Here is a 59591-nt window from a genome sequence, read left to right on the forward strand (position 1 = left end):
CCTGCGGCCTCGGCCCGGCCCCGGCGGCGAAGCCGGGGGGAGCGGCGGGGGCGCCTCCCCCGGCCCGGCCCGGCCCGGCCCGGCCCGGCGGCCCGCGCGGCAGCCGCGGCCCCGCCCCGGCTCGCTGCCCCACGCCGGGGGCTCCGCGGGGCCGGGGCCGCCTCCCCCGGGGCGGTCGCGGTCGCCTCCGCGGCGGCCCCCGGCCCCTGCGCGCCCCGCGCTGTGCTGTGCCGCGGCGCGGCGCCCCCTCCTCCCCGCCCACCATTTTCTCTGCTCTCAGACAGGCAGCGGCGAGGCGAGGCCAGGCGGCTGCCGCTGCCTCCGTCTCCCTCCCCTTCTCCTCAGATGCCCTTTGCTGCCGCTGCTGCAGGGTTATTATTACAGTACGTGGCTGCTCCCTCCCCCCGTGCCGTGCCGCGCCGCGCCGCCCCGCTCCGCTCCGCGCCGCTGGCACGGCGCCGCGGCTGTGCAGCGCCTTGGCCCCGCTCCGCGCCTGGCCGCCGCCCAAGCGCGCGCGGCGCTGCCGTGTGGGGAGCGCCGGGCCCCGCGCGCGGGGACACCAACGGCCGCGCGGGCGGGGGCGCCAACGGCCGCCCGCCGCTCCCCGCCGAGCGCCCCCGGCCCGCGCCCGGCGCCGGCGCAGCGCGGCCGCGGCGGGCGGGCGGGCGGGCAGCGGGGGGACGCGGGGCTGCGGATTCTTGCCGACTAAGCAGTCTGGCGCTGCGGCGGCGGGCGGGGGGAGGCCGGCGGGGGGCGGGGGGAGCGCGCGTGTGTAAGGAGGGCCGGGCGGGGAGGGGGAGCGCTGGCGGGCGGCCAGCTGCCATCAGAATTAGCTCATTGTTCAATATAAGCAGCGCTGGCAACCAAACCCCAGCCCGAGAGAGAGACTTTCCCCCAGCCACCCCCACCCCTTTTTTCTTTTTTCTCCAAGGCTGCACTTTGGAAGAGGTGCAGTCATTCTTCCCCACACCCCCTACCCTCTCTCCACTCCCCCAACTATAAATTCCCTTCTGTAGCATGCTGCCCTTTTTTAATCCACATTTGTGTTTCAGATCATGTAGAAAGGACAGAAAGTGAGCAGGGAGCGGGGGCTTTTGTCTGTAAGTATATGCAATTCCAATCCACAGATTTTTTTTTTATTATTAATTCTCTCTCTCTCTCTTTGTTTCTTTTCGTTTCTTTTTGCCCTTAGCTGGACTTTGCTGCAGCTTGCCTTCCCCCCTCTCGGTGCACGTTTCCAAGCAGGCTTTCTTACAGAAGATGGGAAACGTGCAGTATATATATTTAACTCTTTGTCTTTATGCTTTAAGGCTGGATTTCTAGGCTGGGGATTTTTCTGCACACGTTCAAGGGGAGATGTGAAGTGGTTTTCTAAAACTGGCTTGATTTTTTTATTTTTTGCTTTTGCACTCCAAAGACACCAAAATGCATTTTTGAACTTAATGCACTTTGCTTTTTTAGCATGCATGCAAGGCGCTCGGATTGGTTTTTCGTCCCTTTTCTTCTCCCTTGTAAAACGAATCTCCCTCTTCTCCGCCCTGACACTGGATTCCTCTCAGGCTGCTGGGGTTTATTTTTAGAAAGCAGTCATTCTTGCAACAGCCTTCTGCATTTTTGCATGTGCAGCAGTTAAATTTGGGGTGGTTCTTTTGAAAGAAAACAAAAGAAACGAGATGTATTTTGGTGTCCGTTTAGTGATGTGCTTTCTTCCAAATGTGTCTATGTACATCGATAGGTATATGAGTTTGCAATTTTATATCCAGCATGTATGTATGTGTTTGTGTGTAAACATATGACTCATACCTAATTACATTTCATACATACACACCATAAGTAAGAAATATATAATCAGTAGAAGAGAACTTTAATTTTTGTCACCAGATGAAAACTGATAAAGGAGGTATGCTACAAATACAGTCAATTAAGAGAGTAGTAATTTAAGGTAGCATTTAAATGAGATGGCACCTACTCTTTTTTTTCTCCCTATTTAAAATAGGGGTGTGTGTGCATGTGTGTGTGTGGAATAGAGGGAGAGAGAAAGCTGGAGGTTATGTAATGCAGTGCCATTTCCAAAAATACCCACTCTCTGGGCCATTGCATTGTGAAAGCCTGACACTGTTATACTTGTTTCTCGATTGCAAAAAAAAATACACATTGTAGTATGCTCAGGAACAATGGACCACCTTTACAGTAAGCATAGGATGGTGGATTTTTGTCCTCTTGGCTGATTAAGTGTGTTAACCATTAAGTATAGTGCTCTTCAGAGATGTACCAAGTGCTAAGAATAGCGTAGGGCTTTGCAAATCCAGGTACCAGGGATTCCTTTGTCCTATATTTAAGCCTACAGACCACTGAAGTGCAGAGAAGCATGATATATAAGCGTACATGTGGTTAGAATAATTTGCATGACTTTAATCTTAACCACTGAAGCTTATGCTTGGCTCATTCACTATTACGCTGGCAAAAAGCCTTTTAAATGTTGCGACAGTTGGACTTACAGGATTCTTTTCTTTTTTTTTTTTTCCTTTTTTTAAATTATTTTCAGATTGTTCTCCTTGTGCTACTTGAGAGAAACTGCAATCCCAAGACTTAACAGAATCTAAAAATGGTAAGAATTAGTTGCTTTAGCAAAGAATTAGTAATTTTTAAAATATAATTGCAAGCCTTCTTTCCCCATCCCCAACAGCCATTTATAAATATGACCTATATTAGACATACTTTTTTGAGGTTATGGGGATTTGCCATACAATGATTGATGTACTCTGAGAACCTCTGGATGTTGGATCTTTGACTTTTCATTTTTCTTTGAATAAAAAACCTGAAATCCCTCTTTCTGCAGTAAGGCTTATTTAATTGAAACAAAAAGTGTTTAGAATATTATGAAAACTACTCATCATAACACACACAGGAATACATATAGACAAAGCAGTATCCAATAATTCCACTTCTCCCTCCTCCTTCCCTCCCCAAAAAAGAAATAGGTCATTGCACTTAGTATATGAAACAGATTTAATGTTGTTCTGTGAGGGAAGTACATAAAATGCAAACTAATTTTTTTTTTTTGTAGTATTTAGTAAATTTTCCAGAATGCTGTCCTTTCTTTGTGGTTGGGATCTCTTTCAGAAAAAAAGGCTAGGCCTCAGCCTAACTGAACTTACAAGCACTTAGTTGGAGTGTATTTTTTGAACAGTATTGCAACAGTTATCCATTTCCTTCACTACTAATTGTGTTTATATTTTTACTGGTTTATAGCTCATTTGTCATAACATGAGATACTATTGTTGATGTACCTAATTTTAAGGATGAAGCATATTATGCTAAACAGGCTCTAAATATGGTATTCTCTGAGAAAGGTCATGTGTCTCAGAGTCAGCAGGACAAAGAAAATAATTTTTACCTAAAGGGTACGTAAAACAGGCAGAATTAGATTTGAATATATATGTAAACATATAGCATTTTCGACTGAAGATGCAGATTACTGAACTGTCTGAATACATGTATTCACATAAATGTGAAATACATTGGGTGCTACATCATACCACTTTCATAGTCAAAAATCTGCTAATTTGTACTGGAAGCAATAGCTAATTCAAAGTAGCTTTGCATAGGGAGTGCATTGGCACAAAATATTTTCCAAAGTGAGAGGCTCTCAAGGACATACTCTTATAAAGGTGGGGTTAAAGTAATTGCATAAATTATTTTATACTTGTCTGCGTCTTTGGAGTTGTTTTGACGGGGGGGAAGCAAAGAATGTTTAGAAGTAAGAAAATATGTAATCTCTCATGAAACCTTTTCTCTGTTTGGCTCCTTGTTTTATATCATTCCTATCTGCAGAAATAAATTTGCATATTCTGGAGTTTTAGTCTATTCTGGAGCCCACTTTTATCAAAATGCTTTGCTCATCTGTATATAAATGAATAGCTGGGGGTGGGGAATTAAAAGGGAAATGATTCATTTAAGCTGTGAATAGAAATCATGTTAAAATACATTCTGTTCACACAACTGTGGAATATTGGATAAGGAGGCAACTGTTTTCCTACCAACACCAAGGTGACAATCAGCCCACATTTTGAGATAGTATGCAGGCTGTTATGTGCAATATATGACTATCTATGGAACAAAGGATTATTTTAAGTTTCGTTAGGCATAAAATAGCCATTGATTTTTACCAGCAGATGGTTCTATAAATCTAGCAAGGTTCCCCTAGTAGTCAGTGAAATCAGTTTTTGTAAAGCCAGCTTGTAGGCCAGAACATAATACAACTTAGAACTGTCCAAATGCAGCGAATCAAATGTGATTACCCATCTGTTTATTTTTTCTGTTGTTAGTTCTGCAGTGTAAGATAAATAAAAATCTTACTTGCTGTTTTGAAAAGTTTTGTATTTGTTCTGAAAATCCTTAATTCCTTTTCTTTTCTTTTTTTTTTTTTTTTTGGTTGTTGCTCAGAATTTCAATCTAAGAAAGACTAGATTTTGCCCCAGCTTACAGGCTGGCTTAAGATGTAAGACTTGGCAGAACTTCATCCCCTACCACCACCCTTCCCTTCCTCCTGCCCCCACCCCCCCCTTTACTTTTGGCACAATAACACTGGATGTAATGAAGTCAGACCACTGACATACTTTCCTTGCAGGAGTGGACACACTTGTCTTTGGCATAGTTCTTGTGTTTATTCTGAGTCTCTCCTTAGCCATTCTAATTTGCAGGAAAAATTCTTCTTTACATATTTACATAATTGACACTTTCTACACTAAAATCCATAATTGTCAAAGTGTTTACTTTGTTTTTAATATACCAGCATATGCAAGGGGCTCTATTCCACTTTCACTCAGGTTGGGGAGAATTTAGCTGTTACATTTCACCAGGCTGAACTAAACTTTAAAAAAGGGGGGAAAAAATTGTACTGTTTATTGCTTTGCTAAACTGAAGGTATATTAATGATTTAGTTAAGCTTACAGTAAAATTAAGAGTGGTTAGAATAAGCTTGTTGAATGAGAACAAATTAATTCTTGGTTTAACTCCACTGTTTTAACTCCTCAGTTTCTTAATGTTCTTATTCCTTAAAGTGTCTCTTAGAAGTTCTTGCAAGTAAAAACAAACTCCTTAGAAGGTTAGTTCTCAATGCTGCTTCTCCTTTCCCTAGACTTGGAATTATGATTTGCTCATACCTGGTTAATGAATCTTTCTCGGAGCTGTATAGTATTTAAATCATAGTAATATAGAGAAATAAAAGGCAAAAGAGTCTACTTTGTTTTCTTATGATAATTTTAATTCATGGATATTTTAAGCCTTCTTATACAAGAAGACCTGACATTTAAGGATCTGTCCTTACTTGTGTAAAATTTATTTGCTTACAAAGTGACCCCTGAAGGAAGAAAGAACCTTTCATATTTCTTTGCAGTGTAAAAAGGCTTGTGATGATTTTTTTTTTTTTAAAGTATTACTTTTATTTGAAATACTGGAAATTCAGTACACCTCCTTCCTGGAAAATGCTGCATGTCATAACATATGAAGCTAGATTTCACTACTAATTAGGAAAAGATATGGGTTCTAATTAAAAAAAAAAAAAAAAGTGCTGTAATTGTGTTTAAAATGTATTTAGCCTGTGTAATCCAGTCATTGAAATAAAGGCTTTTGTGAGAAGAAATAGAGTAAGGAAGTCTCGTAAGTCCAGTTTTCTGTGACCTCCAAAGAAAACTTTTAGCAAAAACAGAAAATGCAATTTTTTTGTAAGGTAACACTTCTTAAAGAAAGAAATCAAACAGGCCTTTTATTCACAAAGTCGTCTGTTTGCTTTTAAAAGCACTCAGGTGTGTCTTTTTACCCCTGTTGTTTCCACTACAGTTCATTTCTGGACTTCAAGTTCAGTACCAAGAGTTTGCAGTGCTGGTGCTAACGAATTTAAATGGCAGGTTTATCAATAACTAATAAAAGCGTGTATCAGTAAACAGTTACATCCTTTATAATTTAATTTTGGCCTACCTGAAAATAAAGAAACCAAAAATATTCTGGAGTAGCTTATTATTTTTCTTCTGACTTGCTGTAATTTGATGGCTCTCTTCTAAAACACTAGCGCTGTGGAACTGCAGAGGTGTCATGCCGTACAGCTACATCATCCCAGAGCAAAAGACCCCAAAGGGAGTTCAGTGGGCTGAACAGTTCCTGTAGTATATCCTTGTCCCAACTGGATCAGTTTTGAGGCTGTTTTATAACTTGCGTTCTCTGCATTTTACTGTCTTGCTTGGGGAAAAAAAAAGAAGGAAAAATGGGATAGTGGCCTCTTGGAGAGGAAAAACAACTGGGGGAAGGTTTTTTTCATTAAGTCAGAAAGAAATGACAGCCTACATTTGGATGAAGGGAAAAAATGGCCATCCCATTTCTTTTTTGCAGTTTATAGGGAAAAGTATAACATTATTTAAGTTAGGTTAATATGCATATGAGAGAGTTTATATTTAAGATTTCAGACTGACTTGCCCATTAAGAATGTTTTTCCAGCAGGTGATCTGCAGATAGGTTTACACTTTGTGTAATTTTCTGTGTTCATAAAATGACTTTATTTTTGTTAGAACAACTGTTCATAGCTTTAGGATAATCTGTGGAAACTGGAGACTGGGATTTGTCTGACAGAAGCAGACATTATTATGTGCTTTTGTATGCTCTGAGGAATAGGAGGAAAGAGATGTGAGGATGAGGCATTGAGTCCAGCCTAATGCTAGATACACACTGGACAAGTGTGACTCCTGGTTCTGGCATGAGAAAACTTACACTACCTTGTTTCCTGTGCCTGCAGCTGGACTTGAATTCTCCTTTGTGGTAGTTCAGAATTTTATAAAGCTGTAGGAATAAATTGGATCTGGTTCTGTTTGTGTGTAGCCAGGGGCAGAATTTGTTCAAGAAAAGTTACTGAGAGGGATGACAGTTAAGCAATTTTGGCTGTCTGAATGGGTATTGTGCTTCTTTAGTATGCTTATGCATTGTATATGAAGGATACATTTGAGGAAATTTATCCTACACTACCAGCTTACTGAAAACTGAGGAAGAGTTAAGGCCTTTCCAGCTTACAAAATAAATAAGCAAAAATAAAAGCACAGCCTTTTTAATACTTTTGCTAATTCAGCTGTTCAGTTGTGCAGACAAAGCACATTTACTTGATTACAGCTAGAACAATTCAAAGTGGAGTTAAAAAAAATCATTTTTTGTGCAAAGCAGATACTGTGGTTACTTCTGTGGTACAATTCATACGTACATTTAAAAACAAAAGAACTATATGTAGGTGTGTGTGTCTACATAGTCACAAACATCCACACTCAGGCTACTAAAATTTTAGAACCAGGCACCAGTGTACTGCATCTGAACAGGACAGTGTGGACAAGTGGATTGGAAGGTCAAGTGATCCTTTGTCTTTTTCCAGGACAAGTCTTTACTAAGGCTGAAATATAGGGAAATCAAAAAAAAATTCACATACCACCTGTAATATTACACGGTTATGACACTTTGCTTTTTAAGGGTCGGGAGCAAAAGCCCTCACCAATGAACAGAAATTTTTTTGCATCATCATACTGCTGCCCCACAGCTGAGCTCTGATCATTGTGTGTATGGCTAAAGAGAGAGGAGAGAGACTACCTCTAGCAGCCCCAGAACAAGTTAATAAAATAGTTCAGTTAGACGGTATCATTGACTGGGACAGGAAATTTTAATAAAAATATTTTTAAATATTTGTATTTTGTTTTTATTTCAAAGATTTATTCACTCTGATACCTCATTAAACCATATTGGTTGAGGGTGCAATCTGGAAAGGTGCAAAAATGTTCTTTTCAAATGTTTAATGTGGAATGATACTATGAATCATTGTTTGAGTGTTACATGAAGTTCAGTTTAGGCTGCTGGTCTGGCAAATTCACTGTAGCACTACTGAATGAGGCCCTATGTAGACGTTCCTGTGAGGGTTACTGATGTTTCCTTCTGTAAATACTGAATTTAAAAAAAGCATCAACCCTCAAAATATGCAACATTTTTTTCATCCTGCAAGCAGAAGTGTTTCTGGATTAATTCTGTTAACACTAACCTTCTTGTCTATCTACTTGCAGAGCATACCTTTGTGGTAGTATGTTCAAAAAAAAGTTCAAAGAAATTTTGTATATTCTCTCTGAAGGTAGTGTAAGCATTGGCTTAATATGCACATTACCAGAAAGAACTCTTGAATTCTTAAAACATTCATGTTCAGAAAGCACACATTGCCATCGTACAGCTACTCAAAAAGATTAAGTTGGAGAGGAACAAATCTTCCTTCTTTATTTTGACAAGAATATATCAGTGATGAATCTTCCAGCATGAAAGGGCGTGAGTTTAAATAACTCTATTGCTGTTAGCAGAAGAAAATCCTGTGGAAATGTGGGTACATTTTCTTACTGTTAATTTCTCAGCTAAGTAATTAAATAAAGAAGAAGAGAAAACAAAACAAAAAACTTGTCAAGCAAAGTTGTTTTACCGCATGTCTACTGATTAGATAAATCCCAGAACCCATATGTATTTTATTATTTACAACATACATAATATATATGGTACAGTTTAGATTATGTTTTCATATCTGGAGTAACGGTAAAGCAGTAAACATTAAATGATGGTAGATGCAGGTGATAGGGTGACTGTGCAGGTAAAGGTACCATAGTGCTTTCAAGCACCTGCTACAGTATCATCAGCTGTGGCCATTGCATCTCTTTTAATGAGGTAAGTGCTGTCTGTACAATATGGTTTTGTCTCATTTCCGAGAACACCAGTGGGGCCTTCAATATTAGCCTGAAATACGCTGGTTGGGCAAGAGGTCGGTATCCTGCGAGGGGTAAGACTTTCATTGCCGGGCTTCACAGGAAAGAGGTCAGCAGAGGCAGTGCGCTTGCCACCGCTTGGAGAACATCAGTGTGGATTTCTAGTCACATCTCTGGTATGTGCAAGAAATTTAAGCAAAATCTTAAAAAAAAATTAGTCCGAAGTGGTATATTAATTCTTCTGTAAGTTGCAGTACGCAGGCCACTCATTTAGAAAATTTATAGGAATTCTAAAAAAATGAAGCATGCTTCGGGATTCAGCTTGGTGTGTATTTTTTGTGTCCCCCAGAACTGGAAATAGGGAGTTGGGAGAGCATGCAGGAGTCGCGTCCTTCTGCGCTCTCTCTCTTCCTATTCTTCCTTCAGGATTCCCCTAGTGGCCGCTGTTCTTGCTGGTCTTCCCCTTGCAGTATTTGGCCAGTGTTTGGTCAAAGCTACCTGAGAAGCTGAGCATGCAACCTTTGGTCCTGAATTTTGCTGCCATACTGTGTGTTCATCTAACAGAGACTTGCATCTGCTTCTGCAGCTACTGTCAAGTGTAGATGCAAGTAGCTACTAATTAAACATTTCACTACCTAACTGTGCTTGAAGAGTCCATGATGAACTCGCAAGCACTTGCCTGAAAACTCAGATCCTGTTCTGATTTTCAGGGCTGCTATAGTTGGTTTTGTGTGTCTGCATGTTAATACCTTAAGTAATATAACAAAAGCTACCACTGTAGTAAACAGGCAAGCAAAATTAAGACAAAATGGTGTTGGGTTGCGTAGGTTTTTGAGTTCGTTTTTCTGGAGGGCTTGTTTAGTTATTTCAATTTCTGCAATGCTTTATAGTTTCAGAGTTCATGCACTGAAAGTTTTTGGTAGAATAAAGTAGTTTACAGTTGTTTTACTGGTTAATGGAAATTTCTGTATAATATACATTTATTTCCTCTGCTTATTCCAGAAAAATATTTGTGATTCTTTTCCTTTTAAGGAGTGTGATGCTCCAGTAAATTTTGTACAGCCACTCAGATGTTGCTTCTACATGTTGTAGAAAGGTGTAAATACATACATAAAAGATGAAAATAGTAAATTATATTGTGGATGAAAATAAGAGTGAGTTCTTTGAAGAAACTGAAGTAGATGAGCCAATGCAGGAGACCACAAGGTAGCAGATACTTCAGTGTCACCTGGAAAATACAAGCTTTAGGAAGGGTAAAAGAAATTGTGGATGAAGATGGTTTTATATGAGAAGTTTTGTACTTGAAACCTAGAAAATTACTTCCAAGGTCACTTCCCGATGTTGAATAAGGAAGGAGCAGATGACATCCTATTCTGTGAAAGTGATAGAAAGTGGAGAAGTGATGAACAAGGACTGCAAAGAACCCTAATGAATAAGCTTGCTAATTCATCTAGAGCGTGGAGAGGGGAATGCAAGAAAAAGCTTACTTGACTCATTTAGGCTTTTTCAACTCTCTGTGGTTGTGAGCTTGAGTCATCAGATGGGGAGGAATAATATCTTGCCCATGAAAAAGCAGAGCCAGCAAAGGATGCTGATGCACAGAAGGCAAAGGGAAGTTCAGGTGTGCAGTTGTCCTGCCAATACTCTGTCATGTATCAGTTCTTCCTGTAGCGGCAGGAAAAGCCTAGCCAAAAAGGTAGGCTAGCTGGAACAGGCCCAGTAAGGAAGAGAACAATTGTATAATTGTTCATCCGTTCTCTCAAACATGTATCTCCATCTGCCTGCTGCGTGGAAGTAACCAAATGCTAAATGATTCTTTTCGCTGATTCTTGAATGTTTATGGCACTGATCTGGAAAGCAGCATTGCTAGAAATACCTGCAGTATATTGAAAATGTGAAGACAGAGACACAGGAGGCTCAAACTTGTGATGCAGAGCCAGACAAAAGAGGCAGTCGAGTTCACCAAGTTGAGAGACCTCACACCTGTTAAGCCAGTCATTCCCGATGCTTCTAAGTGCTTAATTAAGTTTGCATTTTAACTTGGGAGACTTGTGGTTTCTGATAGTTCAATATGGAAAGCTTCTACACTGAGCCTGTTTCTGAACCATCCTATCAAGACAGCAGCATCCTATTTAATTGTGACTACAGCTTCTTAAATATAATAAAGATTCATGAAAACTTCAGTCAGTCTTTGAAATAAGGAGTAATGATGAGCACTCTTGATGTTACACTGGCGTTTCCCTCTCCAGAAGATTCAGAAGGCAAAGCTGATTGATAGCAGACTACCATCCAACTAAACTCTGACAAGCAGCAACCATTCAGTTGACAGTTGCTATATGTATTAAATCTTGCGCACTAGGTTTGGAACATGGTGGACGTTAATATCATATGCTTTCATAATGTTCCCCTCACTGTTAAAAATAAACTACTGCAGATGGGAGCGCTAGCTTACCTCTTCCACTGAAGTTAATGATAAAACATGCATTGATCCTAGCACAAGCTTTTCTTTCAGTTTTCTTTAAAATGAATTAGTTTTTTTAACAGAATGATTTATCTGATATTCAAGTAGCACCGCAACAAGATTTTTAGTGAAGACTTTTTTTATGCATCTGGATGGCGACAGTGGGCCATCAGTTTTAAACACAACTTTTTACCATAGTAGGAGGCATTGGGGGGATTGAGAAGTGGATGGTGGAATGTGCTGGGAAAAGCCACTGCAGCTCAAACCAGCTGATAACTAAGAAACTTCAGATACTGCACAGAAATAACTGTTTCCAATTAGCAGGAACTATGTTATATTTTTGCAAAAGAAAATGCAATAGGAAACAACCCAACTGAGAAAAAAAAATCTGCCAGACACTTTCAGTGATGCTGGGATCAGCCAAAATGGAAATAATTACAATTTTTCCTCTAGGAGCTTTAATGTCATTGATTTACATCATTGCAACGTAGAACAACGGTGATGAAAAAATCCCTAAACTATTTCAAAGGAATGTAGGTGTGGAAATGAGGAGCGCTGTTTGGTTCCAGCTATATGGTCTGTCCCTGGGGCAGCATGGTGCAAGGACAGCTTGTCTGGTCTGCGTTATGTGCTGCTGCAGAATCAGTCCGTGGGACTGCATCAGGGAAGTTTTACTGGGCTGCAGAGTGGAAAAATGTGCCCTGAGAGAGGTGGGCTGCCACTGTCCTTCCTTCTCTTCAACACTTATACGGCACATTTTACCCCTCCGTTCCTCAGCACATGGCCATTCATGCTTCAGTGAAGAATTGTTAGAGTTGGTGACCTCTTTGGAATTAGGAATTTCTAGAGGACTTCTTTTTTTCCCCAGAGTTAGTTTACATGATAAAGAAGTTATCTGAAACTTGTCAAAAGGTGGTTTCCATCATGCTTGGAGCAGTTGGTTTTCTTCGTCAAGTTGTGGGTCAGAATTCCAGGCCGCAGTGGAGCTGAACTCCTCCGTGTCTGAGTGAGATGTGAGGAACAGGAATTCAGTCATCGCCCATATGGAAAGAAAAAAAAGATAGAAAAAGCATCTCTGGAGGCTTTCCTTACTTGTTTTGTAAATATAAAAGGCTCAGGAATGCTTAACAGGAGTGTGCTCATTGTGCTAAAACCATATCTTTGAGATGTCTTAAGTCTGCTTTTTCTCCAGGTGCATATATCTGTGTTTGAAAGATGCTCTTCATGTGTAGGAATTAGGACCAGGTAGCAAGAAACTTACTCTAGCATCTTGCTGTGACTGATACTGTAGATTTAGTCCAACTCTTTTAAAATTGTTTCGTGTATCTGCTTTGAAGGCAGACAAAATTTTGTGCTCCCTTCCTATTGCTCGTAAGGAGCAAGGAGCTTTATATATAAGAGGACCAGGGGCTAAAAATGGAAGACCAGGTGCTCGTGTTTTGGAGTGCTGGTTAGACAGAGCCAGTGCAGCAGTAAAAAGAGGGTTCTCAGTTTGTTGAGCAGAGGAGAAAAGAAGAGTCTACTCTCAGAAATCCTTCTGTTTTAAACAAGGTAGCAGTAAATAGCATTGCAGTCCTGATGCTGTAATAACTGGTAAATAGATTGAGCATTTATTTTACACCACTGTGCTTTTCCTGATTTGTAGTCTTAATTTTTATATTTTATAGATTTTTAAGAAAATGGAGGCTAAAAAACTTTAAAACCATCTGCTTTACAGCTTGTAGTACTCTGTTGGAAGTTGGCCTCAATTTCTCAGGGAGAACTGGTTTGTTGTAGCAGGACGCTGTCTCACACAGCACTTCCCAGGTCAGTGGGGTTTTTTTCCCTCAATTTAGCAATGTGGGAGTGAATCGTGTTGTGCCAGAAAATAACACTTCCAAGGCGCGTAATGTTGTTAGTCAGATGTTCAGGGGTCATCCACTCTGGCAGCTTTATGGCTGAAGTTTACTAGCTTGTTTTTTTTCACTAATGATTATCAAACAGTGAGGCTATCAGTTTGAGTCAGCCTACTGCTTTGAGTCAACCTACTGCTCTGACACATTATCTAGACTTGCAGGAACTTGAGTTTTCAGTCCATTCTAAAGTTCAGTAATTCTGTCATGAATCCTAATATTTTCATTGTGTAAGTCAAGCCTGTACTCCCATACTAATCACACAGGAAGTACTAAGAAATGAAGACATGGTGTGTATCAATGAAAGCGTTTAGAAGTGTTTGCTTGATGCTGACAGCTGGGATGCCGCACACCTTACATCCTCTGCTGTAACGGAGCAGTTCTGTGCACTTCTGCTCTACCTATAGCTCATCTTGAAACATTAATATCAGTTGTTTGGAGCCACTAACAGCTCTTGCTGTGTATTTATAGCACCCTAGTAACCAGCGTATCTAAACATCTAAGTCACATTTTACAGAGGCGGTAGCATGGCCAGACATGTCTTTTTCTTATTTTTCCTTGTGTACTAGTATGTCCCAAGCGGACTTTTCTATGCTGGCATCTTTTTTCCGCTCCAGAATCTTCCTCTGTTTAGCGAGGACCTGAGCCGCAATGCCCTGGCCCTTCAGCTTTGCACGAAAGGCAGGTGGTGACAGTGCTTTGGCTGCCAGGTTCTCCACGCCGACACGGTTATAGCACTGCAGTTGCTACGTGTGGAGTACGTCCGTGTGATTATTATCTACCAGTGGTGGCCACAGCAGGTGTTTCTGAAGAAAGTAATAAGAAAGTAGGACATCACTAAATATTTTGTCCACAAAGGAAATTAATGTGGAAGATAGTTTGGGGGTTTTGTGATTTTTTGTTTTCTTTTTTTACCCTGCAGCATAGTTGTTAGTTTTTCTTACAGTTTAGAGCTCTTCTCCCCCACCCCAAAAGCTCACCCTCAAACCGTAGTCCCTCCAAGTTGTTGTGAATGTAAGTTTAGATGAATGCTCCTTTTCATTACTTAAATGCAAATGTTTATTTTATTCCTGCTAAACTATTAATACTTCGAGATGACAAGGTCTGTAGACTAGAATCCACCTCAGACTGCATGGAAGATACAGAAACTGATGTACACCATAAAAAGTAATACTGTATTCTGTTACTTATGCCTTGCCTGTACAGGAAAATATGCATTTTTGTGTACTTGGCAATTTGAGTATGTTCTGCAGTAGAGCTGAACCACTATTGCTGGTTCACATCATGGGTTTTCATACAAAGGTTATGGCTACACAACAAAATCAAGGCATAGTTGCAAGACAGGTAATCAGTGGTTAAAGATAACAACAGGAGAGCTTAGGGGTTACTTGGTATCCTTCGTTTGTGTGTCTCAATGTGAACATTAACTGATGAGTCCACAGAGCACCCTGTACTGTATATTAGATATCACTGTCAGACATACCCAGAGACCTTAACTGGCTTGTCTGAGATCCCATAGTAAGCGAAAAAAGAAAAAAAGAAAGATGGGATGTTTTAATCAGTACACAGCACTGCATTTTGTACTATGGAAAAATCATAGAAGAATTTATTGGAATAGGCACTGCCTTAGACTCTGTATTTTAAATTTCTATATTTCCTACTGTACAGTAGAGTTCAGGATTTTTCTTAGATGATTTAAAGGATTCTCCAATAATTTCTTCAAGCTGTATCTAGTCCAGCTGTGACTACTAATAGTCAACATGCAAGTCCACAAAAATGAAACCATTTCTCTGGTTTCAATGTAGATACAGTGGCAAGCAGGTGCACAAAGCCAATGCACCAGGAATTTAAGTGACTAGGTAAATCCTGAGCCCCAAAGTGCAAAGGAGTTTGAAGGGTGTGATAAAGGAGTCCAGCTCAAAACTATGCAGAAAGAGTTTAATTCACTGACCAAAGGCCCAGTAGGTAGAATTAGGAAAATAAGTTTAAGATCTTCAGCGCAATCTACAACACTGGTACCTGAGCACTTGGCAGTGTTCAACGAGAGCGAGCTGGAGAACGGCTGTCACCGCCTCCTGCAGCCGAGGACCCAAGCGCGGGAGGCTGCAGCGCAGGTTCACCCTGACCGAGGTGCCCGGTGTTTAGGCGCTCTGGGTTCCCCCCGCTGTCAGTGGCTGCTTTGGATCGTGACCGTCCCCCCAGGGGTGACCCCCTTCCTGCCCTGCGGAGTGGGCTAAGGAGAAGTGGGCTCTTTCCTTGGTGTCAGGTAGAATGAGTCAGCCCAAATCATCTCTCCCACGGCTGCATAGCAGATTTTGCCACGGTTGAGCCATAGGTCAGTATCTTAACCATTAAACCCTGCTGCCAGCTGCTTTACCGTATGTCCTTAATAATGTGTTGGAATTCCTTTAATGTCAAAAAACCGGGGTACTAACAGAGGACTGTAGCTGTGCTCAGTGACCTCGGAAAGTGCTATGTTCCTGTCCGCAGTTGTGAAAGGATTATCAAAGGTGCGTTCCCATCGCCTTCTGCAGGCGTCAGCAAAGGTAATAATCTTCATTAAACAGGCTTTCGCCAGTGAGTTATGGCTGCTAGTGGTGCTGGGCACAGGTGTAGTTCAAGAGTGCATTGTGGGAGCTGCTCATCCTCATTTTTCCTCCTCCTCAGTAAGACAGTTGTCTCTAATGTCCTTTGCAAGGGATGTTGTCTAATGGGTTGGAGGCAGAAGAGAGCGGGCATGTACGTGGTCTCACAAAACCCTAAGGAAGTTCAACAGTAACTGACGTCGGTTTATATGTGTAAGTCCTGCCACATTACAGAATTTCTTGAAGAGAGTCTTAAAGCCATATTATCTACATCGTATGCTCTTTAAGAAAGGCTGCGAAACACGGTGTGCCATCTACAGTATAGCTGAAATACTCTCAGGACAGATCTTATTGTCATGGGCACTCAAAAAATGTGCACTGAGCATAAACCACAGCTCTAGGGCTCTGGGCCAAACTTGACTGACGTTAGACTTTTAGTTTTAGTAATGTGGGCTGTCACATGAACACCATTTGATTGCATTTAATGAATCTCTCTGTTAGTAAGAAATTGTATATATTTATGTCACTACAGGTTTATCAACCAAGGTTAACGATTTGGGTTAGCCAGGAACTCTTTCCAACCAGCCGAGGGGATGGGGGATTTCCAAAGGTAAAGTTATTTATGTAATTTCTTTCATCTAACAAACAGTCTACTAAGATGAAAATTTTCTGTAAAAAGCACTGTGAAAGGTCCTTAGATTTGATTTTATGACTGCTTCAAGAGAGTAGCCAGCTCTCATGATTTCATCACGAGTCTCATGGTATTCTGTTTTTCTAAAGCCTCGACTCCTTAAGCCAAGCAGTTAAGTGAGGATTTCAGCTTTCATTTTAAAATTATGTTTCTAGCCTTCAGGGCTGCAGAAAACATGGACTCTTGCTGGCTTACATACCAGAAAGAAAACATACTAATTCTCAAAAGCTCATGTTTCTTAAGCCTGTCTCATGATTTTGCAAGCTTGACATCTGATTTTGAATGTTTGACTTTGGCAATTTTCACTTGGCAATATAGAGAAAAATAGTCAATGATAATACAGGAAGAGGGAAGAGGTTTTTCCATGCCTTTTTCCCTTGTTTTTTTTTCTCATTTTCTTTTAAGTTTTGTGCTTGTGTTTTACCTATCTTGAGTTAAAGTATACAAAGATGGCAGTCTTCATTTGAATTTGACAAGGAATAAGTACCCTGTTAACATAAATGCGGAAGATGTGGCATATCAGACAAGTCTGCTAATACTTTGTTTTATCACCGTTACTGATTTCATAAAACCCAAATTGGATATGAAATTTGAACAGGAAAATAAAGCAGCTACTCAGAACCACAGAACATGGGTGTTTCAGTCCCACTCTCTTTCATTAATTACTCCAAATCTGGCAAAAAAATTGGCAGGTAAGCTAAGGAGAGAGTACATCGAAAACTGTTTTGATTAAATTTCAATTACTATCTAGGCTGCAGATCTCTGTTAACAAAACTCTGCTATTCCATCTGGATAGGACTATATTTTCCACACTTTTTCTTTGTAAAGGAGGTTCTGAAATTCATAGCTGGGCTGCATTTGTGTGCATCAGATTTGCAGACTCATGTGTGATCGTGCCTATTTTTAAATTAGCATATATATGGCAGTACTGCCATTCCTGACGTTCAAAATATTTCAAAAGTTCAGCTAAATAGGCTGATAGCAATGCTAGATTAAGATGAATGTGCTATATATGGTCCCACTTATATTAAATGAAACTGCTAATTTTATGGATCAGCTGTGTGTTAACTCGATGATTTTTATTCACACTTTTTAAGTTAGCAGTGTTTCCTAACTTATCATTCATCGTTACACAAAGTTGCTCCTGGAACACAGGAATAAAGCTGTGAACTATGTGCAGCTTAGTTAACAACAATACTGCATTACATTGCATTTATGAATAGCCATGTTTTAGTGTTATACATAGCTTAAAAAAAAGTATATCAAAAGCGATCATGGTTTCTGAACTGGTCAGAAAAATATTATACTTTTTTCTTTACAGTGATTAGATTCCTGCTTTGCAAGTTCCATGCATTTGTTCTAGCTTTTATGTAATTCTTCAAAAGATATTTGGCATATGCATAGGAGGACCAATTTTTAGAACTAGCTCCAAATTTTCTTTCATAATTGAGTTTCAAAAGCAACTTGAATATGAGTTGCCCAGAGTCCAGCTTCCAGCAGAATATCAGCCTTAGCAGAAACTGAGTGTCTTTGGAATCTAATATTCTTCATCAGGCTTATAAAATTAGTCAGGGTAAACTGCTGAAGAAGACTGCAGGAAGTGCTCAGTCCTTCAGTTCAACAGTTTTATGAACTCATTGCTAATTCCTAAACAGGTTGAACTAAAGAAAGAGTAAAATTAAATGAATAGATTTTTTTTAAACTCTTAATTTCAGATAAAAGACCTTTTCTTTCTCATGCAACCAACAAGTATAAAAGGATATATTTATTAAAGACAACTTATTTCCAGACCTAGAAGGGTCATATGGGACTTTTTATCTTATGATTGTATGGCAGGATTTCAGGCCTGAGATTGTTTTCACAGCTGAAAAGGAACTGCCCAACACAATGCTGCTGGAAATTTGCCCAGCTCTTTGGTCTGTGCGGTGTGCCTGTTTGCATGTGTAAGTTTCTCGTTTTCCCCACATATCCTGTAATGATACACAAGTAGCGAATTTAGTCAACAAAAAAGCAAAAATATTACGGCAAGGATGGAATTTTCTGGAGTCCTGTGAAGGAACATGTTTGTGCAGTCACTAAAATTTAAACTATTTCTTCATTCTGAAATTCTGTCTCGGGCAAAATTCCCAGTTTGGCTCTAGCAGAGATGAGGTACGTTTCCACTCCCAGGCCTGCCCCCGAGTCGCAGAGCCCTGCTGCATGTGCCCTCACAGACGGCTCTGCTGGGTTTCTCTCTTTCTAGTGCCCCTCAAGGAGAGGGCACAGTTTGCCCCCAGGAACGGATTTCGGCTCTGTGTTCAGCCTGAGAACTGCTATTGCCCGTGGGCAGTGCAGAAGCGGCAGTTCACGTACTGGAAAGCAGAACTTCATCTATAAGCTGTGGCACAGACAGTGGGAAAGTGATGGCATGGCCGCATTCTCAGCACAAGTAAATGTAGCTAATAGGGGCACTCCGTAAAAAATCCTGCCTCAGAAGAGCCTATGGAGGGAAAGACCCTAAAAATTGCACTTTCTTGGTAGTTGTATGACTGCTGTGAGTTTATTTCTTAATTCAGAAATTCACAGCTTTCCTGTCAGAAAAACTTCGAAAAGAAGTAATCTTTCTGTTTGATGAACATACCCTAAGTAGTAAAGCCCATAAATCATCTTTACAATTCTGATCTCTTAAACACAAAAAACAGATTTTTTTCCAATCACTTACAATATATTACTAGTTAAAAACAGTGGTTTGTTTAAGATTCCATTGTAACATATCATCACCAAAGTATTTAAGCACATGGTTAGCCTTTAGTCCTCCTATTGATGCTTAACGTGAAATGTATATTAAAGTGCTTTCCTAAATTGGCATAGACTTAAGCCGGTGGTGGCAATGTTTAAGCTGAGATAGCTGGCTAACGTGACACCATTTCTTTACTTGTCCAGAGACCATGATAATACAATACAGTACATTTAGAGTACCAGTAGGAAAAGAATCAGTGATGTTTTAGAGGAAAGTCACTTATTAGTGTATGCTAGCTGCTTAAGGTGTAAGGCATTTAAAAGATGAGAGGCCTAAGCTCTGAAAGGTCCTCTGTAATAATGAGATGGACTTTCAAATCTAAGAGATCCTTTCCATGTTAGAGGCCAAGTGGAGCCATAAAAAGGAGCTTGAGATTTAAAAAAAGCAAGCAAAGGAATTCACTGGTAGAGTATCCCATTAATGGTTTGGTTACCTGTGTCAGTACTGAGTTGCATTTTTAAAAGGGGCTCAGTGCCATCTTTAGATTTGTGGCCGTGAGCTCTGCATCATCGATCCGGAGATGCTGTGCCTGCATTTTTATGCCTCGTGTGTGCAGGACAGGTAGTTGTGAGTTATCAGCCCTCCTGGTATGCCAAAGCAGCTGCAAAGCAACGTGCACAGGCACAGGTTTTGGGCTGTGCTGTGCCAGCCCTTGTGGAGGGGCTGAGCTCAGGAAGCCCCCAGCCTCTCCCCCACCGCTGTGTGTGAAGCGGCCGCACTCACCCTGCTTCTCCAGGATGAAATGTTTTCCTGGAATGAGCCCAGGCGGTCAAGGAGTTGGAAAATTTGGCCTGCAGAGAAACTGCTCGGTATGGTGGTCGCAAGAAAAAAGCCCTTTGAGGAACAGCGGATGGCGAGCTGTGGAAAGGGTTGTCACTCGAAAGCTTCACCCCACCCCACTTCACTAGGCTGGTTGGGGCTGCCCCAGCTGCTGCACATGGCCAAACGCCCCAGCTTCAGCAGGAGTGGAGGGCTTGTCTCAACGCCTTTGTGCTTCGGCTGCCGGGGCACACTTGTTCAACTCAGAGTAAAGACATTTCCTCAGATGTGCTTGGGCTTGCTTAGTTTTTAAACAATCTTTTCCTCCCTGTGGCATTAGTATTTACAGTTGATTGAGCCATGTTTGGTAGGTGTTTACTTCTAAACTACAGTTAGAGAACTCTAAAAACTTTAGGATGGGAAAAGGGAGGGTGGACCCCATCAAGCAGTCTTTGTAGAAGCATAGCTAATACTGTTTTTCTTCTCTGCAGGGATATCTTCCTATCTCAAAGGAAGTAAATCGCAAGAAGAAAAGTGAGGCTGAAGTGGCGTTCCTGACTCCAGTAAATGGCTATGGACACCATTTCACCAAAATCGATTACCTCTACTCTTTTTAATCATAATTCCTCCATTTGTATTACATATGGTGTATGGGTTTGATGAGGTCATGGTGTCATATATCGGGAATTGTTTCTGTGTATATCATCAAGTGTAAGAAGAAACTATGGGACTCTGAGCCTTGCTTTAGAGAATAACAGTGGACAAATGTGTACCATAAAAATAGTTTTTAACATTCTGACTCAAGCGAAAGCTCTCAGAATTTCACACTGTGAATCCATGTTTACAAACATTACAGGTGGGCCTTCAGGCCTGGTTCTACCACAGCAATGTCTTCCACTACTCAAACTCCACTGCTCACATGCAACTGGTTAATTGCTCTCTCTCCATTTCCACCATCCCTAACTGCTTCTTGCAGAGGCTGAGAGTCCCCCTTTTTTTTCATTTAGATGTAACAAGCCTAGTAGTTTATTTTCATCAATTGTCTGTATATCTCTATATTTTATCCATGTACTCTTTTGATGTATAGAAGTAGTATGAAACTCATGGTTTCCTTGTGGTAAGTGATTGTGATGCTGCCACGGGATTTGAGACACTGATGAATGGTGCTATTTTGGACTTTAAATATGCTCCTTGGCAAGGTAGCTCTGATGGAGTTATTTTTTATTTCCATGTTCTGAGAAGGTGTTGGTACTTTGTTTTTCTGAATGTTGTTCTTTAGACTGGACTGACTTGTTTACTTGTGTCTTCAGTGTGGCTTTCTTATTCAGTGCTGTAGGTGAGTAACTACTTATAGTGTAAAGTGAGGAACTGATTCCCTATCAGGGTCCACTCACAAACATGCAGTTATAGTGGGAGCAATCACAAAACTGTAATTTACTTAAAATCTCCTTTCTGATTCCTATCCACCTAACTTGGAGAAAGACGAGCAATAATTTTCCACCAATCTTTCAAAATCTCTTCGATTTTGCCTTTTTTTTAAAGATTTTTTGAAAGAAGGGAGAAGTTTTAGTGTCCTCTTCACATCCATAAAATAGGGGATATAGTCAGAACAATAAAATACATTTCTAGAAGGAGACCTCCTAAAGGGGAAAGAGTACATTTTCACAATACTGTCAACATGTGGATTTTACATTTTTGTTTTTGCTCCCAGAGAATTAACAATACAAAACAATACAAAACACAAAACTAAACAGTATCATCTACTCATGGAATGTTGTTGTGTTAGACACAGTCTGAAAGCCCACCTTAATTTTTTATATAACTCTGTCTTTTAGCTCTTCCTTTTACAGGGCAGGCCTTGTTCTGAACTGTTTTAGCTTCTGACTGTTAAATACCAATGCATGCACTGCACTTCCTAGATTTCTTTCCTTTCCCCACCTTCTGTATCCCTTTTCCTGTACATTTTATTTTCCAATAGATTAGCTATGCCTACTGTGCTGTATATAGAGCAAGAAATAATATTCAGCAGTTGTGGCATTTATGTATAGTTGCAGTTGTGTACTGCTGAAAACGCAGGCTTTTGTAACAATGTGATCTTTAATAATGCACTACAAGTACCCAATGTATTTTAGCTATTTTAGTAGGATTTGTTCAATAAATATGCAAGCTCTAAGGGTAGCCATGATGTCTCCGTTTCCTTATTGTAAGGGAAGGGCTCCTTTACTGTATCTTTGCACCTGTTCTTTACGTGACTTCTGAGCTTATTTCAGAAATATGTGGTGATGTAAAAGGCGATTCCTTTGGAATTGTTGTCTGCTAAACAATAGCTATTGTGATAACCTAACTACCAGCTCTGGAGCTGGGAAATGACAGCTGCCGGCCAATTGTGGCCATGTACTTCTCTTTCAAGACTCCTGAGAGCCTGGGTCAGCTTGGGTGCTTGATGCCATTTTTAGTAATTCCAGGAGGAGACTGTGGGTTTATATGCATGGTAAATATGATACACTTCATTTGCAGCCTCTGGTAAAGGAAGCTGACTTAAGCGACCATTCTTCTAGCCTGTGTAAGTTAGGTTTAGAGACTGCTGATACACTCCTCTCTTAAAAGCAGTTTTGTTGGGGAAAGAAGCAACATCTGTATTTGTAAGGCTTATAATGTGTATTAGTTTCATTTTCGCACAGAACAGAAACATAGCATCAGTTTTCAAAAACAGAAGTGGCCATCTAGCAGTTAACACCAGATGTGGTTCTGCCCCTGAAGCCTTCCAGTCATGAGATGCAAATGAGTGCAGTTCCATATGCCTTGACTGTTTATCCCACTAAGTGAATTTGCACAGGGATTGAGTTTGGCCTGCTGACTTTGGCTGGATCATAAAATAAGCGACCATGCACACAAGGCACCACCACTTACTGATCCGAATGGCCACCGATCTAACCGTAGGAAAGACAACACACTGCTGTGGATTTGGACTAGAGCTGGCTCTGGGGTCAGAAAGCAATTTTATTTATACATGTATACATACATAGTACGTGTGTGTATATACACACTGTATATACATAATATAAACACATTAGCTATGTATATACATAAGTATATACGTATTTAATGGTGAGAAACAGTTAATAGAATTAGAGCACTGCTTGATTGATTCTTTTTTTTTTAACCTGTGGCTTTGGGAAGTAAATGAATCATTTCTAAAAGAGCTATGAAAGGTGATTAAAAAGAAACCTAAAAATCCCAATCCTGTTGTTAGTGTTATTTAAATTTGCTACACAGGAAAAGCTCTTAAAGCTTCTGGAAAATCTGAAAGGATTGCAGGCAGTCATTTTAGAACCTGTAACTGCTGAAATAAGGACTGCTTGACCTTGGGCAATGCTTTTTAATCTTCACAGCAACATGCCACATTTTAATAAAGACATAAGGATCAGTGGATTAGGGTCATTGATCAAACTACAGCACAACTGACACTGACTCTCGAATACTGCAAAGAACATGTTTTTTGTTAATAATAAATGTGAAAGACTCCTTACTATATACATCTTTTCATATAATAACTTCCTAGAGACCAAAATTTGTCAAGGCTGATTTTAAACACAGGATGATTCAAAGAGGCTTCCTAAATATGCAGAGGTGACCGACTCTATTGCATCAGCAATAGTGGCCATAGCATGCATGTAGCATCAACTTCGTAAGGCTTAAAAAAAAAGAAAAAAGAAAAAAGGCATTACAGACTGACCATAACTTTAAAAAAAAACCCAACAATGCCAGCATGGTCATTTTTAAGAAATGCACATAGGCTTTCATACATGTCCTCTTCCTTGTAATGATCCTTGAATCATAAGTATTGACACTGCCGTGGAGAAAATGTCCAGTCTGGACTATGTGGGACATCAGTTACCTGCATCACGTTTTTGCCTCTGTGGTCCATGTGATCCAAAACTGACTCTGGGCACAAAAACCATCCAAGAGCCCCAGCTGCCCCTTTTTGCAGGGAGCAGGCAGCAAGCTGCTGCGGTGAGGCGCTGCAGCCAGCCGACGTGCACGCGCCAACTCCGGTGGCCCTCACCGGGCGCTGCGGGGCCACATTGCAGCATCTGCTGCACCGTTGCTGCTCACCTGTCTCGGCCGTGCACCCCTCACCTTGGCCATGCACCCCCTCGCCTCGGCTGTGCACCCCTCGCCTCGGCCGTGCACCCCTCGCCTTGGCCGTGCACCCCCTCACCTTGGCCGCCCACCCCTCGCCTTGGCCGCCCACCCCTCGCCTTGGCCGTGCACCCCCCTCACCTTGGCCGCCCACCCCTCGCCTTGGCCGTGCACCCCTCGCCTTGGCCGTGCACCCCCTCACCTTGGCCGTGCACCCCTTGCCTCGGCCGTGCACCCCTCACCTTGGCCGTGCACCCCCTCACCTTGGCCGCCCACCCCTCGCCTTGGCCGTGCACCCCCTCACCTTGGCCGCCCACCCCTCGCCTTGGCCGTGCACCCCTCGCCTTGGCCGTGCACCCCCTCACCTTGGCCGTGCACCCCTTGCCTCGGCCGTGCACCCCTCACCTTGGCCGTGCACCCCCTCACCTTGGCCGCCCACCCCTCGCCTTGGCCGTGCACCCCTCGCCTTGGCCGTGCACCCCCTCACCTTGGCCGCCCACCCCTTGCCTCAGCCGTGCACCCCTCACCTTGGCCGTGCACCCCCTCACCTTGGCCGTGCGCCCCTCGCCTCGGCTGCACACCCCTGGCCTCAGCCGCGCGCCCCTCGCCTCAGCGCTCGCCAGCGGCTGCGCTTCCGCAGCGGGGGCTCACCTGCGTGGCTGTAGGCCCCGCAGCAGCCGTGCTGACCTGGGGCAGGGCACGCGTGTGTAGGGCAAACGCTGTGGTGGGGCTGCAGGGTGTTTCCATGCATATGCCGGGGGAGGAATGGGGCCTTTCTTTGCAGCCACTGCCAGCGAGGGGCCCCAAAGCTCAGGCCTTTGACTAAAATCAGCTGGGCTGAGGGCTCGGCCGTCTTGCGGAGACGCGTGCGCACCACAGGCAGCGCCTGCCCCGCTCACAGCGCTCCCTCAAACCTGCCCCAAACACTGGCAAAACGTCCCTCTCCCACCCCGGGTGCCACAGAGCTCTCCCAGCTGTTTCCCGGGCCGCCGCAGCACACCTGAACCTCGCTGCCTCAAGGCTGAGCGGGAAGTGAGGCGTATTGGGCTCCTCCTTGGGAGGGCAACGCTGAGACTTGTCCGCTCTGCAAAGAGCCCTTGAATTACAGCTGAGGCTCAGCAGTGTGCGGGTTGATCGGGAGACGCGTGGCAGCACTGGGGAGGGGGAGGGAGCAGCTCGGTGCGCCTCGCTGTTGGGGAGGGTTCCTGTAGGTGAAAAACTGACCAAAATAATTGAAAAAGCCAGTGAATGTGTCTCTCAGCTAGTTGATACAGGAAAACTATGCCCCCACCCCCCCAAGCTTGTTAAATAATTATTTGTGCAACAGAAAGGCTAGTGCCAGTATTTTTTTTTTAAGGCATTGTGGTCAAGTAGATCAATTCAGAAAACCTTGCTTCTAACTTGCAAACCTTCTAATAACGTATCACGGAAGAGCTGGAAAATCAATTTTTTTTGTCCCTCAGCAAATCAAATAAAAAACAAATCAAAGCTGGCACTTGTAAAATAGGAACAGTAATAATCAGTACCTGTTTTTCACAAAGCATTTTAAAATATGCAGTTAGAAAGCAGTTATTGTTAGCATTCAGCATTAAAAATTTCAGCTAAAAGTAGGTCAGAACTGCTTGCATTACCAGTTAAATTCTAGTACTGAAAAAAACCCACAGCTAATTATCAAATGAAGAAAACATTAACCCTTATAGCTTGGAGTTACACCACCAAGGACATCAAGAGGTGCTGGATTAAGAGGAGATTATTCAGTGGAAGTTAGCTAACATATGTCTATGCGCCCATAAAACCCATACAACTAGGTAAGTTTATTCACAAAAGAAAAAAAAAAAAAAACCTTCTAATGTTAAAGCTGTACCACCACATTACAAAATAAGAAATCAATAATCCAGATAAGAAGTTCAAACCCCCAAAGCAAATTTAAATAGAATGATAATAAGCCCAGTTCTGTCTCAACACCATCATGCTCTTGTGAAAAAAAAAGCAAACATGATACTGGAATATCCTGGAGTGCAGCCAGAGAGCCAGGTCAAGCAATAGTTTAGCTCTACTCAGCATTGGCAAGTCTACGGCTGGAGTTAGCCATCCTATTTGGGCATCTCACTTCAAAAAAGATGCGCGCCCAGTGGCAAGAGGCCGGGCAAACATAAAACAGAGATTGCAGAAAGTATGTTTGATGAGGAATGACTGAAAGAATTGGGCCTGTTTAGTCCAAAGTGAAGGTACCGAACTGCTCTTTATGGGCATAGGACAAGATAAAGTAGCCTTCAGTGTCATGGAAGAGATTTAGGTAAAATTTAAAAGTTTAGAAAACAATTTCAAAGGGGAAGGAGAGGACCATGCTGAAGGGGATTGCTAAGGGAAGGCTGTGGGATGCTCATCTTCAAGATCTTTAAGAACAGGTTGGCAAATATCTGTTACAATTTGTATTACCTGTTATTCAGAGCCAGATGATCCTATCATGACGTAATGATAGGCTAGAATTGGGAATTTCTGCCTTGTTTTTTAATGGCTTCCTAAAAACTTCTCTAGCAAATGCAGTGTGGCCCCATACATATCTAAGGTCATCCATATGAGAATTGCTTTCCCCACTCACCCTCTACTGATTCTGCAGACTGAGTCTAACACAGGCTGAGAGCAATGTGCTAAAGCACTAGCTGCCTTCTTTTTTGGGGGGGGGGGTCCCCTCACATCCCTATTTCCTAAGATTCATTTGTGTTGTAGTGAAATAAGGCAATATAGGAATCTAAATGGGCTCTGCTGCTACAGGCATGAAAACATATGTAACATTCTCCAGCTGAGAGCAAGGAGAGCCTAGGAAGAAAAAGAAAGAGAAAAGACTGTAGCAAGCACTTACGGGGCAGTAGGGATTCAGCAGCAGCCATGCTTTTCTGAGCTACAGCTAAGAGAAGCAACATTTGCAGACCCAAAACATGGCCACAGTGTGTAATACTCCAATTCGCAATAGGTATTTTTCTTTTAGCACACTGTTCTCTGAAATAACCTGCTGAAAACGCCCAGAAAGCAAACTTGACCTTGGCAGCCACTCACTGATAGCTTTGTTTCCCGGGGATCAGGGACTTGGAGGCGGGGAGGGGGGCTGGGTACCATGGCCCCGCCGGGAGGAGGTGTAGCACGAAACCCCTTTGCCAGCTGGGTGCTGAGGAGGAAAGGCACACGCTGGTGCCTCAGCTGGGCCGGCGTACACTGGCTTGGGTCTCAAGATGCTGACTTTGCCTCTGCCCATGGATGCGCCTTGGCAACACTCTCACAACGGCCAGCCACAGCCTGACCCCGCACCCTTAGTCCCACGCTAAGCTGGGGGACCTGGCAAAGCAGAACATACGCACTGTAGTTTGCATCCTCCTGAAGAAAAAGTGTCCCATATTTGGACACTCAAATACTGCCTATCTGTGCTGCAGAATAAAGCAGAAGACACATCCTGCAGTTATAGCTTGCCTGCAATGTAAACATAACCTAAAATCCTCAGGTAACCTACTAGCATACTGACAATCCATGCTGCCTACGCTGATTCATCTCGACAGTTTTGTGAGCGCATTCGGAGTTTTGAGCTACCATCTGTCTGTCAGAGTACGGCCACAGCTCCAAGTGCTGTGTAGGCTGGTGTAAATTATCTCAGGAAGTAGTGTAAGTGCAAAATCAGGGCTGCTCAAAAAACAAGCAAAAGGGCGCTCATGCTCTACGCATTCATTTCCACCTTGCCCTTTCCGAGATTGCCCGAGTGTATTAGTGGCACCCACTTGATCCCTTTTGTCAATTTGTCACTTAAATTACCTTTCAGAGCAGCTTAACCCTCCCCTTGCATTGAAGGCTCCAATTTGGGGGTTTTCCTTATGGGTTTAAAGGCATCACCCTGTATGTCACTTGCTACAGGCTGCTTTTCAAAGCTCTCACTCCTTGTGACTCATCTAATATTTTCCAGCTGCTGATTCCAGAGGAAGAGATGTGACCCAACAGCTGATGTTTTATATAAAGAAAGAGTATCCTGTTTGCACAGCACTGTTTCAGATTCATGTTGCACGTGTTCAAAGTTAAACTCCATGAATCTGTCCAGACAGATAATTGTATTCTTGGGAAATTTACTTTATGTAACTCAGAACAGATCCTGAAAGCCTCAAGAAGTCACGGCAATAGGGTCTTCTTTCTTCCAAGACACATCTTCAAGATGAAAGTGCTGAGCAGGTTTCTCATACTTTTTTGCACGTATTCTCACGTATTTTTTGCAGTCTCAGGTCCTCAGTTTATCATCTCACAGACTCCCATTAACAAATACTTAGAAATAACAAACTAACAAATACATAAGAATAACTTAGAAAGCTCTTTGTGCCCCGGTTTCTCCTTTTCAGCACTTCATCATCCCAGAAGTTGCATTTCCCAGCTGGAAACTTCCGAGTGCTTTAAGCACCTATTAAAATTCTCTATATCCAGCCATTCAAGATTTACCATTGGTCATTCAGCTTTCTGTAGCAGAACTACTGGAGAGCAAGTAGTAGAGGTTGCTAAGTTTAGGACCACGTTGCCACAGGTTTCTTGCTGTATCTAGCTTTACATTCCCCCTGGTTATGCAATCAGCTGCATCGCTGACTGCACTGACAGCTGCACAACTGTTGCTAGAGTTAAGCCTGTTAGCAGGCTGTCAAAGCAGTCTTTTCTCTGGAGGTTTTGTTTCCCTTTGAGTCATTTTGGCTTGGTCACTTTTCCCTCACTGCTGTTTGCTGGGAGGTGAGCTGCTGCCCGTTACTCACGAGCTCGACGGTATAGCCCCGTCTGGTGAAGTCCACTGGGAGGCTCAGGAGCCGTCCTGTTTCCGGACTTCAGTTTCACAGACTTCACCGAGCTGTTCAAAACCACCTGTATCCTTTCAGCAGCTCACAGTCCATTTGCTTTCTTTTCAAGTCCAACAAATTCTCAAGCCTTCCTCGGCAGCGCATGCAGGTTGGCAGCACTGCTCACAGGAAGGTTTGGGGAGGACAGGGCTGTAAGGCGCAAAACCACCCCAAGGCACCCCCCCACACAAAGAAAAAGAAAGGGGGAGGGTATAAAGAAGATGCCTGAGCATTGCATTTGTAAATAAACAGCAGCAAGTTATCAGTAAGTTAGCTGTAGCAGCAGGAAACGTTCCTGTTGGATTCTGTAATGCTAGCCATAGCAGGAAATGATTATGTAAAATGCAGAATTGTTTCTATTTAAAAGTGCACTTTGATCAACAAAGTGAGAAGAGATATATTTCATGTTTTGCACTGTGAAATACAGCATTTGAGCAATCTGCTAAAGTTCATTGGGGGGGGGCAAGTTAGTAGACTTGCAATTTGCTTCATCTGTTAAAGCTCACAGCATTGCCAATTCACACAAGAGCAGAGGAAAAGTCACAGCAGTCTTACTGCAAGTTTCATTTGCTTTCCATCCCTTTACCAAATGACCTGAATATCTCAAGTCCAAAGCGAGAAGCTGGACGCTGGCAGTGCGGTGCACAGCCCCCATCATGCCAAAGCCCATCATGGCACTTCTTCACCTCTTCAACTCCCCCTGCCCCGAGGGACAGACGCAAGCATGTTTTAGCAGCAGGATTCCATGTCTAGCAGCTGTGTGAGCCAAATATCTGATAAAAATATATATTAAAAAACTCCAGGTGTATTTGTTCACATGAGAATATAGCACGCAATGTCCTAAGGCTATGGAGAAGCTTTCTAAAGGAAATGAGAGGAACAGCATCACCCCAGTCCCTGAAAACCAGATAGACAGGCAAAGAACTGGGAAATAGGGAGTGGTCTCCCACTGGTAGAAAAAAGGGACCTTAATTAAATCTTCTTCTATGATTTAATGTTATCTATCCTAATTTCCAGGAAATTAGGTAAAAGGAGAATCCAAGAACACTGCGTGCCTAACTTACATGCCAAAACACCAGAGATGTTGAAACAGTAAGCCATCATCTTGATCTCACACAACTGTAAATCTTGAGTTACTCCACTGGAGTTACTAGGCTGAATAAACAAGATCAAAACTAGGTTCACAGGGCTGATCCTGATCTTTTGATGTACTTGTAAAGTAGACATTTCAGCTGAGTAATTGAAATTCAGTAATTTAGCTCTCACAGTCTGTTTGGACATTGTCACTAAACATGGTCTAAAGAAATGCAGGCTTTGAGTGGAGAGGTGCGACGGAGCTCAGTGCATAGGAGCTTCCCTCTGGTGAGCTCTTTTGGATCATGTTCTCTATACCATTTCCCCCATACTTCTGGCTTCTGAAAGGCAAACCTGAAGTTTTCTCTGCTTTCTGGGGTGCCCAGCTTCTGCTGAATAGACAGTAAAGCTCTTTGTGCATTTTAAGCAAGAGTACTGCTTTAACCCATCCTTAACAGGTTTCTTCTATTACCAGGGTGATCACGCTGTGATGCTCCCTCTTCAGAGGCCGCCCCACACTGGTGTGCAGGAAAAGGCAAGAATCGCAGCTAATTTTCTGCTGGGACAGTCTGGAACCTATTCCTACTGCCAGCTGAGCTACCATGTGGTGGCATTGCTCTGAGGGTTCAGGAGTTTGGGGTTTTTTTTAGAGTGCTCAAGTCTTCCAACAGCTCCCGGAAGATACTATTCTCCCCTAGCAAAACCTATCTAAACCACACTTAATCAGGTACTGGCTATGTTTTTGGACAGGTACTGGCCTAGGAAGTATGGCCCAGGGAAAGGCGCTATAACACAGGTTTCCTGAAAATTCATTCTTCCTTGGCTACTTTAATGGCCTTTGCACTGCTCTAATTTACTTGAGGGATGAAGATGACCTGTGATTGGGGTCAAGAAAGGATCTTTCTTCTGCTGGTCCACAGCAAAGGCACAAGAGGAGCACAACTCTCTTCTCTCGCAATTAATTCCTGCCTGGGCCTGTTGCAAAGTTAGTACCCTTTTATCTGCCCTTCTTCCTGTTGTATTTATAAACACAAATCTCAGAAATATGAACAGCAATTGAAGGTATGTGCCATGATGAAAACACAAAAAAGTTGCTATTTCATATGTGGATTACGCAGTAACATTACACCCAGTGGCAGCTAAGTTTTGTTCATACTTTTGAAAATCATGACATGTTTTTTTCTTTCAAATTGCTACATATGAACCGATTTCCAAAAGCCTGAGCTTCCTTATGTCTTCTGAAATTATGCATAAAGAACTGAACCCATTCCACACTCTCCATGACTAGGACATACAGATAACCGTAAACTCTCCCTCAAGATGATATAGTATTTTTAAGGGATTGGAATTATTTGACTAGTGAAACATCACTTCTTATTTGTATCCCTTTTTTTTTTCTTTTGGAAAATAACATACCATCTTTTGTTTGCCCTTAAAGCCTTAAACCCCAGAAAATACTAAGAAATGCAGCAAATTAGAAATATCATGCAAAAACAACAATGACAACAAAATTCCCCAGAGGAAGAACAAACTACTGTGGATAGGCAGAGATGCTCATTTCAGAACATATGATTTCCATATTCTAAATTAATTCATAGCATAATAGCATTCAATCATTTTTGACACCACAATGAACATAACTAGCTGTACTCAGGATGGTAGGTATATCTGAAGCAAAACATGTATTTAAAATAGATCATATCACTACATTTTATGTAGACAATCTTTAGTACTAATAGTCTTAAAGCAAACTACCCAAAGTAGGGATGGAGAACAGCACGTTCCTGCACTTTGGGAAACCCCTTCTGGGGCAATGCATACAGCATGCCAGAATTTTCCTGGATTATAAATAACTAGATTTGGCCTGGCTTTCATGTGGATTATGCAAGTTCAGTGTGGAAGAGTAAAGCGGATTAAGGGCCTCAGGTCGCCTATTTCTGAGCCAGCAGTTTGCTTTTACAATGCAGACATAATACAAAGGAATGGTATGGGAATAACTGCTGTTTTTCTGGTAGGGTTCACGTGGCTTCTGAAGCAAAAAAGTGAAAGACACTAGAGACCTCACAGTTTCCTATGCACTGCAAACAATTCTTGTGCTACGGAACAGATAATTTTTGATAATTTGGGATCTTACGGTATGCAAACTAACCTGCTCTGCCCCCATATGCCAGGATGTCCAAGCAACTCAGGGCCACAACAGGTGACTTCTAGTTGTGCCTGAGAGAGTGGTGGCTTCTGAAATGGCTCTGAGTAGCAAGCAGCTTTTTACTGAGGATGTTTCAGAGGTGGGTATTTGTTGCTAACTGGGACCGTAATACTCACTTTTGATGTGACAGGTCTCAACTTGCACACTGCCTTTCAAGTACCCAAAGGTATACCAGCTCCATGCCAAACTTGTGCCACAAACTGATTTCTTGGTTTCATTATAGGAAGAATGATGTGAAAGTTACTGAAAAGAAAACAAACAAAAAGGAATTAGTAGATCAGAGAAACTACTTTATCCAATGCACTCAAACTTTCTTATCTTCCACTGGTTGCTCAAAACATCTATTTTCTTTGCCATGAAACAAAACTACACATCAGTATCTTTGATCATGCCATTTGCGGGAGTATGGGCCTCATGTTGCCAAGCCGAACTGTCATGTATGTCCAGTGTTGTGTTATTTTCTCAATTTATTGCTGTACTCCCTGGCCTTCATAAAAAGTAGTAGAATGAAAACCTAATAGTGAATGAGTTGCATGTCCTGGGGTAATACGCAACCCACACAGCAGTCTGAGCATTCACAAAAATTATTAACTGTAATGAAAGTAAGCAGCTGCAATACTAGAGGTAAAATCCCTGAAGCAGAAGGTTAATGGCTGGACCAGAAGAGCCTATTCTCCAGTGCTGACACTTCTGCACGATTTGCTCCAGGTGAGTCAGAAGGACATGCTACTGATGTCACTGCTGTGCCCCATGTCACCTCAGCTCTGGGAAGCAGAGAGCCACCGAGTGCTGGAGCAGCAGGAACCCCGGGGCCATCTATGGCAGGGGTTCGTTAACATGAACCCTGGGGCCATCTATGGCAGGGGTTTGTTAACACACCAGTGAACGTTTCCCCACACTGTCATGCACGCACTGTACTACCTGTTGCTGTCGTCAGCATAGAAGGGAAGGTTTTCAGAAAATGGGTAACTGGGGACAATGTTCAGCCCCTGAGGCCCATGTACCAGCACCGCTATTGAAGGGCATTTGCAGAATAGCAAAGTTTAATTCATGATCCCTCTGAATAATGTGAATGAACTGTTCTGTTTTCTCTTCCTCCTGCCTAGAAATAATTTCAAGTCTGGTAACAGTTAGAGCCATTGTAAGAGATGGATACACTTTAGTCTTTCAAAGTCACAACTACTAATACACCAGCATAAAAAGTTGCTTTTGAAACTCTGGCTTTAACATTCCTGTGCCTCATTTTTCCAGATATAAAATGGTGATAACACTGATTATTCAGTTTTCTAATGAAAGAGGTTGCAGAATTCTCTGAGAACAAGTTAAGACTGAGCATTAAAAATAGCCCAAAGGCCACAGCATGAGTCTAATAAATGTGGGAAACTGGTCAAGTTCACTAATTTCTTATGCAAACTAAAACAAGTCACTCTGTGTCATACAAAAAAAAAAAAAAAAAAAAAAAAGTAAGCATCTACAGGTTCAGTGTTGGAACCTACTTTTATGTACTCCAGATATGTAACACCCCCCCTTTAAGGCTCATTTTTGCCATAACTTCTCCATAAAACACCACTTTCACCCTTCACAGTGGTGCTATAGTGATTGTGAAACACTAAAACCACGGTGATCTGATTCATGCAAGCATGAGATTGATACAACAGTTGCTGTTATTCCTTTCTTCACCTTATTACTGCAATGTTTCATAAGACTGATACTGATACTTTTGATCTGTACAATTCTGAAATATCGACTATAGTTAAGAGTACTTGCAACAGCCCACAGGTTTTCCCTGACTTACATTCTTTTATTCTAGTGCTAACATTTTCTATGATAATATGTCCTCCCTGTATGTCCAACCCTGACACATTTATCAGGAATAACAATATGCTTGCTGTATTCATTTTGCCAGGCTAAGTAAGCCAAGCTCTTCTAGCCTACTCTTAATCCAAGCTCTCTATTCCTTGACCACCTAAGGAGTTTAAGAAAAGGCTCGTGGATTTCTAAGAAAGACATGCTGTCAAAAATCCTATAGTAGCTTTTAATAACAATAATCACTGTTGGTATTCAAAACTCACAGTAATTGCACTAATACAACCATGTCATTCTATGCCTTTGTTATTCTCACCAGATGACTTGCTTGCTAACGGAGTAAGGGTATATTCTTATTGTTGGCCCTTAAGTGTGGGACTTGGCTCTTAATTTTATCCTATGTCTACTAAACCATCCCTTAAAATCATTCAGATAGTCTGATCTTCCTCTAGGTGCAACGATGCTTTGCAATGGAACTTAGATTTCCAAATTCCCATCTATACTGAAATGTATTGTTGTGCAGAAGTCTGTACTTTAAGTTGCGCAAAGTAAGAGAAGTTTGCCTTAGCCAATTAAATAAATATTTTTATAAATGTCAGCAAAAGTTTTAAGAAAAGAAACTGAATTTCATTCAAACAAAAGGCTTTACTGATATTATAACAAACTATTTGTAAACAGCCAACAAAGATTCATCAAGGACAAATCACATCCAACCAATCTCATTTCCACTACAATAAAGTAAAAGAAAAGGTCTGTGAATAAACAATAGAAGTCATAAATCTTGCATTTCATTATGCTTTTGACATTGGCTGATGTGATCTTTCCATAAGCAAACCAAGTCGAGATGAAACAGTTTAGGGTGGATACAAAACTGGAGAACCATACCAGAAGAGTGCTCAGCCATTTACTGTAAAAACACAAGGATAGACTGAGTTCTGTCTTGGGTTTTGTGCAAACCAATATTTTCAGCAACTAGGCTATTTCAATAGAGAATAACCCTATTAAACTGTAGGCACCGAGCCAGTGGTACTGGCAGTGACACTGGAGAACACCTTTAACACTTAAGCTCGTTTTGATAAATTGGAGAAATTATCTTTTTTAAACAGATATTTTTCAATAAGAATAAGCAGAAGGTACTACATGCAGACAAAGTTAGTCAACTCTTTAGGCAGATAACCAATTTTTTGGGTAGCACTTCTGTAGAAAAGAATCTGAGGGTCATAATAGATCTAAAGCTAACAGGAGTTAATCTGCTGCTGTTACTAAAAAAGCAAACACTGTACTGGAAAATATAAATAGAAGCATAACCTACAAGGCTCATGAAGTACTCATTCCACTCTAGTCAGCATTAGTAAAACCTCAGCTGGACCGCTGTATCCAGTTTTGGGCAAGGCACTTCCTGCAAGATGGGGAGTAACTGGAAGGAGTCCAGAGGAGAGCAGTGAGAATAGCCAGAGGTCTAGAAAATGTACTCGGTGAGAAAAGACTGAACGAAGTAGGGCTGTTTAGTTTAAAGAAGAGAACATGGAGGGGAATGTAACAACACTCTTAAAGTATACAAGAGGCAGCTGCAAAGGGGTAGGGGATAAACTTCTTTCTAGCTCCATGAGGACTAGGATAGGAAACAAAGGGCCTAAATCCTAACAGGTGGCTCTAGGTTAGGGGGTATTTTCTGATGGCCAGAATATTGCTGCAGGACATGGTGAAAAATCTCAGGCGGAGAGTCAAGAAAAAATAGACAAACCTCTCTCAGAAATAACACAGATATGCAGGCAGTTCATCCTGTTTTAGAAGGATGAACCCCTTGGAGACCTTTCCAGACTAGGTATTACCAAGGACTACACACATTTCATGTATAGTAAACAAAAGGAAAAAAAAAAAAAAAACAATGGATGAAAGGTAGGTGCAAGATTTTAGACCCAACTGATAAATAAATTAAGAGAAGGGTGAGGTTTTCAGGCCTCCATTCCACTTGGCAGTGATTTAAAAGATACTTAAGTTAGAGAAAACATAAAATGGCTGAAAAATTAAGGATCTGAAACTTCTAACATTAATACCATGATTTCCAGCTGTGCTGTCTCCTGGGATCCTAGCATCTACCCTGACACCTCTGAACTTCCTGGTCTCAAGGAAGAGGCCAGAAAAAGGGGACCTCGGATAGGTATAGGACACAGTCCTGAACACGAAACATAGGTTGCAGACCTGTCTTTCACACATACGTTTCCACCCTCTCTTTGGGCAGCCCGGCCCTTAGGGGGTCAGGTTATCTGGAACCAGCGAGCCCTGCCCAGCCAGCCCTCTCTTTGACTCTTGCACTGGGTACGAGTGCCAGGTCCCAGCCTGACACAAGACTGCCCAAGGCACTTAGCAGGCAGGCCGCGTGTTCGGGTTATCTGCCCACCTCGGCATGGGCGTGCCAAAGCTGTGGGGCTGGTTTGGAGGTGGCGGTGATGCTCACCTGGAGCATGGCATCGTTACCCTGCCACCCCTGCAGGCGGCACACCGTCAGCGCAGGCCAGCGAGACCCCAGGCCACCGCGGTGCCGAGCCGGCATGGAGCGGGAGCCCCGAAACAACAGGCCTCTGTGGGAGCAGGCGCGCCCCTCTGCTACCCCCTTTCTCTTGTCTCTCTCAGTCGGCTGAAAATGGGTCTTTTCCAGACTGGCTGGCTGCCGCAGAGACAGCTAAAAGCAGCACCGTAGCACGGAGCGCGGCTGGTCTTAGAGGGGCTAATGAGCCTGTGCGCTGTGTCCTCTTTGCAAGTAAGTCAGCAGCAGGTAGAGGAGCCGCAGTGTTATCTTTAGTGTTCCCTTTTAGGTACGCACACCTTACTGCCGCATCAAAAGGATAAACGTGAGCGCTCTAAGAATAGCTGTCCAATGCATCTTAATTAAATTTTCACTTAAAATGGACAATTTTAGGTATTTTTAATAATAGCTGAAAGGGCATCATTTGAGAGATCTTTCTTTATATCAATCTCTCTATTCCTAAATGGAAAAAGAAATGATGGGAATTCCATACCCAGTTAACAAATTAAAGGCTTCAGTGCTTTATACTTCAAATATTTTTATCATCTTCCTTCTCTTTCTGTACCCTCAAAACATTTAAAGTATTTTTAAGTGCAGTGCTTTCCAGGGGTCTAAGCAGACAAGTATATAAACCTTTGAACCATGACTGTTTGTCACACTGTGATAGGGCTGTGTTAAAAATACTAGTTCAGTGGCTGGATTTAACCTATCAAAGTTCACAGAACAGCACCAGAAGAAGCAGTCACAGACTGCAATCTCTAGCCTAGAGACCCTGCAATTTAATAAGAACTATGATTCGGTATGTGTAACAAGCAGGAGGAGGAAGACAAACAGTAAGTGTAATAAAACTGACATAATCAAACTTGCTACATCCAGTTTCTAGCATTTCCACAACCTACTGCTTTTATGTTATGTCAATGATGATTTTAATTTTTCACTTCAGCTCACTGCCTTAAGAAAACAATTAATTAAATATATGGAGTTTAGTTTCTTTTGAGACACTGACTCAGATACAAAGCCGCCTTTCTCCTTCAAACTGTCTGACTTAGGCACTGCCAAGCAGCACAGGCAGCCCCCAGCGGTCTCTCGCTCGCCCTTCAGCCAAGCTCGCAGCAGCTCCCTGCCCGTGCAGGAGGGATGAGCACCCGTCGCCCAAACCGCAGCTAGCAGAGCACAGGGCTCAGCAGGGCTGTAGCTGCCCCCGTTACTTTTACTGAGTGCAGAACCTACACCAGGTCCTGTCCACTAGATCCCTCTGTCCAGCCCCTCTTGGAGGTAGCCGAAATCTGGGCTTTCAAATGTGCCTGGAAAAAGTCACATTTAAAATTTTTTTTCAGTTACATGTTGGCCTCATGACGCCATGCAAGAGCTCCCAATGGAGACATGGGTATGGTTTAGGCCCTTATTACTGCAGAGGAAGGATCACTGCATAGAGCTATCTGCTGTGAACCTACTGAGGCCCCCAAACGCAGCTGTGAAAGGCAGTACGTACTTTCTCTTCCATTGCAAGAACAAGTTCCACGGGCTTACCAGCTACCAAAATCTTGTAAAAGCCATAAAAAGGTTGATAGGCAAGATGCATGTAAATTATGTACAAAAATTATTGTTTCAGTCAGAGCTGAAGCTCCTGCCTACTTGACTAGTACATATATTCCTAGCCTTGCCAAATGCTTCTAGGCAGTGTAGGCTACTGTACGGACACACGCTGTTTGACATATTGGCTATAGCTGTGTTGCCTTTAAAGAGGGGATGCGGGAGCACATCTGTATCTGCATACCTGCATCTCACCCATAGAGAATGGCACGTGCAGGCTAAGGACAGTTTCCTTGGGCTCCACTGGTAGCACTCAAGCTGACTAATGCTTTGTTGAAACACACTTAACTACTATGCCATACTGGCAGGATAAGTGTCCGAAAGCAAATTTTGCTTTCATTTTAGCATTCAGACCATCTCTCAGTAATACAGTAATAACATCTGCATTAACTCTGGCATATCAGGTGCTGATTATTATCTTATCATCCAGATCATTATATTAATTCACATATATTTAAAACATAATTTGTTACACATTTCACTGTATAGAGTTGTAAATCTTTTTCTTAGAATCGTTAATTAATTCTTTCTTAATCCTGGAGATTTGGCTCTTGGTATGTTAAAGGGGTCAGTACTAAACCATGGATGTGAAATTTCACATTCAGTCCTGAAATGTTCTGAATTAAAAATGTTCTTATTCTAGCAGCGAGAGAGAAAAAATCTCTTTTTTTACACACTTGCCACAAGGAAAATTTTATGTGGAGAATTATTTATTTTCTATATAACATGAAAGCAATTTTACATGAATTCTTTATCTTTTTCTTGTTTTGTGAATTTTGAAGAGCTTAAAGTCCTCTGCATGGTTTTCCTTATTTTAGACCCAACTCTAAACCTAATTAAAAAAAGTTTTGTAAACTTCCTGCTTCAGAGGTGAAGCCAAGAATTTAGGAAGCTTAACAGAACAAACCTTCACGCAGATAAGAGGACCACCATCAAACATCGCCTCTTTAAATTTTAACATCACTTTATGAGTTCAGTCACTTTTGCTATTGGCAATAAAAGGGACGATAATAAAAGGAAGATAAATTTTCCTCACATCAGCCTGCCTTTTGCATAGTTATCAAATGCATTTGAATCCAGCCACTCTAAGAGACAGTGTACTCAATTAATTAGGCTTCAGCTCTGATTCAGTACAATTGCTACGTATTAGCATGAAGCTAACTTATCTGCTTCTACTACAATGTGAATGAACTGCTAAAAAGCAATTCATAATTATGAAGGGAATTTTCCAAATTCTCATGCGATTCTTCTTTATGAATGTTCCTATAGTTTTAAGGTATTCCATAAGAACAGGCTGCAACATAAAATAGGGTTAGAGCAGAAAATTTCCATTCCAGTATTTCTGTTGAAATATACAGTAAGCACTACATTGTATTTTAGTACAGTTCTTTGGGTTAAATCAGAACTGACAAGACCTGAGCAAATGTATGATGGGTTTACTTTGAATGTGTCTTTGATCACTTTATATAATGATTTAGCCAAAAGCAAACATTACAGGCCATTTAGAATTTTGTAAGGACAACTCTGAACTCTGCTTTTTCCCAGCAATTACTGCTAAATTACAAGAAAAGACAAAGACAAGTTTTATTTCCATTTTTACAGTCAAGAGTGTATTACCCTCTCTTTGTTTAATGCTAGGGGTGGTACAGAGAACAGTATACAGATGAAGAAAGTCTGCAGCACAGACGTTTAAGGGAGAAAATGAGCAAAGTAGTCAGGAAGTAGACCTGTCTTGAGTTTCTAACAGGATTTTCTTTAACTTTTGTATGCTGCTGCTTGTATGAATATAATTTGCCTGGTGTTTCTAGATGTTTCCAGCTAAATATGCAGTCATGCAGCCAGATGTGAAAGGCAAAGTTCAATTATAACTGAAGTCTTTGAGGGACACACTGTTTCTTACTCCCCAGTTATATTTGTGGGAGTAGAACACATCCATTTTTCCTCTGGAAATCCTTTATGAAACCATATTGATTTCAGGGCCACATCTGTGACAGTTAATAAATAAAAACAAGAGATAAAAGAGAAGTAACTCCTACTCAAGGATATGACATTACATGAAATTATTCCTTAAAGATATTGTTCATATGGAATACTTATGCTGCTAAATTATTAAGATATAATACTGCTGATTTAGTTTCCCAACAGCACTGTTGTGTTTTATGTTCAGCTCATAAAAAGAAAATCCTGGATCCTAAAGGTCGCCATTACCCACAGTCCACTGTGTAACCCCTTACATCAGCAGCCCCTCAGGTGTTATGTGAGCATATTTTCAATATAGGCTGGTATACAGGTGCTGACAGCAGAAGTGGAACATTTTGAGTGAAATAAAAATCTGAAAAATGATGACTTCAGGCTAGGTCAGAGCAGAGGGGTTTTTTTCTCTTTAGTGTTCAGATAGGAAATCACTTCTGTTTCACTGAAACTTTCATCTTCATTTTTAGATATTTGATCCTTTTTATAACCTTTTCTATTAATACTTGTCAATTCATAAGCAAATGCATGATTTCTAACTAAAATCTCAATGTCGTTTGAAAACACAAAGTGAAACTTCTAACAAAAAAGCCATTAATGCTGAGAGGTATGTAAATGAAAAGTCCCAACATTAATGTTTCCCAGCAATGCTTTTTTTTAATCTAAAACCATTGCCAGATTTGACCCTTTTTTGCAAATCACCTGGATGCTGCTGAGAACAGGGGAGGAATGGAAAAGACGGAAGCATGTCCAGTTCTGCAATGATCTGTTTCTCAAACCTTGCTTCTGGGAACCAAGGCCATAGCATATGGCACATATGACAACTTACCAGATTTTGTCATTCACAGAGTCTGGCCTGCATACTTCATGAAACAGTCATTTTCCCAGAAACTGGTCTGTCCCAAAGATTTTTTTTTTTAACTGAGTGGCTTCAGCACACATTGTCTTCACATTCATGCTCATTTATGTCTTGTCTGATTTTACTGTTAGCAATGACAATTTCAGGAGCGAGGGGAGATCACCTCCAGCTGAGTGATATATATTCCTTGATACTTTTCTAATAGATTGGAGATACAGATTTATGCTCTGCTAATGACCTAAAGTGGAGTTAATGTAGCAAGTTAGGTTTTTATCCGTGAACTTTATTACTGACAGCCTATCCAGATTAAGTTCTGAGAAAGGCAGAGCCTACTTCGGACATCTAAAGTGAGTAAACGTAATGTGAAATCACTGGGACAAACTCAGAATTGCAGCACTGTAATTCTGTAGCATTGTGATGAGGTAGGAGAGCAGTTAGTGTGCAAGCACAGCCTACCTTTTAGAATCCACATAACTAACCATATCAAAAAGTTAATTTTTGCCAGGATACTCAAAAGGACAGTTCAGTATTTTTCTAATAATTAGCTTATCTTTCAGTTTTCAATCCAAATCACAGTATTTCTTCAGGTAAAATTTCAATTAATTTCAAGAAATTTTGCCAAAATCCAAGGATAACACAGTATCCACACATCATTGTAGGGACTGTCTTTCCTCCACCCACAAATTTTCTAATTCTATGCCAAATGGAAAAAAGATCATTTGATGAAATCTAACATCCTCCCCCACAAAATAAAATCCCATACATACCCTAGTACTTTTCTTCTGTATCCTAACTGTTTCTTTTCCTCTAGACCAGACCCCATCCTCTTTGAATCAGATCCTTCTCTAGCAATTCAATTCACTCCACGATTCTGTGCAATGTGTGGGGCAGGAACCAGCAAGCAAGGAACAAATCCAAAGCACACAAGGCAAAAAAGGCAAGAAGAAAAGTTCAGCGAGAGGAAGATATCTGCCCTCCATCAAATGTGCCAATGACAGAGCAAGCAGCACTCCATTCCTTTATCTTTGCTGGGACTATTTGTGTACATAAATGCATATGTTTTGACGGGCTGAGATCTAAGAGTAGACCAAAGAAACTGGGGGAGGGAGTGGAGAGGACGTCTGAAATTCTCATTTTCATTCAAGTCAGTTTTTGCATCTGAGTTTATTCTGACTCAGTGCTGTGGTATCAATCCATTCTTTGCGTGGGAAGGTTGAAGCAGAAAACGCACGCGTGCGGACACACACACACACACACACACACACAGAGTGCTCTATAGAATTCTAATTCACTTAATCCAATGATATAGTAAAAGATACTTTACACACAGCAGAATGTCATGAATAGATGAGTAGCAAACCAAAAAGCGGCACTCGTTATCTACCAAAGTTGAGGGGAACCTGTTGTGGTCAAGAAGCAGTGGCGTCCTTAACTGAGGAAGACAATGCTGGAGCAATTCCTCTCTCTCTGTTCTTCCTTTGTTCCCATTCTTGTAGGGGCTGTGACCATCTTTTATATCTCCTTGTTATCCCTTGCATTTTGATCATATAATGGATTTTTACCTGTAGGATACATGTTCCCTGTTCTCTTTGTTATGCCCTAAAACCAGTTTTATCCAGCTCTCACAGTTGCACTCCTTTAGCAACCAGCAACTTACCCTTTGTGACTTGTGTTTCCACCCTCAGCCTTCAGTTACCACCCTGTGCCTGTATTCTCAAGGCCTCTACTCTCAAGGCTAGAGCCCTTGCTCTCTGCAGTTTGGATATATTTGAGGGATTTTAAAGACTATTCTAGAGTACATATTTCCCAAATGTATGAATGTGTGTATGAATGTGTGGCATGTGCACGACCTGGATGTAGTACTGCTATTCACTGTCTACAGTAGGGTTTCTTCTGTGTCAGGAAGCATGCATCCATCACATCAGTATTCTTTAGCCAGACCTCGATGAGAAGTGGGACACAACCTTCTTATGCAATAATAAATACTGTAAAACCCAGAACAAACTCTGCCTGACCTTCAACCACTTTCCAAGAAATAGTTTAAGTATTTTCCAAAAAGGCAACAGTTATGTAGGAAGTTGTCCAGCTTGGCAAGCATGTGAGAGAAAGATGCCAAAAGTCCAGTCTCATTTGCCAACATCAAGAGTATAATATCTCTCTGCAAGTTTCCATTCGGTAAATCAGAGATAAGAATTAGCCACTTTTCTTACATCGTGAGAACAGTGCATCTGCATAAGTACACAGCAGTCTTTCTAGTTAACCAGATTTCTTTTGGTTGCTATGCTAAACCACATGAGCATTTTACTTAAAAACAGACTTTTTCATCAGACTTGCAGTTCTGTTTCAAATGGTGAAAGTTCCTCTACCAGCTCCCTGAATGTAACCTGAAATGAAAACTAAACAAAAGTCACAGGTTTTGAATAATGGGGCTGTAAGAATCACTTCAGCTATTGCCAGACATCTAGTAAGTTAGCTTTCAGGTTCACCTGAGTTCAAGACTGAGGCATGGCTATTCTACTTAGTCACAATGAAGAAGAGAGAGGTTTTATTTTTCAGACCTTCCTTAGTTATGCTAGGAAAACAAAAGCAGAGGACTGCAAAAATATTTATTTTGGGGACTAAAACCCACTTGCTCTCTTGGTTCTCCAAAGCAGGTATGCATGACTAATTCCAAGTTTTATTTGTTTTCAGGCCTTCTTACTTAAAGAGTCATGCAATCTGATTTAAAGAAGGTTGCATTCCAACCACTCTACAAGCAGAGAGCCTCGGTGCTTCAGGTTTTCCTGGTCGATAATAGTTTCCAAATGCCAAAGCACCACAAACAATTATGTAATCATATACTTCATCTAAAAATAGGAGAGTAAGTTTTGCTATCGGGAAGAAAGAGATTTTTTTTTTTCTCCCCATCTCAAAAAAGAGGTGATCACAAGATGTTTTAGATGACTACAAGTGGTCTAAAGGACATGAAACTTATTTGTTTAAACTGCTCATTTGAAAATTAGGCCTGTTTCCATCTCAAGTCATTAATCAGCCTCCAAAAAACTCCCCTGAAAATGTCTGACAACTACTGGTTGTTTCATATTCAGTTGTATTAACTTGATACACAACTGGCAGATTTGAATTTGACAAAATACCAAATCAAAGAGAAGAAGGGCTCATTTCTGTAACGCTCCGAATGTCCTGGCTGCAGTCCAGCAAAGAACTTACTCGTGCTCTATTTAAAATAGCCAGTTCCAGTGCAGACTGTTCATACGCACAGTCAGATACAGCTGTGCTGTGTTTGCGAGAGAAAAGCTCTATATACAGAAAAAGTTGCTTGAAACAGTGTTTGCTGTAAACAGACTATAGGCCAAGGAGAAAATACTTTAAACAGGAAAAAAGTAATCCTGCTATTTGAAATTTTGTTACCCATATCAGTAACTAGCCATCAGAAAAGTGCATTTAGGTCTATCACACTTTGAATTTCCTTACATGTATGTTGTTTCTTGCTTGGAAATTATGTCTAGGAACAAAAAGAGGATTTTGACCTTCTGGCTGGGAACTCAGACAGTCTGGTTGGAGCATAAGCTGCAGATGTCCAGGAATCCTGGACAAATATCTTGCATGCACAAGGAGATCAAAATTGCACATAGAAGCTACTGCACTTGTACTGTATGGACACTACCCCAAGTGCCACACAGACAAGCTGCGTCGCAGCAAGCCTGCCGCATATGGACATGCTAGGTTTCTGAGCAGCAAATGCACACAGACTTCTGCTGGGAAATCAGGGAGCTAAAGCTAAAGGCTTTCATTTTTGTCATTTCTATTCACAGATGCAGAGGCGAACATTATATAGCTGCAAGCACACAAACTGTAATGGTAAAGTAGTAAATGAGGAAAAGATACTAAAACTGCAAAGTAATCATAGAAAAAAAATTTTAAGATAAAATGATTTTATGAAGAATGCTTGTTGCTGTAAGTTGTTTTGCCTGCTTTTGCTCCGACAACACAACATTAACAAAACAAAACAAATCTGTAATAAGCAAACAGGAAGGAAAGAATTAGTCAGAAACATCATCATTAGAAGCAGTCACTGTATTTAACCTGTATAGCCAGGAGACTACAAAAAGTAACATCTCACTATATCACACAGCCCACACTCACACTTCAGGAGAAAAAGCAGAAGCCGAAGTTAATGTACAATGAATTTTCCAGTTAGTACAGGCAGCCTGGTAAACAAGCCACAGAATAAGAACAGACTTGAGTCTCCCCCATCCTGCTGACTCCACTGTGTTGCATGTTTTACCGGTTCAAAGGGCTACTGTAGAAATTTTTCATACTGTCCTGCATGTTCCAGTTTAAGCCAGACAAAAATCAGAAATGCTAAGCTACAGCAAGTATCACATTCACTGGCCATAGGTTAAGCTAGCTAGCTTGAACCAGTCAGATAGCATTATCAAGTTAATATATTTTTAATGACTGCAGAAAATCAGATGTTTATATAGCAATGTAGATGAGAAGGTAGTAAAATCTATGTATCAGGTTAGTTGTCTATTGCCTTTTTTTCAGCATTTCTCTAAACAGACAATTTCTATTGGTTTTCTAATGACTGTATAACATTTATCAAAGCAAACACAATATTATCACAGCAAGGAACTGCTGTGATTTGACAATATTAAATACATACCAGTTTGATTTCATAGCTGAGGGCCATGTTCTTAGATGTGATATACAGTGTAAAGAAGGAGACTTCTAAGAGACACTATCCAAAAGTCTCAAAATCTGCCCAAAGACTTTTTAGGACAGATACTTAACTGGTAAAAAAATAAAGAAATTCCACTAAAATAAACATTTTCAGTGTCAGTTCTGTATAAGTTATGCTATCCTTCAAAAGACTTTATTTTCAATATTCTTAAGCTATAGTGAAAAGCAGAATGCAGGACTTCTTTGCAGTTATGAAAAAAAATCTGTTTCTCTTGTAAATACAATATTGCAAAATGGCAAATGTTATCTCAGTAGTATCTGGCTCAGAATGCACTAGAGGGTGACGAGAATATTTCTGTTTACTAACAAGGTAATGTTTGAATTGATTATCCAGTAACTATGCTGATAAACCTGGGTCAAATGTAGGTTGATTTATTTCTTATCTGCTACTAACACTAAGAAATATCCCCAGTTTTAACCATGAAATATTACTTAAGTCTAAGCAAAACATTTGCCATCTTTTTGTGTTCTCTGTAAATTAGTACTTTACTTTAGCTTTTTTAATACTTGTAGTTACATATACGCCCCTCCCTGAGAACAATGAGACCTTCAGGTACTCATAAGCTTGCCTTGCAACGACTCTCTGTAAAGCACCTCCAAAACAGGTCCTGTAACGCCTTGTCCAAACAGAACAAGTCCAGGGGCTGGGGTCATGCTCCCTTCAAGCCAATGGTGAGAGCATGAAGGGCAGTCCAGAAAGCTAACTGGCCTGGCCGGGACGTATCAAGAGCTGCCCAACCAGAAACACTAGAGTTTAGGCTGCCTAAACTGGAACAGTAGGTGCTTAAACCTCAGAAAACAATTCACTCTCTCCTGAAGGCACCTGAAAATCGATTTGTTTTGGTCCCTTGAATGCCCAAACTCAGGCTGTTGCGCACTGCTTTGGAATCCTCTCACCTGGCAGACATGGAAGGCACTGAGGCTCTAGGTCAATTAAGGGGAATGACATTGCCTGCTGCATAGTGCACTTGCCCCTAATTGCAAGATATGAGTTCTAGGCCTCAAGGTCCCAATTCCCAGGCAAGTAGCCTCTCACATGTACACTAAGAGATGCACTGAGTAAGGCTATTCTCCAGTATCTTGTTAAACCTTCATTCCTTCCTCCACTTAGACTAGAATTTCCACCAAGAGAGCAAGAATTAAAAGAGAGCAGCCTGCTGCTGGAAGCACTTTAGTGGGACTGAGGAGAGCCTGGATCCTCCCAACACTATTTATGTATTTTGAACTGGACAGGAATGAGGCAAAAGTGACCCCAAAAGCAGAGGTGCATGAAGACAGTCTAACCTGACCAAGTGAGCCAGCTCTGAGTAGAGTACAGTTGTGGTGCTGTGTGAATTCTAGCATGTACATTCTTCAGTACAGCACCAAGTTAGCCTTGTTAAAAAGCTTTTTTGCAACCTGAGCAAGCAGTTGTTGTTAATTTGGCATGGCACAATGGTGAGAGAGGACAGGAAGGGAGCAAGGCTGAATACCTTTTTAATTCAATTTCTTGCCCCCAAAATGGAAGTTTGGCAACGAGGAGTTTGGAATAATCAGCGCATATTGGTCATACTAGAGGAACAATGACTGCATCTTCACTGTCCTGTTGCAGTGTGTTCACCCGCAGAGTGTCTCAGTCAGTATGTATGCTGGAGAGAGGCCACAGCATGGCTCGGCCTTTGCAATACCCTCAGGACACTTTCCAAGGCAAGCGGGATAAGGCCTTTCCCCTCCCTAGCACCCCCAGGAACACCTCTACCAAGTGATATCTCAGTGTCCCCACTAGGCTACAGGGCACAGGGCAAGATAGAGGGATGGATCCACAGGGTGCTTGCTGTTCAGTGCCTCAGAAACAGCTTTTGCTAAACAGCATGAACAGAGCTGTATCTATCCTATGGCTGTTGTCCACCCCCTTTTATTTGGCGAGGCTCTCACACAAGTGCTGGCGAGCACTGTCCCCAGCCACCTTCTCCATGAAGGCTGGGCCTGTAAGGGTGGGTGCCTGTCTCCTCTCCTTATGAGGACTCCTAAACCTAGGCGCTGGGGAAGGCATGGGAAGGCTGATGCTCGGCTACCACGCCTGTGAACCCTTCCTGCCTTTCTAGATGATCTTGAGGATCACTGGTAAGGATCTGTGAGGGCTTCCTTCTAAAGGCTGCCTGATGGGTAAGAGGGTGTGCGGTACAGGTAAGTCAGGAGTAGGGGGAGTGCATGGAGAGCATGGTGGGATAGCTGTGCTGTCTGAGAACACCCCATATACACAGTATGGATATATGGGGCCAGATGGATATATGGATATATGGATAGATGGGGCCACAGTATGGCCCCATCTAGGTGGCAGCTTTGAGGCCTATAGTGTCCATTTGGATTGGCACTCAGAAATAGCAGTATAGGTGTCACTTTTTGAGCCGAGCAAAAAAGATCAACCATGCTGAACGCCAAACAAATGAGTCAAAAGAATTTCAACAGAGAGAACTCAAAAGTGGAATTGCAAGGAATGGTTTTTGAATTACTCCTAAATGTGAAAGAGATAATTCTCCTTTGTACACCAGGTGAGGCACTATAATTCTGAAGTTCATAAACTGGTACATCCATATAAGGCACACCAGAACTGCAAGGAAAACACAAGGTTGAATCTGGAAGCCATGTCAGTATGCTGCCACACCTAATCTCATTAGCCTTCCCAGGAAGGCTCCTTAGCTCAGGATCAGAGCAAGGCTGACAAGGTTATGTCCTTTCTAGGGCAGAATTACTTGGCAGCAGATAAGGGCTCTTTGCAGTGGCTTCTGCTCTGGCCACTCGACATGTCCTAGCTCAAAAATGACAGAGCACATAGAAACATCTCCGCCTCCAACAGTCAGCACCAGGAGGTCAGCCAGGTGTCAGTCATCAAGCTTGCACAAGACAAGAAACAAAGGAGCTTCCACTGAAGATACAGAAATAATCAACTTAAAATAGGGAGAAGTAATTACATTCTGAACCAAATCATAAGCAGTCTGAGTATCCTCTACTCTAAGCTATCAGAGAAAAAAAGACTTTAGTTGGATAAACATTAAGAATTATTTAAAAAATCAGATACATTTTTCATAAATAAGCAGCTTCTTGCTGTTACACTAACCAGAGTAAGAATTAATATGGAATAGATTCATGGTTCATGTCAGAATTAATCACTCTGAGGCTTACGTTGGGAACAAACTTTTCCTATTGGCATGTTAACTGTATAATGGGATTTGTGAAGGTCCTACATGTGTTTTCAAAGCTCCTAATCTGATCAAAGTCAAAGCCATCACTTGGCTTTGCAAGATTTGTGCTTCTTCATGCCTACCCAAGCTTTCTGCTAATTAGAGGGAAGACTATTTACTGAAAATCTCAAGGGTGGAGGCAAGGGAAAAATGGCACCAAGTTGTATAAACCAAGTGTACTAAATTGTTTCTGTCTTCAGGACAGAAAGGAAGAATAGATGGCGCTTTACATTACTATGAAGAAAGAACAGACTATCTGACTAGATATAAGGAAATCCTTTTTCACCATGAGGGCGAGTTTTTATGCACTAGAAGAGGTTTCCAGAGAAACTCTATTCTTTCAATTTAAACTATTGTTTCTATGATTCTGCAAAGGGCAATAGGTAATCCTTAGCCACAGCAAGTAGGATAGAGAGAAGTCAGATGCGTATCATATGTCCAGGGCTTATAACCTGCTGACTTTCTGGCCAACACTTGCATTGTTTGAACAGAACACATCGTTCTTTGCCTTCCTTTTTTGCCATCTCCACTTCTCATTTGCCCTGTTAAATAAATCTTGATTTAGAATTACCATCAGACAAATGCAAGTCATTGGATGCCACTCCAAGAAGAAATCAAAGCTAAGCCCTGTCCCTAACAGGTAGCTCTAATATCCGTTAGATTTGTGAAACCATTTGAACCCATGTTATCATTACACCACCTGCAGACATGCTGGAGCAGTGAAGATGTTTATGGCATCTTTATGATGATGATGTTACCTAGGACCTTGATTTTTAGTGATGTACCTCCACTCTTGCTAGTATTGGCAGAAGCACTTAATTATGTGTGGCACACCTTTCCACCACCTAAATGGGTTTTGACAAAGCGACATCAGTTAGCAGGGAAATTAAGAAAAGTATCTAATGCAGGAAAAGTCAAGAAAGGAAATCAAGTTACAGTGAGCCATGCTCTCTGCCTACAACATCACAGAATAGTTCTTTCATTCATTAGCTATATAATAGTCTCAATTTAGAGGACCTAGAATGGCAGAGGTGAAAGTGTGTGGCTCGTACTGAGGTATTTATCTGCTTCAGTGGCCTTTCTGGATATGTTTCCTGAGGGTAAGATGGTCTTACCTGTTCTTGGGATATTTCCCAAGAAGCAAGCATGCCCCAAACTGCAACTTCTAAACTTGAACTTCTGTTTTAAACACCTATTCTCAAAAAACGAAAGTGATGTTTTCTGTGCACCAGTTCTGATGGGAGTTAATTTGAGGTCTCCATTTTGTTGTGCCTCAAATTCCATTTAAATTCATCTTACTGCATTAAAAATAAACCCTCAGTAAAGACTAGGTTGAAATGGATAAAGGTAATTCACTTACAACATCCTGAGTTGATGCTCAAGGGTAATTTTCCCTGCATACTGTCCCTCATTGCCACAGGGCACAGTGAAATGACTGAAAACAAGTAGCTGACATGTCCAGTAGTCTGGCCTGAGCAGAGTAAAAAGATGCAATACCTCCTTGCTTGGAGGATTTGCCGTTTTCCACCTAGAGTTCTACTGTAATCATAGCTTAGATGAGGAGTCATGTCAGGAGTGGATGTTGTCTACCTTGACTTCAGTAAGGTTTTTGACACTGTCTCCCATAGCATTCTCAAAGGCAAGCTCAGGAAGTCTGGGCTAGATGAGTGGACAGTGAGGTGGACTGAGAACTGGCTGAAGGGCAGAGCTCAAAGGGTTGTGATCAGTGGCACAAAGTCTAGCTGGAGGCCTGTATCTAGCGGTGTCCCCCAGGGGTCAATACTGGGTCCAGCATTGTTCAACTTATTCATCAGTGATGTGGATGAAGGGACAGAGAGCACCCTCAGCAAGTTTACTGATGATGCAAAACTGGGAAGGGTGGCTGATACATCCAAGGGCTGTGCTGCCATTCAGAGGGACCTGGACAGGCTGGAGAGATGGGCAGAGAGGAACCTCATGAAGTTCAACAAAGGCATGTGCAGAGTCCTGCACCTAGGGAGGAATAACCCCAGGCACCAGTACAGGTTGGGGGTTGACCTGCTGGAAAGCAGCTCTGAGGAGAAGGACCTGGGGGTGCTGGTGGACAAGCTGACCATGAGCCAGCAGTGTGCCCTTGCAGCCAAGAAGGCCAGTGGTATCCTGGGTTGCATTAGGATGAGTGTTGCCAGCAGATCAAGGGAGGCGATCCTTGCCTTCTACTCAGTCCTGGTGAGGCCGTATCTGGAGTGCTGTGTCCAGTTTTGGGCTCCCCAGTACAAGAGAGACATGGAGCAACTGGAGAGAGTCCAGTGAAGGGCTACTAAGATGATTAAGAGACTGAAGCAACTCTCATATGAGGAAAGGCTGAGAGAGCTGGGAGAAGAGAAGACTGAGGGGGGATCTTATCAATGTGTATAAGTATCTGAAGGGAAGATGTAAAGAGGATGGGGCCAGACTCTTTTCAGTGGTGCCCAGCAACAGGACAAGAGGCAACAGGCACAAACTGAAACACAGGAAGTTCCATCTGAACATGAGGAAAAACTTCTTTACCGTGAAGGTGACAGAGCCCTGGAACAGGTTGTCCAGAGAGGTTGTGGAGTCTCCTTCCTCAGAGATACTCAAAAGCTGTCTGGATGCAGTCCTGGCCAATATGCTCTAGGTGACCCTGCTTGAGCAGGAGGGCTGGACTAGGTGATCTCCAGGGGTTTCTTCCAACTTCGACTATTCTGTGATAATTCTGTTCAAGGCCCACAGAAAACCAAAGCAAAGGAGGGCGTTAATGCCTAGAGCTCATTTCAGAAGTAAAATCCTTTTCTAACGAGGATGGAGGAACCATGGTCTCAGTTATCTCACAACACGTTCCATTGCAACCAACAAATTATATTGTTTCCTTATTAAGAACACTCTCCATCCTTCCCCAGCTGATACAGGCAGAACTGGGCTTCCAGACTCAGCTCCCTGCAAACTGAACATGGCTTCCTTTAGCCCATCAAAATAGAGAGGAATCTCTGGAGCAGAGAGAAGAAACAGATTTGTTCCTTCCACTCTTCACACTCTGCAAATTGTCCTAATCACAAGGACAGATCAAACTTCCTTCAGTCTCTTTCTTTTCTGGCTCTATGGGTTTTGCATTTTTTGGCTTCAGAGGGGCTGAACAGCGGCAGCAGAAAATGCTCGTGCCAAAAGTTCCCATGACCTGGTAGTTCGGTCATTCTTCTGGGGACAAGCTCTCAATCGCACTCATGCAGAACACAATGCAAAAACAGGTACTACCATCATGGCCCCAGCTAGACTTATCCTGAGCAGATGGAGAGATTTCCTTCCGGCTCTTTATACCCTCAGTGCGAGAGACACACTTAAGTGGATGGCATCACTTTGTATTAGGGCCCTAATTCCCCAAATAAATCAATGTGGAAAGGAAGTCCTACATCAGGTGGATTAGATCACTCTCTGGCACTGTCTATATGGCAAGGCTCCAGTGCACCCAGCATTCCTTGCCCCCAAGTTGTCTAGGACTGAATTCCCTTGGAGATCTGGACTCCAGCAGGGAAACCCTGCACACCTGGCTGCCTCTCCCAGGGCTCTTCTTCTACTGCTGCTTTTGCAACAGTGACCTCTTTTTATTCCTAACAGGAATTTTAATCTCTATCTCCTCTACTCCTGCCTAGTCCCTAGTCTAGAATGGCTTTCTCATTCCAGGGCATACTGCAGCATCACTGGCATTTCATGGACTTTATCTGTAAGCCATGAATGCTTTTAGTCTTTTGATGTCCCCTGCATCCATCAGTCCAACACAGAAAACTCTCTCTACTATTATTTTCCTCCTTAAACCAGTTAATGAGTAAAAGATTTAATAAGTCTTTTAAACTCCATTTAAGAGGTCCACCTGGCAACCTTTATAGTTTGCATAATGATCTGCATGAAATTCCAAAAGTAATGAGATCGGAAGAACAGCTATCTAAAAGATAAACTGTTAAAGAGCAAGAAGCAAAACACCCAGAAATCCAGCCAGCATTTTCAGCTCTGTAGATATCATAACATTACCACATCAGCAGTTCTGAGAGTCAGCTAAGCAGTGGAGTTCTTAGAAGTGACACTAGGATCACGCACATGTTTACACACAATGCACTGCATACACCTGCAGTCTAACCAGAAATGGGATAGCACCAAGAGCAGGAAGAACTTTGCTAACTTTCATCTACTTAATGTGGGTATCAGTAGCAGTGTCAGTAGCAAGGGCTTCAGCATGGGCTAGCTATCCATGCTTTTATGCAAGCCCCAGGCACACAAGTCTTTGCCTGCTAATTCTTTTCTCTTATAGTATCAACACATCTAGTTCACTGCCACCTTGGGTATGGCTACACATGCTGCAGTCACACCTGACTGCTGTGCAGATGTGCTTTAGGCATAGAAGAGCCTTTGAATACTAGGCTTGAGTGCTGTTGCCACATCATGTTAACTTCATTTGCCACTTTCCAATAAGTTGCTGTTATATCCTCCTGCTGACTGTAAATGAAACCTTTCATTATGGTAGGAAAGCACAGTCTAATGTAACTAAATTAAAACACAACTAGAAAAAAATGTTGTAATTATACATCTGAAAACAGTAGTTAACTTGGCTGTAGAAGAGTCAGATTTCAGTAGCTAAAGGGCATAGGAGAAGCTTCACGTCAACATCTTTCTCCCTAAGCTGCCCTGTGGACCTTCCCATCAAGAGTGAAAATTAGATAGTGACTAGTAATTATCACAATGGTATTTATTTCACAACACAACAATTTTTTTTTCAGATTAGATGTATAACACACTTGTGGGATTTGCAGCTCTTCTTTGGAGTAGCTACAGGAACCCAAGAAAGTTCAAAGACTTTTAGTTAGGGCTACACAATTCACTGCTGCAGAGTTCAAGCCTACATATGTTCAGGTCAAATTGCTTTACAAAAAACTTAAACAAACTTTCATTTACCCTATCTTTAAACAAGAGGATGGGGGTGAAACTTAAGCATTCAGGTAAAAAAGAGAGCCATAAAAAAATAGTCCAAAAGAAACAAAACTAGTACCCTGTTTCAAAGATGCATTTTAAGGATATAAACACACACACACACATCCCCCTCACCAAACTCTTACAAAATACCAATGCACACTATCCTTAAAAACTGCCTAAAAAATGGAACAAGATTTTTTTAAAGTCGTCTTTCTTGGGCAGTGTTTTAATAATGCATTTAGAATCTCATTTAATCCAACAGACCAACCTTCGCTGCTATTATTACATAAAGGGAAACCAAAAAAGTCATGTGTTATTTCCAGCTGAACCAGTTATGCAAACTCAGTATATAAATGGACTCAAAGCTTCAACATTAGAAACTGAAGAGATGATAAAGCTACCCAATGAGTGTTACTGCTTTTTAAAGCAATTATGGTAGCTTTATGAACTAACTAAAAAGAACTAGGTACTTAGACAAACAATGAGGATCTCTTTACATTAAGGTGTTCAATCTATGACACAGCAAATGCTTACGTTAGGAAGAAACATCATTCAGTATACACTAACTTAACTACTACTGTTTTTGAGATTTACAATAAAATTGAAAAAATCTTTCAAAACAATTTAAATACAAATAGCTGCAAGATAAAGATATAAGATTTCTAATGGCCCTTAAGACATTTCTGGGGAAGCAGATTACATAAAAGATTCCCCAATCTTAGCACATGAAACTAATGATAATTACACAGGCAAGCAAATTGCTTATTATCTGGAAAAGGACACAGAAAGTAGGTTGTGGACAAAAAAGAAAAAAGAAAAAAAAAGCGAAGGAGGGGAAGAGGAAAAGGAAGAGGGAGAGTAAGAGAACTGTTTGAAGAGCAAGTACTTACCATCACTGAATGGATCAGAATACACATTTCCTATACTATCTGTTTAGTTCATGTTCCAGTCTACTAAAGATATTGTGGTAAATCAGTCTCTGAAGAACAAATCAGAATTTCTGTAGATCTGGTGCTTCATGTACTAGATGTTTATACAAACATGTAAGAGGTTAATTCTTTCCCCAAAGAATTTACATTTCAAGACAAGAGACAGCTCAAAGACTGAGAACATGAACTATAAATGAGTTATAACTAACTCCTCTGACATCTTGCAAAGTCATCTTAGGTTTCCCACAGCACCTCCTAGATAGAGAATATCTGCAAAAATATGTGACAAGTGAAGTATTTCTAGAGAAAGCAAAACAACTAAGGAGCAAGGGGAAATTCAGGATTCTAAAACATGCTAAGCTACTGACTTGGTCTTTATGAAAGCATGTTTAACGAGAGGTAATGGGTCGGACTGAATGTGCATCGTTGGAATAACCTTACATTACCAGGAAAGGTAAATAGGTTACTTATTTTATGTCTAATTTCTATTGTCCTAGGTAGTGTGTAACTATATTTTTGAAACATTAAAAATTTAGATTGAATTTTAATCTTTGACAAAAGAATACCACAGATCATTATTTCCTTTTCTCAGAAGGCTACCTTGGGGAATTCATTGACTGCTGTTGAAAGAAACTGAAGGAAAATTCTATGTATGAACTCAGTAGTTCTTAACTACAGTGGGACAGTGGCCTCTTAATCATATTTTGTTGGAAGCAAGGGCTAATAACCTCACAAGTTTGCCGACTATATACACTTATAGACACAATAAATGATGATCTGCTTACAATATCCATTCATTAGAGACCAGTCTAGATCAGAACAGTCTAGGAAGTAGTTCTAGGAACGTTCTGCTGCCATCTACAGACTGGTGTTGCAGCACCTTGAAGCAAGTGGGCCTCCCACTCTGAACCCAGTGTCAGTGAACATTCAGGTCACACCAAAGACTGACTCAAGACATAAAGGTCCTGTGCAAACTGAAGACCTTGTGTTTTGTGACCAGCGTAAGTTTGCATCCATGAAAGTACAAAGCAATTCCTTATAGTAGGTAAAGTGTATCCCATGGATACTGTGATCTGTGCAAGTGCAACAACCATTATTTGTAAACCCCAATGCTGTCGAGGACTAACTCATTTATCTCCTTGTCTTCTGCCTGAGGTGAAGTGTAGTATGTCAGAGCACTTGCATCTCTGATGAAGGTGTTATTTTGTGGGTAAAAAGTGGAAAGTCGTCTAGAATTAAGTTGGAGGACAGGGATGGATGACCTGAATAAGCAGAAAGGACAGCTTCAAAGCAATACCAATGAATTAGAGACAAACTGATTATGAAGTGATAATTAAATGCTCAAAGAACAGGGCATATTGGCTGAGTAGTCTGATCAGAGAAGAATATCATTTTACAGTGATTGATAAATAAGGACAATAAATTCCATAATGCAGTACTAGTGTTAAAAGAGAAATGCCTTCTGAGAGTATATTAGGGTATTAGTAAGTTTAAGAAGAATGAAAAGTCCATACTCTGCATTAACTAGAACAAATTAAGACACAAAGCCTACATACACTAGGAGTTTCTTTCTTGAATTACGCACCCCCTTCTTGAAGATTTCATACCCTCTTTCCTCTCCAGCTTTTCAGCCTTCCACTAATTCTCCTATTGCCTTTTTTCACCATTTCTAGACACAGAACCCCAATCACAAATCAGTTCCACTGCATCCTCCTCTTCAACTGCTCTTGGCCTGTATCATCAGTGGTGGTACTAGGCTTCCTCCACTTAAACATCAGGAGTACATTTGTGCGACACCTGGGAGATCCAGCATTAACTGCTGCAATTGCATCACTTAAATGAGGGCTGGCAAAATGAATAAAGAGGAGAAACTTCATGGCAAATCTGCCTGCCAACCTTTTGCTCTCTAAGGAGTAGCAGCTTCAAGCTGTAATGGTGTCAGAAGCCCAGGCAACAGATAACATGGCATATTATAAAGAAGCTTAGAGAATCATGAACGTCATAAGTGAAGGGGACCTAGTCTAGAGTTATTGGATATGTATTAGTTTAGTGTCATGTAGACCAATCTTAACATCCAAGATCCAAGATTAGACAAACCCTTAAAACAATTCCAAGAGTTCCTGTCACAACAAAAGTATTTCAACTTCAGAGTAAAACCTTTATGAATAGTCAGGGTTAATCCAGGACCTCTGACATTTGACATCAACCTGCTCACCCTGCCTGCAATATGTTGGGCAGGGAGGAGAAGCTAAAAACAAAAATTCCCCAAGAATTTACCGAGATGGCTGCAATGTGCATGAGCAGGACGATTTTAAGGGAGCAGGGAACCTCACCAAGGCCATTTTCTCTCCTTATTCAAAACTACGCACAATCATTGAGAAGCAATGAAATACCATTTACTCAATGCCAGCACAAACAAATCCTCCATGTTAGGCAAAGAAAACACCATCTGTCATCTCTTCTGGTGTCCAAGTTATAGGATAAAGAATTGAGTAAAACATTTTGGGGAAAATGTTCAAGAGTTATGAGTAACTATGTAGGAAGAAGATATCCGAAAGCAAAAAAAATCACAGAGGAACAATCTAAGAAATAAAGCCCCCCAAGTAACCAATACCACATCTTGTTCCTGGAGAAGGCCTCAGAGTGGCTCATGGCTGAACAGAATTGGTCAACAGGCAAATTGTAACATCTCTAAATCCGCAATAATCTACCAAGACCTAATACTTGCAAACTGATGTTCACATTGTTCTGGCTTCCCCTAAGGTTCAAACGTAAGGACACTTGGAACAAGTGTCAAGGAATGTGATATTTACTTAGCAGATACAATCTTTACATAAACCCTGGAAACATTTCTCAGAAGATGTAAGCCTTAGTCCATGCAGGTGTACTGACATATTTTATGCAAATTACACTGAAAAGATATAAAAGGTTAACAGAAAGGCAACAAACATGATCGGAGAGTGTAGAATGACTTGTTCATATGGAATAATAAAGTGAAGACTCTTCAGTGAAGAGTCTGAAGTTAGGACTCCTCAGTCTGGAAAAAGAGAAAACTGAATATGACAGAGGTAAATAAAATCTGAATGATGTGGAGATAGTGAATAGGGATTGATTGTTCACTGTGTGTTCCAGTGCAAGGGCTGGGGGTAGGGGGCACCAACTGAAACTAACAGAAGGCAGATTCAAAACTAGCAACACAACCTATGGCCAAGTTTTGGATAGTAATATTTTACATGGGTTCAAAAAGTGATTAGGCAAATCCATCACTAGTTGTTAATTTAACCAAAGCCATGTCTATCTTCAAGTGGTCAAATGTTGGGAGAGTATGTGTGGGAAACTTCATACATGATTATCTTGTTCTTACATGCTTCTATAGGCACTGCCTTTGGCCACTGTGAGAGGCATTCCTATATTTTTATAGTGTATTATGAAATTCTGAATACCTTTATGAATGCTAAACACCCAATGAAATTAATCATTTTAAATTCGATATTTTGTAAGAGTAGAGTACTGTTTCTGTGGTATAAGGTGCACTGTGGTACACATGGCAGGTTTCCCTTGAGGTATGAGTTACACATTTCTTTTTCTCTTTCTTAACAGGTAACAGAAATTTGAACAGGAAGTGAGATAACAATCCACAATCACTCTCTCTTTTTCTCATCTCTTAGGTCATCTGAAAAAAGGATGCAAATATTGCTCACCAGTGTGGAGGACAGGTAAGTGAACTTTTGCCCTAAACATTTCTTGGTACATAAGATATGAACCTTGCTGCATGCGTTGCAAATTCTGCAGGAGGCCATAGCTACGGGCCGGTCATCCATTTTCGTCTGCTGCCGGTGGAAACAGGACTGAGATGGTGTCTTTTCCCATTGTACGGGCAAGCCATCTGCTTCTGGGCGAAACAGGACTGGCATGATGTGACCACGTGGGACGCACTGAGCCTGCACGGAACCAGACCACGCCGCATCATGTCCACCAGGCATACGCATGAGATTTCTTGGAAATGGGTGGAGATTCTGGGACTTGGACTGTATAAAAAGGATACCACCCAAAGCTAAGTGGAGGACCCACCCACCACCAAACGGGACCCCCCACCACCGAGACTCCCAAAGGAAGAGGACCAACGGGACGCCGCTGGATCCACGGGTGGTGATATCTTTTTCTCTCTTTTTCTCTCTTTTTCTCTCTTTTTCTCTCTTTTTCTCTCTCTTTCTCTCTCTTTCGTTGAATGTTGGTAAGATCTGTTCAAAACGTGTGGCACGGGACTTGTCTAGCTAGTTGAAGTAACCGCCATTGAATTATCATATTTGACCATATGCCTTATCTTTGTGTTAATAAATCATAAAACTGGTTGGCTGGTGTCGTTTCACCTTAATTCAGTCCAAGGGCATCACGAACTTGGTCGTTGGCCCCAAGGGGAGGGAGGTCATCCTAAACGACTCCTTTCAGGCCACAACAACCAGCTTATGATCCTATGCTTGTAGCTAGGGCAAAGAAATGATCTATAGAGATACTGTGATTTTTTTCTTGAGATTCTTAAAATCTTTAGCCAATGGGGCGAGCTGAACTTAGTCCTTCAAATATTTTGGATCTTGTCCCTCAGTTAACCCTACTTCCTCAAAAAAAAAAAAAAAAAAAAAAAAGAAAGAAAATCACAAAGCACAGAAATTCTAAAGTATTGTAGGGGATCAGTCACTCAGTAATGCAATTTTTTCCTTCATTAAGCAGCAAAAAAAGAACGAAAACAAAGGGCAGAATCAAAACAAAGATGAAAGAAA

General features: G+C 41.5%; 3 long non-coding RNA genes across 5 annotated transcripts; 2 read left to right on the forward strand and 1 right to left on the reverse strand.

The window, feature by feature from the left end:
• Nucleotides 1–793: 793 nt before the first annotated feature.
• LOC112995252 (uncharacterized) lies at nt 794–20586 on the forward strand. 3 transcript variants are annotated; one of them, XR_010385722.1, is made up of 5 exons: nt 794–948; nt 1053–1100; nt 2546–2608; nt 16233–16310; nt 18228–20512. It is a non-coding gene; the product is annotated as an uncharacterized LOC112995252 (long non-coding RNA). The 3 variants fall into 3 exon arrangements; XR_010385720.1 differs by lacking the exon at nt 794–948 and having other exon boundaries at nt 955–1100; XR_010385721.1 differs by lacking the exons at nt 794–948; nt 16233–16310 and having other exon boundaries at nt 955–1100; nt 20421–20586.
• Nucleotides 13495–55191, reverse strand: LOC135324380 (uncharacterized). The gene is made up of 3 exons (XR_010385723.1): nt 54775–55191; nt 32322–32448; nt 13495–13921 (listed from the first exon to the last, which is right to left on the reverse strand). It is a non-coding gene; the product is annotated as an uncharacterized LOC135324380 (long non-coding RNA).
• Nucleotides 55192–58480: 3289 nt separating this feature from the next.
• LOC135324310 (uncharacterized) lies at nt 58481–59165 on the forward strand. Its single transcript, XR_010385677.1, has 2 exons — nt 58481–58529; nt 58606–59165. It is a non-coding gene; the product is annotated as an uncharacterized LOC135324310 (long non-coding RNA).
• The last annotated feature ends 426 nt before the right edge of the window (nt 59166–59591 follow it).

This window comes from Dromaius novaehollandiae, chromosome W, assembly GCF_036370855.1.
Source record: "Dromaius novaehollandiae isolate bDroNov1 chromosome W, bDroNov1.hap1, whole genome shotgun sequence".
NCBI classification, from domain to species: Eukaryota; Metazoa; Chordata; class Aves; order Casuariiformes; family Dromaiidae; genus Dromaius; species Dromaius novaehollandiae.